The following is a 72089-nucleotide window of genomic DNA, read 5'->3' as shown; positions in this document are numbered from 1 at the left end:
CACACACACACACACACACACACACACACACACACACACACACACACACACACACACACACACACACACACACACACACACACACACACACGCACGCACACACACACACACACACAGTTTCATCCAGCTTCTTCCAAGGCCAGAACACTTATGCAATCCTCATGCGCAGGAACATTTTATTTCTTTGCAGTAAAAAGCTGTGAGTTATTTATTTTAAATCTGTCTTTTATTTTGAATAACCTGTACAGAGAAACAATCAGAACTTGAAATGTTCTAGAAGTATCAATGTTTTATGACGCTTTTGTTGCAATGAACATCTCAATTCAAAACATATGAGTTAGGACTTCGGACACAGACTTTATTTTCTCTTGTGCAGATGATTGAATGTGTGTGTTGCTCTTCTATAGAATCACATAGTTTTGTGTCTGCCATTGCGTGGACGTAACACTGTCTTTGCCACCTTTAGATCACAGCTATGAGAGCTCGGCTGGAAACAGCTTTTAAATAGATTCTAATGATGCAAAGAAATACTCAAACAACTTTAACGCAGCTCGTAGCCTAAATGAAGATCCATCCATCTGTACCCAATCATCCTTTACGGGATCCACGGAGTGTAATGTCTGTCGTCACACGACCAGACAAGACGAGACGTTACAGAAGTTTAAATCAAGCAAAGCATTGTTTCTGGATTGTTGTTGCTATTAAAATGTATTTAGATGTTTTTAAAGGCTTTCATAAAACAGCCAGATACTGTAGTTTGTAACAAATGTTATTCAAAGATGTATACATTGTGAATATGTTTAAGACCTTATAGACATGGTTTTAATGACAAAGCCTCCAGTTTGGCAAACGCCATCTTGTTTGTGACCCTGTTAAAGGGCCCATGTCACACTCTTCCGGTTATCACCCGTCCCCTTGTGTGTTATGAAGGTTGTTCTGCATGTGAACGGTCTGCAGAGTCACAGACCCTCAAAGTACACCCTGTAGCGAGTAAAGCTCTAACACAGAGAAGACCTGTCTGTGCTGCCCCTGAACGCCTCGTTGGACATTTCTCTGTTTCCATTGTTTGCCTTCTGGGTTCTGTGACGTGTGAACCCCCAGATCAACAACAATTGACCGGATTGGCCCAAATGGACCAATCCGCGGAGCCCCTCACTCACCAGGACTCCTTGGCTAACTAGCAGGATGTCCCATTGACTTGCATAGAGCTCCCTGAACGCTGGTAAAAGACGAGTTGGGATGGCGGAGAAATGCTCTCCGCAGACCCATTCTCACAGCGCTATAAACCTTTTTCTTTCTCAATATTAAGCCACACTTATTATTTTACTTCGGCTGTGAGTGTTTGTGTGCTCAGGATGAGTTTCGCTGTGTCTCGCTGTATCGCCGACCCGGAAACCTGTCCGCTCCTCGCAGCAGCAACGAGCAGCAACGAGTCTCGCAACGAGCAGCAACGAGCAGCAACGAGCAGCAACGAGTCTCGCAACGAGCAGCAACGAGCAGCAACGAGTCTCGCAACGAGCAGCAACGAGCCTCGCAACGAGCCTCGCAACGAGCCTCGCAACGTCCCGACCAATCAGAGCACACTGGGCTCACAGGGAGGGGGGGCAGGAGCTCCAACAAGCCGTGTAGGACAGAGAGTGAATGCACATACTATACAGAGATGCTGTGAGAAACCAATGTGAGTTTGGAACATTGAACAATTTAAATCTATTCTAGTCGACCTCAACAATGGAAATATGATCAGTAGAAATGGCCATGACATGGGACCTTTACGATTCATCACTCAGAATTTGGCAACAGAAACACGACTTATTGGTTCGATTAATTCATTTTTATTTTGTTTTTCTGTGGGATCTTTGACAATAAGGAATATATGGAATCCCCCCAGTCCTATTCGTTAACGCAGTTCTCAGTGAAACCCTCTCTACAGTGACAGGGATGGATAACATAGAAATATGAAGGCATTTTCAACGGTACTACGAGCCACATCCAAGCTGCTGGATTTTCCCCACAGCTGGAAGTTCTGCACTATTTTAAAACGATGTGTAAGGCAGTAGTGATGCAAGATGAATACCACATTGCAGTAATGTCCGAGAGTCAGTGAACTCACCCCCCTCTCTTCCTTTATTTCCTGTCTTCCTCTACTCAAAAGTGAATTAAAACGTATTGTACGTCAAGAGATACAAAGCATTTCATTATCGTTTGTGATGATCTGGACATCGCAGTGTGTTGATGCTCGTATGTTTGGGTGTTTAGATGATCAGTTAAGATGTGTGTTGTTGCATCTGGCCGCCTTTGAGCCTCTGAGAAAAGAGAGGACAGAGTGTCTCAGAGTTTTAATAATAAAACATCTGACATCAGGATTTAGAGGGCTCTGCACTGGGATACTCTGAGCATCCTTGCAATAACTTGCGTATACTCCTCTGAAATCAGAGAGGGATCTCTTTGTGAGCGGAGACGCAGTCCGAGTGAGTCTGCACAGCTCCTCTCAGATATTAGCATTTAATGAAATGCACATTTTTTTTCATTTAGTTTGAAACGTTTCCTAATCCGGGGAAATTCAGGGATGTCCCATGTTTTGATATTCTCTTTATTAGTTTGTTTTCTTTTCATTCTTTCTCTGTTCTCCACTTAAGGTTTCAATCTGTCCACTTTGAGCCCTGCGTGCCAAGCGGCTGTGAGGAACAGCTGTGTGCGTTCAGTGTGTGCATTCAGGTTTGCCGGCTGGAGCTTGACTTCAAGTCGGTGAAACGGCACGACGCTCTGAAGCTTTCGATGATTAACAACCTTCTAACGATCAGGACTCTCAAAACAAAGAGAGGACATTTAATGTGTTAGCTGCTGGCAGCAAAGCTAAAAGTTTCATCCAACACTTCCTATTTTAAGTTGTTGAAACCCATATATAACTACACACACTCACACAAAGTCCAGTGTGTGTGTGTGTGTGTTGTGTGTTTAGCCGCGGGCCCACATGGTGTTAATTGGATAATGAGGTACAATGACAAATCCCTGTTGCTGCGACAATAAGGTGCTGCTGTCCAGGTTTAATATCACAGACCCTGGTGTAATGCTGTTTACACACACACACACACACACACACACACACACACACACACACACACACACACACACACACACACACACACACACACACACACACACACACACACGCGCGTGCGCACACGCACGCACGCACACACGCACACACACACACACACACACACACACACACACACACACACACACACACACACACACACACACACACACAGGTGTCTGTTGCTCCACTTGGCTCTTCCTCCTAGCAGCCAATCAGACGCAGCCATTGCTGCCCCAATAGCCAATCACTTATCTCTAGTTCTAGGGTGTCTCTCCTCTCCTCTCCTCTCCTCTCCTCTCCTCTCCTCTCCTCTCCTCTCCTCTCCTCTCTCTCCACTCCTCCCTCTCCTCTCCTCTCTCTCCTCTCCTCGTTTACCTTCTTTTCATTTCATTTCCTTCAATCTTTTCCCTCAGTCATCCTGTATACTTTCCTTGTCTCCTTCATTTATTTTACCTTGACTCTATTTCCTCATGTTTCTCCTTCTCTTTTTCCCTTTTCTTGTGTGTCCTTTCTCTTCATCTTCCCTCCTATCCCCTTGGTTCCTTTCCTTTCCCTAATTTTCTCGTCTTCTACACCATATTCGTCTTTACTTGTCTCCTCTCCTTTTCTGTCTTTTCCTCGTCTTGTTTCCTCTGCTATCCTCTCCTCTCTTTCATCTCCTTTAACCCTTATTCTTCTCTCCTTCCCTCTCATCTCCTTTTCTCCTCACTCATCTCGTCTTCTTTAATCTCCTCTCCTCTCTTAAATCCTCTCCTCCCCTTTTTTCTCATGTCCTCTCATCTTATTCACCTTCTCCTTCCCTCTTGTATCTCCTTTCCTCCTCCTGCCATAACTGGGTGTATGATGGGCCATAACTCACGAGGATCCAGGCGGCCCCAGACATGCTCACATTAATTGGATGTCCATATTAAATGGAGAATGAGAGCGGCGCTGAGGGAAAAAGTGAATGACTGACTCTCTTGGCTGCTATTGACCTATGAGGAAGAGACGCTGCCCTTTTCCCCAGCGCTCTGCCTCGCCCAGTTTTCTCTGCTCCCGTCAGCGTGATGGATCTCAAAGCATTCATTTTCTGACCCCTCACCTGGAAGCAGATTAAGCGCTCTGATTCAATAGGGCCGTTAATGGGGGCGCCCAAAGTTTATGAGCATTTCTGGAAAAGGCCAGGGAAATTAGATTGTAAGCTAACAGATTTATTGCTCTGTTTCCACACATTGTAAAAAGATTATAGGACCTCCAGGCAGGTTGGAGGGGCCGCGGCGTGTCACTCGCTGGAAAGAGAGGCAGTCCTGCTCTCACATCTACCAGCTATTGTACTCTGACAGGGCCAAGACAAGCATGTCAGTCAGCAGAGGATAAGCTCAGTGACCGCCCTGACCTGAAGGACAGATGTTTAGACGGCGAGCCGAGCATTCCTCTCCCAGATCCTGCTGGAGGTGATGTGACGTGAAGTGATGCTGTTTTGACTGATCGGTTCCTCTTCCTTTTTCCACCCATTTTCTCCCTGTTTTTTTACACAATATCATTTTCCTGTTTTGTTTACATTACATGTCATTTCTTAGACGCTTTTATCCAAAGCGACTTACATACAGTCAGTACTGTGGACAGGGGCGCTGTAAGGGGGTGACAAGTTAGGGCAATTCTAAGGGCCCGTGACTGACAGGGGCCCAAACTATTTTAGAACATTAAGAAAAAAATGTTTAAGTAACCAATGTGATATCTTTTCATGGGGCCCAAAATCCCTGGGGGGGCCCCTGACTGTGGGTACTCCACACAGGAGCAATTTGGGGTGAAATGTCTTGCCCAGGGACACAACGACATGCTGACTGCAGTGGGACTCGAACTTGCTACCCCCTGATCCGAAGTCCAGCACACTAGGCTTGTGTGGCAACCAGTCAGACACAAGAGTACAACAAAGTGACATGTTTTAGATACATATGTCATGCAAAAACACACACATAAAACTCTACTTAGCATTGCGTGTTATGAAAGTCCATCAAAGAAAAAGAAGAAGAAGAATTGGGAGGGATGAAACCCTCTTTAAGGGTCACACGTGCAGAGCACACAGCACAACATATCCCGTTCTCATATCTGTTCTTACCTTTTTGATGTGAAGTTTGGAGGATCATTGAGGACCATGGGTGGAAGGAGAGAGATTGATGGCACTGCATTGCAAACAAAGTTGCTCACTTGATGCATATCTTGTCCATGGACACATAAAAAGCATGAAAATAATTGATTTAGTGATAATTTGGTCTTCCAGTAGGTGGTGCTTTACTTTTTATTGCTCGAGAATGTTAAAGAATATTACAATTTTAGATAAGTCAGTATAGTAGAGCGTGTTGTATTCATATTCTGTACACACTGTAAAGTCCACTGAGACCAATGTGACATTTGTGATATTGGGCTATATAAATAAACTTTGATGTGAACAGAGTCAGTATACTGTATGCAGGTACACAGCTGCAGGTTGGCCACCTCGGTTTATGCTTTAAACAATAAACCCAAATGATGATGAAGAGATGTGGGAAAGTACGTTGAAATACTAAATTAGAAATGAGACAAATAACTATAGTTGCCAACACATGCTACGTCATAACTTTTAAATGTTGTATTGTTATTAAAAACATTTTTCAGAAACCTTACAGACAAGGAATTGAGGCACACGTTTTACACAGGTACAACACCCTGGTCACTCCTTTAAGTGGACTAAACCACCTGTGGGGGGGAGTCACTTCATGCACACAAAGAATCAACAATATGCCAAATAAATATTCGTAATCACAACAATTTTGCCTACAAATAACCTACTAAAGACAGACAACCAAACATTGATGTAACAACCGACTTCAGGAAAACACATTTAATGGAAAACAAATCTTAAAACACCCCCAGTTGATTTTCAAACATGGTAGAACCAGGAAGTATATAAAGCACATGGGATGCACTGCCCTCAAAACAACATGAGTGACTATTGTTGGATGTACCTTAATTGTGTGATAGAGCTTCTTACTTTAGATGAGTTATATATATATATATATTGAACAAGAGATGTTAGGTGTACAACTCCAAGGAAATGTTGAGAATGTGTTCAGTTCAGAAAGAAAAGACTTAAGCTGGTCTAGCCTGATAGAAAACAGAAAGAAAGGTGAGATTTAAGGAAATTGTAGTTGGCAACAAAACACTTTGAATGAATGCTAATGTTGCTCGCTGTCTGGTGGATGTGTGGCCAAGAAAACGTTTGCTAACAGGTTGTGTTTACGGCTTATTCCACTGCCCACAAATGGCCAAACAACAAATCAATTAATAAAGTGTAATGTTGGAGTACTGGTTGCCATGCTGTAAAAATGGAAAGACATGTGCTCAGTTTGCCATTAAATACAAGCCATTATCTCAGCTGGACTTTCATGTCTCTGTGTGCAGTAAAAACTGAAAATCCTGCCAAATATTTCTGTTTTTGTTGCATAAGCATTTATTAACACGAGGCAGGAAGTACAACACCTTACAGATGAGTGAAGTCTTAGCCAAAAGCCAACAGAAAAACCCCTCCTAGCAAGGCCTACAGTAAATCCTCCTCCTACACTGAAGACTCTTGATTGAAAGGCCTCTGCTGGAAATGAGGCCTCTCGAGGACTAACTCCCCCCCCCACAATGTCAGTAATGATGAGCTGAGGCAGCAACACAACCAGATCCCCCGTAATGGAGTAATGTAAAATAGTGTCATGCGTGTTAGTCAGGCTGTTGTTGGGGGGCTACATGGCTCAGAGTTAGATCAACTCTCCATCGCCTCGGCAGAGTTTGGGTTTAACCCTCTGATGTCTGCTGATCGGCTGCACACCAACGCCTCGGGATCTCTTTCTGTAGTAAATTAATTTACATTTGGAGGATTTTCTAAAGATGCTGGCTTCCTGCGGAGCCCGAGAGATCAAAGTGTCTCATTCTGTGTGTTTGATGATGTTTGATGTTTGCTTTGAGTGTGAATGTTGCTGACTTTTTTTTTTGGCTGTCTTTTTCTCTTCACAGCGGGAGGCGATCTTTCCTGCCTCTTACTTTCTGCCCTTCCTCGCCCAAATTTCGGTAAGTTACGGTTGACTTTTTTCCCGGCTGTGATTCAGATTCCCATTGCTGACATATTCTTAATCACCTTGAGATATCTGAGGCGAGCATTAGATGTGTGATGATGAGAGGCCCAGTTCAATTCTGGCCCACAGAAGCTCAACATCTGTGAACTCAATGGATCAGTTAAATATCCAGCTTCAGAGGCCTCACTGAGACATGGAGGTTGTGATTTCATATAATCATGATGGTTATCCTCCATTGTGATGTTTGGTTGAATCAGAGGAGGCAGTCGTGTCAGTTGCTTGGTGTTTGTCAATTTGATGGAAGAAATGTTGATTTGAAGACATTTTCTGGTGGCCATTGTTGTTGCTTCTGCTCAGGAAGGCACCGCTCTTAATCATAAATCACTGCTGGCTGGCTATTGATTGGTTGTCTTTAAAACTGGAGAAACAGACGTGAGAGAGAAAAGACTTATTTGACAAGCTATACAAATCTGATAACTAATTTGTGATCAGAGGCCTTGGAGCAGGTTGAATACACAAAGCAGATTATAACCGCATGTTTTCTATTCTTTCATTTACCCCAGGGGTGGGGAACCTCCGGCCCCCGGGCCGTATACGGCCCGCGAGACCATTTGCTACGGCCCTCGAGGTAATTTATAAACATGCAAAAAAGAAAAAAATTAAAGAAATCTAGACCGCAAAAAAAATAAACGAGTGCCTGTTTTTCCTGGCCAAGGTCAGGGTCCTTGAACACATCAGGAGCCTAACGTTTCATCACGTGGTATATGTCTCGTCTGACAGGGATGCAGTTCTGACGGAGAGCACCAGAACGCCGCTCCGCCACTTCCACAAATTGCAGTACCCATAAGGAGCTGTATACATGCTGCAGTTTTTGCGTGGCTGTGTCTTTAGTTGTATGCCCAGTGGCGATCTGTTCATCTGTCATACAGTCAATAACTTTGTTGTTATTGGCATCTGGTTAGCTAGCTATGCTAACGAATATAAGAAGCTTTTTCTACAACCAGTGAGGTAAAGGCACGTCTTTATATGATCATTATAGTTATAAAAAAATAAGTTATAAAGGGGAGTGATTTGTAAAATATCCATAAAGAAAAATAAAATCTGTTTACAGTTCTGTTTTATATGGGTGTTGAGAGAGGTATCCATAGATCTCTTAATGTTGCTCTCAAAGTGCACCAGCTTGGTGCTTTTAACTTCCCGGGGGAGAACAGCCCCCTAGAGGAGGTTAGCCCCCCCCCCCCCCCCCCCCCACACACTTAAATCATGTTCACATGGATAGGAAACTAAATACATTTGAACACATCTTGTGTCCATAGCTTTCTGTTTTGGTGGTCATGCCACAACCGTGCATGTGCATGCACGAGTCATGGTAAAATATCTGGATTAAGTGGTTGCTTTTTCTTTGCACAGCATGAAAGAAAGGCGAAATGAATGAGCTGTGATTTTAGTATTTTTAAGCAGAGGTCAGTCATTTGTACGGCCCTCGGAGGATGTTGGAAAAATTGAAATTGCCCTTGAGAGGAAAAAGGTTCCCCGCCCCTGATTTACCCCATCATTCTCTTCACTGTGTACGTCAGGGGTGTCAAACTCAAGGCCCGGGGGCCAAATCCGGCCCGCGACTTCATTTTATGTGGCCCCACAAGAGCTTGCAAAGAATATAATATGTTTATTATACAGTTACATGCTAATATAATAAATTATGTTATATATATTAAATATTTATATATGTATTTTTATATTGTCTTAAAGTTACAACCGGCCCTTTGAGTGAAACCATAACGCTGATGTGGCCCTTGATGAAATTGAGTTTGACACCCCTGTACGTGCTACTGATTACTGCCATTCAACATACCAATACTGCTGCCCCTGATGTATGCCGTGGCTACCCCCTGCTTTTTGCCATGTGTGTTTCAACTTCTTTTGTGTGGAAGTCCTGAAGTGGGAAAAGCTCCTACAAAGTGTTCACCATTGCTTTGGTGATTATTTACTGGTTCTGATGCTTTTGTACGTTTTGATCTTCGAGGATGTTGGACATGGCTTGATTGCACTTGCAGAGAATTGGTTCTGTGTATATCCTGTCCTGCTTTAGTCCAGGGAAAGAACAGTAGAATGTAAACATATCTTCTCTTTTGGTGGAAGGGATTTTGCCTCCCTTTATCATTGCTTCTGGTCTGGGTGTTCGGCTGAATATCATGCGGTTGTCATGTTATGCTGTATTGCTGTTTTCAAAATGAAGATTGAATGCATTACTTGTGTGGTTTCCATAACTTCTTCACCTATACTTTCTGATTATGCGTCTGTGGCATTGTTTCAAATATACTTTTCTTTGTGCATATACTGTCTTTGACCAATTGACCAATTCTCCTTGGTCAACCACTGCTGATTGAATATTGAACTTAAATAAATGCTTTAAGTGTTGCCACCTTTAAACCTGTGTGCTATCCTTTTTTCTTGTGGTTGGAATTGGGCACTTTTCTCAGCTTTTATTTATTGTTTTGTAATAATGCTCCTTTGTGGCTATAGTTTCCGTGAGTCGCAACAAAAACCTCAATGTTGCTAAAGCACCTTATAACGGAAATCGAACCATCCTTTCTTTATTTTTAAATGGCCTGACCATTCTTAAAAGAAAACATGCTATACAGTGTTTCCAGTACAGGCTGTCTGATCAATGTTAGAATGTTCTGGTGACTGAAAGCTGCACAGAAAACATCCCTTTTCTCCCTCTGACTGACGGCTGTAATCGGTTGCTGACTTGTTGTGATCGAACGTCACAGAAACCAAACAATTCCTGAAATATGTCCAATGCCAAGATAACGGTTTTCCCCCAGCAGCTGTAGTGTGTGAACGAGCCCGTACACCCCCTCCTGTGTGTGTGTGTGTGTGTGTGTGTGTGTGTGTGTGTGTGTGTGTGTGTGTGTTTGTGTGTGTGTGTGTGTGTGGACGCGGACGCAGCTATTGTTGTTAATCTGATTTGGTTAAATGTCCCCCGGGCGAACACAAAGCAGAACCTCCTCACCTTTCACCTCCTCCCCCCCGCCTCTCCCTCTCCCTCACAGATAATAATCCCAAACCATTTCACTCATGTGAAGAGGCTAATCAGTTTAAATACTTTGATACGGACAATGTTTCAGAAAACACTGTGTGGATATGAGCGCAGAGGGCAAATAATTTATTTTGTGTTGCGATAATATAAATATGAGGTTGGAGGCTGTATTAATTAACATGAATACTGAGTACAGAAAAACTAATATTTGTTGCTCGTACTGTAACACTCAGTATCTAAATGGTCTTTTCAAAACGAGAGTTAAATTATTGGTTAAACTGGAGAAGAATTTAGTGGTTAACTATTTTGAAGAATTATTCGGTTATATTATGCATTAGGATGATTTCCTGTGCATTTTCCCCTTTATTGTTAATAGAAGAAAGCTCGATTGGAAAGGTGGAGAAAAGGGGACAATCAGGACTCAGGATATTACACATAAAAGGATGAATTCTGAACATCGATTTCTTACTCGCTTAAAGAGGACATTTTCTCTTCAGGTTCATATTTGTATTTTGTGTGACTTGTGTTCATGCTTTAATGTTTGGAGTGTGTAGGAGACATACTCGCTTTTGAGGGAACAGGGATGTTAGCCTTAGTAGACAATTGACATGCATGCACTGAAACCGATAACACACGACAGGAAAGGGGAACAAGCACAATAGGGCCTCTTTAAGAAACCCAGCAATGCATAGAGATGGAAAAACTTAACATGTATTTATAAAGAAGTGTCAATCATCACCTCTGACAAGACGGTGTGTTCAATGTTCGCGTTGGCTAGTTGCAGCGTGTGTCAGCAGCAGCTCAGATGTGTTTAACATTCACTGTGAGGCGGGTAGACTTTATTACACTAGCTCTGCAGACATCTCTCTCTCTCTCTCTCTCTCTCTCTCTCTCTCTCTCTCTCTCTCTCGTTGTATCCTCATTATCAGACGAGTGTTGGTGTGTTTACTGTTTGCCTCTCCACCCTCTGAACTGTGATATTCATCTGACCTTAAAGCTAACAATCGCCCATTCTGTCTCTCCCCTTTTTATCTCCCTTCTGCCTCCCCCTCACTCTTACCTGGGGCAAAGTCTTATGTAAAACACATTTATTTTTAATAGATTTTTTAATGAATTTTTTAGCTGCCTATTAATAATGCCATTAGTGGTGGCAGAGCGGCGTCAGACAGCAGCGCGGCCTGTTAATCCTGCCCCGCAGCCGTGGCAACGCAAACTAATCCAGGCCCCTGCTTCGGCTGCAAGAGGCCTCACACACACACACACACACACACACACACACACACACACACACACACACACACACACACACACACACACACACACACACACACACACACACACACACACACACACACACACACACACACACACACACACACACACACACACACACACACACACACACACACACACACACACACACACACACACACACACACACACACACACACACACACACACACACACACACACACACACACACACACACACACACACACACACGAGAGTTGGTTAATCCTCCCGATGTGTTCAGTCACCATTATTTCTTTCTCTCAATGTTTTCTCACACATCCCCCTCCTCTTCCTCTTCCTCTTCCCTCTTCGCTCACCAGCCCTCCTCCTTTGAATCCTTCTGTCGCTCCCTCCCTCATTCATGTCTCTCCTTTGCCTCCCACCTTATTTCTCCCTCCCCTTCCATCTTGACCTCCTTCATTTTTCCCTCTGTTTGCCTCCCTGTTCATCCGCCTTTCTTCTCCTTCTCCCCTGGGCACCCAGCAGGCCTGGCCTTGGTGCTCGACTCCTCACGGAGGCTCCTTACCTGGGGCCCTGAGAGTGCACACACATAAACACACACACACACACATCTGTAGAAGCTACAGAAAGTCAGTGCAGAGCCGCTTAAAGCCTTAATAGAATTTGAGCCGGGCTCAGAGAGCGCTGGAGAAAAGGTGTTAATTACTGCTGGTTTTAATGCTAATTAAATGTTTCAATTAATGGTGTGTTTGTTGCCAAAATGTGTGTCGGTAATTGACGAACGGCAATAAGGTGTTTGAAGGCATTAAAGAGACAAAGAGAACGAGAGAGTGCTCTACCTCGTAGATGTGCCAGAGCCCGGAGCAGTGCAGCATGGGAAATTTCATTCATGAGGTGGAAGAGAGCTGGAACAGATTCAATACAGCTGTTTTCCATAAAACCGTTCATGGCCTCCATCAATTGCAGCTGGACTGCAGCATGTAATGGACTGCTGGATGTCCGACAGGAGAACAACACAAACAGGCAGCATGTTCGTCTGTTTCTATTGTTAAAGTGCAACTTATTTGTACAGTAAGATAAAGAAACTTCACAATTAAACCAAATCTCAGCTTTTACTGGTGTCCACTCACTCAGACTGACACCAGCGTGTTTCCTGTTGCAAGACGGTGTTGTGGTTTATAGTAAAGGAGGTTTGGGTGTGATGCTGACAATCAGAAAATGCTTATTGTAAAAGAAAGTGGTGGAAACAGTGCAATAAGATGCTGATAATGCACCTATGACATTATACATGGTTATACTGTAAACATATAATTTTTCCTGTTTGATTTTTTTCTGTCATTCATTATTTTGTCACCTTTTTAAATAAAAACGTTTTAATATTTTTGATATGTCATGTTCCTATGAGTCAGTGTTTTATACTTTAGAGACTTTCCCGAGCGGCAGCATCTTGCAAAGCTATGAAACTAAACAACATTCTGTCTTTAAGTCATATAGTAATCAGGTGCTGCCGAGCCGAGCTAGACGAATATATTGTAATCTGTCAACAAAGTAATGCACGCGCGCGTGCACACACACACACACACACACACACACACACACACACACACACACACACACACACACACACACACACACACACACACACACACACACACACACACACACACACACACACACACCTTATTTCACATAATGTTCCAGAGGCTCCTCCTCCGCGATGTGAGTTCTGCCTCGAGTTTCTGAACTTTCCTCAAATACAGCTCTCCATCACCGCTGCGCTGTCTGAGAAAGACACAATGCTATTAAAACATCTACGGTGTCTTTTGTCAAAGTGGAGCAGGCTGGTGTTCATCATCGTGTGTGTGTGTGTGTGTGTGTGGTGCCCTGGGTGATTCACTGCAGACACAGACAGTCCATCATGCTGAATTATAACCTCAGTGAGGAGCCAGCGTCGCACTCACAACTGCTTTGTGTTCACTTTGCACACCTAATGTGTGTGAGGGTGGGTGTTTTTGCTTGTGCATACTATTCCGTATGTATATATATGTGTGTGTGTGTGTGTGTGTGTGTGTGTGTGTGTGTGTGTGTGTGTGTGTGTGTGTGTGTGTGTGTGTGTGTGTGTGACGGATCGTTGTGATGCAGGTTGGAGGAGCGATTGATTATGCCCGCCAGAGGATTGCCAGAAGCGCAATGCATTGTGGGTGTGTGTCACACTTGCTGCACACTGATATTAATTCCATCTGACTTGGTATGCAAATCAAAAGACTCTAGGTAGGGTAGTGCTAGTCGCCCGGTGGCTCTATGGGCAGTGTGTGTGTGTGTGTGTGTGTGTGTGTGTGTGTGTGTGTGTGTGTGTGTGTGTGTGTGTGTGTGTGTGTGTGTCTGTGTGTGTGTGTGTGTGTGTGTATCTGTGTGTGTGTGTGTGTGTGTGTGTGTGTGTGTGTGTCCTAAGGCTTTCGGGATAAGGATGTGAAATTCCAGATCAGCGTTTCGGTGCTGAAGCCTGTAGGCTCCTGTCAATCCCGCAGATACACACACACACACACACACACACACACACACACACACACACACACACACACACACACACACACACACACACACACACACACACACACACACACACACACACACACACACACACACACACACACACACACACACACACACACACACACACACACACACACACACACACACACACACACACACACACACACACACACTTCTCTGTGAGTTGTGTGAGATTATCATAATTAAGTCATTTGTTGTGGTTGGTTGCTGATAAAATCATTGAATTATTCAATACCAACAATATCACAGGATAGATAAATCTGTGTGTGTGTAAATGTTTGTTTGCATGTGCGTGCAGGTGTCACTGTGAACTCCCAACACCTCATCTTCTAGCACCCACAATGCATTGCGCTTCTGGCAATCCTCTGGCGGGCATAATCAATCGCTCCTCCAACCTGCATCACAACGATCCGTCACACACACACACACACACACACACACACACACACACACACACACACACACACACACACACACACACACACACACACACACACACACACACACACACACACACACACACACACACACACACACACACACACACACACACACACACACACACACACACACACACACACACACACACACACACCCACACACACACACACACACACACACACACACAATGTGTTTCCAGAGCGACATCATTGACACGCTGTTGATCTAAAGATTGTAATATGTAGAATGACGGTCACGTCTGAAGCGGTTCCATATTGTGGTTCGTTGTTCTGTAGCTAAAAACGTAGCATTGCGTTTTGTTGTTGTAATAAATTAGGGTCAGCATCTTCTGCATGTCTGAAAGCACCCGAAAGTTATTTTACTGACGGCAAAACAAAATGGATTGTGGGGAAGAAGATGAAGAAGGAGGAGGGGGAGGGTGAAAGTGCTTTGAAGTACAGCAGTTGTGCAGCAAGAACAATAGGAAGGGTTTGATGAGAGGGGGGGATGCTTTAAGTGTGTGTGTGGGGTGTGTGTGTGTGTGTGTGTGTGTGTGTGTGTGTGTGTGTGTGTGTGTGTGTGTGTGTGTGTGTGTGTGTGGTACAGAGAAAATGAAATGATGTTTCTCTAGAGTGAAACACAACCTGTACAGAGGAGGTGTGGCCTCTCACGTCGTTTGGGGACATAGTACTGATTCTGTTTGGACAGTTAAACTCTCCTTTCAGCATGTTTTCACCTGGTCGATAAAGATTCAGGTATTTATTCAAAATGTAATTAATCAAATAAGTAAATCGACCTTTTGACCCCTCAATGTTTCCTTGGGAGAGAAACCCCCTCTTGAGGGAACTTCTGGAATGTAGACTGTGCTGACTGTTTACACGCACACAAACACAACACACGACTACAGGAAAGGGAGAACCGCAAAAGCATAAAAGGGCCTCTTTAAAAAAAAGGGAAAGAAAGGGCTGCATTTCAGACAGGGGTCATGGAGGTTAGGAGACGTGAGTGCTTGCAGGCAGAGAGTATATCATGCTTTTAAATTGCATTTTGGGTAATGTAAGATCTTGTGTTTTTACGTTGACCCATAACAGGGTTAAGCTTCAACACGGCGGCTGAAGGCGGTGAAAGCAACGGTTAAGGCAGGATGTAAACATCTCTTTGAACAAGTGTGTCCCCTTTGTTGAAACGGAAGAAATAACCTTAAACACCAAACTCCATACCATTTTCAAAAAACGTGACTTTTTCCGGCTCTAGGATTTGATTCCAACGGCGTACAGAATAAGCGTTATCTTGTCTTGCTAACATGAATACATCTTATGGGCTCTCACAGGATATATGTTTCCCGTGGTGTGTGTGCTCCTCATCGCTTCCTGCTGCCTCAGAGCTGTGCTGAGATTGAGCACTCTGGCAGAGGTAAATAAGGAGGGTGATTAAGGGGAATGAGGCGCAAGCCCTCGTTATGTTTGTGTCGTCTTCCTTTCTAATCAACATTAGTTCAGAGTCATTATTCCTCTGAAGCAATTGAAGCCTCCTCACACTCATGACCTCGCCCATTACTCTCTGCGCCAAGCAGGAGGGAAGAGACGCCAGAGAAGTGCAATTTAATGTTAGTTATTTTTAGGGTAATTTTTTTTTTTTTACATGTTTTATAGCGATAAAAAGCACAGTTAATATCGCTCTCAGGAACACTGGGAACAGGTTGAGCCAATCATTGGCTCTCGATGGAAAAACCAACCGACTGTACATGTTTTGTTTAATTAGCAAAGGTGTTATCACTATTTATCCCTCTAAACCAGGGGTCTCAAACTCAAGGCCCGGGGGCCAAATCCGGCCCGCGACTTCATTTGATGTGGCCCTGCAAGAGTTTGCAAAGAATATAATACGTTTATTAAACGGTTACATGCTGCTTTACAGAAGCACGTTGGCCATAAACTACATGTCCCACAATGCATCTTGTTTTGTGACATGCGCACTGAAGAGACTCTGCTTTCAGACGTACTTAATTACTAAGTTATTATCCTATCCGATAATAATCCAATTCAGAGGCAATAATGTAATATAATACATTATTTTATATATATATTATATATTTATATAGTTACAACCGGCCCTTTGAGTGCAACCTTTATGCGAATGTGGCCCGCGATGAAATTGAGTTTGACACCCCTGCTCTAAACTCTCTCCATGATTCCTTATCCGCCTTTGCTGTGGATTAAAACTGCAAAGGCATAATAATACATTTGATTATAACACATTAAATCAAGTAACAGGAAAGACCTCCACAGTCCTCTAAGGCCTGTGAGGTTTTCGATTGTTTTCCGTTCATTGTTTCGGTTGCAAGTTTGATGCCATTTTCAGCAGACCCGCCTGGATCTGTTAGATAAATTAGCAACTTATTTAATACATAAAACAATATGTCAATGTGACGTTATTGGTGGTTGTGCTGCTCTCCAAAAATACATGCACCTTTATGATTGTATGAGGTTTTGGGACAAAAGTCACCTCGTTAAGGTCAGGCAACGTTTGGAGAGAAACCATTGTTGACTTGACTTAACGGTTAACAGATCAATCAGAATCAGAAGACCTTTAGTCCCACAGAGGGGACATTTGCATCGTTACAGCAGGAAAGAGACACAGACAGCTTCATGTTACATATGTTTAAAAAAAGTACTAAGTTATGATATAATACAAATTAAATAAAAAAAAACTTTAAAAAGTTCTAAGTTATGATATAATAAAAAGTTTAAAAAAAAGGTTACATACTTTTCAAAATACAAATCCTGTAACAGTTCTTAGGATTTAGCAGCCAGGTATATATTACACGGTTATTAATGGAATATAATGTATGTATTGCACACATAGCACATATTGCACATAGTTTCATGGTATTTAACAGCAGCAAGTTACACAATATACAAAATGCAAAAAACACACCTTGTAACGGTTCTAAGGATTTAGCAGCCAGGTATAAATTACACAGTTATTAACGGCATATATATATATTGCACATATAGCACATAGTTGATGCAAGGGGTATCTATAAACCATATCATAGCCAAAAAGTGGTTTAGCAATGATCTAGCACCGATTCTCATGACTGATACATAGTTGTAGTCAAAGTGTCCTTTATTGTAACATCTCAGTTGAACCTCAGTGGTCCTTCTTGTGAACACACATATTTTGATATAAAAAGAATCCAGCGATGAACATATAAAGACATTTCTCTGACAGTCTGAAGAGGCGAGGTGAGAAGCTCCTGCTCACCTGAAGCGGTGTTTGATCCTCCGAGAGGAAGAAAGAGAGAGAGAGAGGGGGACAGAAGCAGGGTGAATAATGTTACTGAGAAAGAGAGACACGTGGACACAGAGCAGGAAGGAGAAAAGAGCAGCATGATGAAAAAGTTGGGAATTAGACATCCTCCTGGGTGTGAAATCTGGACGAGAGGAACGCCAACATGTATTTTAGTTGAATTTACGAGAAGACAGATGCTTAAAAAATGGTATGCAGCATAAAGAAAAAGCATAGCCATCTAGTTTTCAATTAATACGTGATTTTAAGATTCCTATTCTCAAAATCACTGAATTTGAAATCTGAACATCAAACCACATGGAATCAGTCGTCCAATCAGAGCAGCTGTCTGACGGCTGTGGGTGGAACTGCACACACGCTGTACACATGGAAAAGAAAACAGTGTTGTGAGCTGCCACTTTAAGGAAACAGTAAAGTGAAGAAAAAAAAACGTTAGCAGCAAAAACTAATAATTGCAAAGCAGCCAATTAAATTGTGCGGGAGAGATGAAACCGCTCATATTTCCCCTGGTAATTTCATGCTCTAAACTCGCTTCCGTGCGCACATAAAAAGAGGAGAGAAAATATCATTTCAGAAGCTGACAGAACTCATTGTTCGTGGAATTTTAAATTCAAAAAAGTTAATAAAGGCGAGTGCGAGATGAAGGGAATTTGCATTTCTCAGATTAACAGCATGTAGAGCAGCGGCGGCGCGCGCAGCCTCGGGTCATCATTTAAGAAACCTTTGCATATTTTATTTAAGAGTGGCCCGGTTTGGAGCGTAATAAGACAGACAGATAATGATTAGAAGGTCGGGCCTGCAGGGCACAGCCGGGCTGGGCTCTGTAACGCTCTAATACCCAACACACACACTCACACACACACACACACACACACATATATACACACACACAAGGAGCAGCACAGCCTTTGCCTGCTCCTCTAATTGGCGGCTGATGGTTTATGAAATGTTTTCCAAAGGTTTTATTCTTGTTGTTGTTGTGGTTGCTTTTATTGCTTTCATTATTTTAATGGAGGGTTCTGCTCGTGAGCATTGGTTTAGCTCAAAGCCACCTGGTTCTGCTAACACGCTCCGGTTTAATCAACGCAGAGGAACCCAAACTGGTCCAGAAGTGTTGGATCGTGGCCACACAGTCTCGCTGAAGGTTCCAGAGAGGTTTACTGGGAAGAAACACACACAGTTTGAAGCAGAAAAGCATGTGAGACTGAGATTCTCCTTTTTTAGTTAACACATTCTTTCTCACAATACGAGTGCAGTGACACTGCCTCTTTCCTGTAATTACAAGTTTCATTTAAGTCCCATTTGTGCAAGGAAATCTGACTACATGTCGTACCAGAGAGGGAGAAATCCTTGTTATTCGAACTGAATTATTTCAGTTTAATTTATTGCTGATTTATTATTTATATTCTACTTTATCGTGTTCTTTTTTGTAAATCAAGGCAAAACTAACCTAGCCGTTACTCAGTGAAGCTTCATGTGACATAACTCTTAGTTAAGTTGTTCAAAAAAACGACTTTAGGTCAGGGTTCAAGGTAGGGCTTCTCAATTAATCGTATTTTAATCGCAATTACGATTTTGGCCTGCAACGATTATGAAAACAACATAATCGAAATAAAACGATTATTATTTTTTATTATTATTTAAAAAAATATATATATAATTTTTGTATTGGTTTTTCAATTGAATTATACTTAAAGTTCAGGGTACTCAACTGTTAAAAACATACTACAATTTTTTTTCCAATAAATGGATGTGATAATTGTGATCTTAATTATTAACGATTTATTAATTATTTAATTATTATGCTCACTTTTTTAATGGCGCGGTGGCATTAGGATTCTGCTTTGTGTGTATCAAGGTAAGGAATATGATGATGATGATGATGATGATGATGATGATGATGATGATGATGATGATGATGATGATGATGATGGGAGTGAGACTGAGAAATTGATGTGACTTATTTTAAGATCCCCAAACCTCCTAAACAACCAACAAAAACATCTTTACCTTCTAAAATGTGTGTTTTTGTAGATACATGGTCTTTTTGGTGGACAGAAATGTCCCTTTTACGAAGAGGCGGTGAACCAAAGTAAATCTAAGAAAGTGACGTACTTAGTGAAGATGACCATAAACAAACGTAAACAATGTTTAGTTCCCGGGACGTATGAATTATGAGGAAAACCAAAAACACACCCTGTCATTTTATTTTAAAAGAGCAATAGATTTTTAAAAAGTGTCGACACATCAGGCTTTTGCCGGAGCCTAGCTGTCTGTTTATCTCAGCTTCTTCAAAGAGAGTTTCTTGTTGGTCCATTGAGTTGAAATATTAGCTGTCTTTGTTAAAAACCTGAAAATAACACGTATTTCAGGACGTTCCAGTCTTAGGATCAAGACACCTTTTGTTCCGCTGTTGGCAGCTGTAACATCTGCAGGAAAGATGATCAGAAAGTCAGAGCTCGAACAGAAAAATAACCTCTAAATGTATCTTAAAAGCAAATCGTCAATTAAGAGTAATGTCCCTGTGAAGACGTGCTCTTTATACGTGCAACAGAAACACAGGAATGATCTTCTTTTTGTGCTATTGTGCTCTCTATCTGGAATCCTGAATCAATGCATCTTTTTGATCTCTCTCACAACCCTTTTGTGTACAACAGAGGTGTGTGTGTGTGTGTGTGTGTGTGTGTGTGTGTGTGTGTGTGTGTGTGTGTGTGTGTGTGTGTGTGTGTGTGTGTGTGTGTGTGTGTGTGTGTGTGTGTGTGTGTGTGTGTGTGTGTGTAGAGGTGTGTGTGTTTGTGTCCATGCCCCCGGGTGCCGCTGTAATGATAGTATCTCACAGGCCTCTATGGGTGTGAGGCCTTACTATCAGAGCAGGTAAAGTAATTTCTCAGTCAGACCAATGTTCCACACTGATTCCTCCTCCAAATGTGTGTGTGTGTGTGTGTGTGTGTGTGTGTGTGTGTGTGTGTGTGTGTGTGTGTGTGTGTGTGTGTGTGTGTGTGTGTGTGTGTGTTTGAGTGTGTGCACACATCAAAGCAGTACAGAGAGATGGGCCAGATAGTTTTTCTCTGATTAATTTAGTCATTTGGGATACTCTGTTAACTGGATTACACTCAGATGTGTTGATATGGCCACATGGCCCTGGGTTCTGTGTGTGTGTGTGTGTGTGTGTGTGTGTGTGTGTGTGTGTGTGTGTGTGTGTGTGTGTGTGTGTGTGTGTGTGTGTGTGTGTGTGTGTGTGTGTGTGTGTGTGTGTGTGTGTGTGTGTGTGTGTGTGTGTTTGTGTGTGAGAACATATTCGAGCATTTATCATTCATCACGAAGCCCGTCTTTGATTCCTCTTGTGAGGTCCGGAAATTCAACGTAGTATCAGAATCAGAAGATGTTTGCAGGCTTCCCTCACTACAGTAACAGATGGAAACAAAAACATAGAAGCACACATGAATGAAAGCACATTGACACGCGTTAAGTAAAGGAGCAGTCTTTCAAAGGCATCTGTCCTACAGTCCTACCTGAGATCAGAGATAAATGCCATCATACTTAATTCATTCAGAATGACATCATGCTTTTCTCTTTGGGAGGGCAGTTCTCTTTAGGGTGCAGTTCATCTAAATACACAGTCAAATAAAAACTTTTTTTATTATCTCCTTGCATACTTCCAATCTAGTGTAATGTGTCCCTTTTCTGTTTGCATCTCAGTCATTGTTGGGGTATTTTTCCCGTCATGTTTCCTGGTTGTAGCTAGCTAGGAAGATGACTTCATGTGCAATGTCTGAGGTGATCGAACGGTCTGGAAACAGTGCCTGATCTTTTCCTGATGCTACTCTCTAGCATACTTGTTTGGTAATTAAGATTAAGTCATGTTTGAAGCCTGATGCTTTATTATACTGTATAGTCCAGCCTGTATTTGATCATTTAGCATGCTTGGCCTGGTAAGACATAATATAAGAAGTCGGCACAGAAACAGCTTGATTGCATAGCCGGATACTTGTCAATATAAAGCTCTTAGTGTTAGAAAGTAATGTGTTGAAGAGATTCGCTGTTTGCTAACTTTGCAAAATGCAACTGCTCTAGAGTTAGCTTGTAAGTAAAGGGAAGCACCGTAAAAGAACAAAACGATAGTCTGCAACACAGCCTACAATAGGCGCATTCACACCGCAGTACTTTTCCCACAAATGTTCATGAGAACTCTTTAGTTCTTTAGTAGGATTACGGTACGTGGCCATGACCGTGAAAACAGAAAAAAGAGAATGTCGAAAAGCTGAACGCAGGTGGCGAAAAACAAATCTCCAGGTTCACTTTGAAATCTATAAAGAGAGACTTGGCCTTTATAATTTATAATTGAAAAACACACGACAATCGTTCTTCTCTGACATCATTACCAAAAACAAAAACAACGCACGTGCCTTGTTTGCTACCGTCGACAGACTAACTAACCCCCCAGTGTCAGTAGCATCTGAATTTCTATCCACCAGGGCGTGCAATGATTTTGCCTTTTTCACTGACAACATTCAGAAAATCAGACAAGCAGTCAGTGCCTCTGCATCAGGTACAGCAAATGTGTTGTCTCTGTGTCCACCTAACATCAATTCAGACACCATGACACAATTCCATCAGATTAATGATAAAAACCTAGAGGACATTATACAACTTCTGAAGTCCTCCTCCTGCTGCCTTGATATTATTCCAACAAGATTTTTCAAAGATGTTTTGCCTTGCATGGCCTCAGATCTACTTCATATAGTAAACAAATCTCTTCACTCAGGTATTTTTCCACAGGCCCTGAAAACTGCAGTCATTAAACCGCTCTTAAAAAATAATAATCTAGATGCTTCAGTAATGAACAATTACAGGCCCATATCAAACCTCCCATTTCTAGGTAAAATCATTGAAAAAGTGTTTTTTCACAGTAATTTCTTGCATTTAAATAGCTGTTTCGATGTGTTCCAGTCAGGCTTTCGTCCAAACCACAGCACTGAGACTGCTCTTGTAAAGGTCTTCAATGACATCCACTTAAACACAGACAGTGGCAGAACTTCAGTGTTAGTATTATTAGATCTCAGTGCTGCGTTTGACACTGTTGACCACAGCATATTACTAGACCGACTGGAAAACTGGGTGGGACTTTCGGAAACAGTTCTAAATTGGTTTGAATCCTACTTAAAGGATAGAAACAACTTTGTTTCTATAGGTACATACACATCTGAGTTGACAAATATGACATGTGGGGTTCCTCAAGGCTCCATCTTGGGGCCTCTTCTCTTTAACATCTACATGCTACCACTGGCTCAGATAATGAAAAACAACAAAATAAGTTACCATAGCTATGCAGATGACACACAAATCTACGTAACAATTTCACCAGGAGACTATGCTCCAATTCAAGTAAGTGCATTGAAGTCTTTACACTGGCTTCCTGTGTGTCAAAGAATATATTTCAAAATACTGCTGCTGGTTTATAAAGCACTGAATGGTTTAGGCCCAAATTACATTTCTGACCTCCTGCTAAATTATGAACCATCCAGATCTCTCAGGTCTTCAGGGACTGGTCAGCTTTCTGTCCCCAGAGTCAGAACTAAACATGGAGAAGCAGCGTTCAGTTATTATGCTCCAAATAACTGGAACAAACTCCCAGAAACCTGCAGGTCCGCTGCAACTCTGATTACTTTTAAATCCAGGCTGAAGACTTTTCTTTTTGTCACTGCTTTTAATTGAACTATTCATATCTTAAACTGCACTGTAACTTTTATCCATGTATTTTTTCTTAATGTCTTTCATTTTTTGTTTTTCTTTTAATGTTTCTTTTATTATCTTTTACTGTTTTTAAATGCCTTTATCTGAATGTCTTTCATTTTTGTAAAGCACCTTGAATTGCCTGGTGCTGAAAGGTGCTATATAAATAAACTTGTCTTGCCTTGCCTTACGTCCACACAGCAGCTTCAGAAGAATCTTCCACCGCTTCCAACGCTTCTCTGCCCATTGACTTTGAATGGGGATGACGTCACTTTGCCTTTCTTTTCGCCGAACTGCATTGTGGGGGAGCGAAGCGAAGATTTCCAGGATGTCAAGGATTTCCAGGATTCCAAAGTTGAGCAATGTTCAACTTTTGAAGCTGAGCTGGAAGCGCCAGCCAATCAATCAATCAATCAATCAATCAATCAATCAATCAATCAATCAATCAATGTTTATTTATATAGCCCAATATCACAAATGTTACATTTGTCTCAGTGGTCTTCACAGTGTGTACAGAATATCAGTATGACAATACGACACCCTCTGTCCTTAGACCCTCACATCGTACAAGGAAAAACTTCCAAAGAAAACCCAGTTTAAAGGGAAAAATGGGAGAAACCTCAGGGAGAGCAACAGAGGAGGGATCCCTCTCCCAGGACGGACAGACGTGCAATAGATGCCGTGTGTAAATTGAAAAGATAATACATTTGCAACATAGGTAGTCCAAATGTTTGGAAATGCATGTGTGTATAATAGGAAGATGAATCCACGAGGATATCCATCCAGGACCTATGATCCAGGACCACAGCCACGACTCAAGATCCAGCGCTCGCGATCCAGGACACAGGACCGCAGGATCATCCATGACTCCGGATCCCAGCGTATATAGACACCAAAAAGAAAGACATTTGGGGAAGCTGGGTTAATCGGAACATGAGTGTACACGGGTACAGACAGAGAGAAGGAAGAAGTAAGATGTCCCCCGACAAACTAAGCCTATATCAGCAAAACTAGGGGCTGAATCTAATCAGCCCTAACTATAAGCTTTATCAAAAAGGAAGGTCTTAAGCGCACTCTTAAAAACGGATAGGGTGTCTGCCGCCCGAACACAAACTGGAAGCTGATTCCACAAATGTGGAGCTTGATAAGAAAAGGCTCTGGCTCCCATTGTACTTTTAAAGATTCTAGGAACAACCAACAACCCTGCATTCTTGGAACGCAATGCCCTAGTAGGACAGTAGGGTATAATGAGTTCTTTAAGGTAAGATGGCGCCTGCCCATTAAGGGCTTTGTAGGCGAGAAGAAGAATTTTAAATTCTATCCTGTGTTCTATAGGGAGCCAGTGTAAGGCAGCCAGAACAGGAGTAATGTGGTCCCTTTTCCTAACTCTGGTTAGTACACGAGCCGCAGCATTTTGAATCAGCTGAAGCGACTTGATTGACTTCTTGGTACTCCCTGATAATAAAGAGTTACAATAATCCAGCCTAGAAGTAACAAATGCATGGACTAGTTTCTCTGCATCGTTTTGAGGCAAGATATGCCTGATTTTTGCAATGTTACGTAGATGGAAGTAGGCGGTCCTTGAAATTGATTTTATGTGGGCGTTAAAGGATAAATCCTGATCAAATATAACACCAAGATTCCTTACAGTCTCACTGGAGGCCAAATTAATGCCATCCATAGTTAGTATGTCTTTAGATAATTTGTTTCGTAGATTCTTCGGGCCAAGTACAATAACTTCAGTTTTGGTCGTGTTTAACATCAAAAAGTTTAAGGTCATCCACGTTTTTAAGTCCTTAAGGCAGTCTTGAATTTTATTTAGATGATTAATTTCATCAGGCTTGATTGATAAATATAGTTGAGTATCATCCGCATAACAATGAAAGTTTACAGAATGATTCCTTATAATATTGCCTAACGGAAGCATATATAATGTGAACAAAATAGGTCCGAGCACTGAGCCCTGTGGCACTCCATGGCTAACTTTGGTTTGCGTGGAAGATTCATCGTTAACACGTACAAACTGAGAGCGTTCAGATAGATAGGACCTAAACCAGCCTAAAGCAGTTCCCTGTATGCCAACTAAGTGCTCTAGTCTTTGCAATAGGATATCATGGTCGATAGTATCAAATGCAGCACTGAGATCGAGCAGAACAAGAATAGAGACAAGTCCTTTGTCAGAGGCTATTAGAATATCATTTGTGACTTTAACCAGAGCTGTCTCTGTGCTATGATGTGTTCTAAAGCCAGACTGAAAATCTTCAAATAAATCATTGTTTTTTAATCAAACACGTTTATGCAAATCTAACAGTAGAAGCGCTAGCCAATCAAACCGCGTGTAAGCAGGGAGAGCCAGACCCCAGTTCATTTCCTCATATTCCAAACGAGAAATTACGGTAGCAAATCACCCGGTTCTTTACGACCAGAACTATTAACGGGATACAAACCGGAGGAACCAGGCATGGAGGGAGGTGGCAGAGACAGTGGGTGAAACTGGTAGGTTTTCGCCTGTTTGGGGAGTTTATATATATATATATTGCTCGCATAAAATCCCCGGGGTTTTTTGCTTTGTATGTCGGGGGCGGGAGATTCATGTGATTGGTTGTTGGTCACATTGCTCGCAAAAAATCCCCAAGCTGTCAGACACGCCCAGCTCCAAGATTTTCAAGATTTTTGAAAAGCTGCTGTGTGGATGTACCGTTACGGTCCTGAACATCCTGGAAATCTTCGCTTCGCTCCCCCACAATGCAGTTCGGCGAAAAGCGAGGTAAAGTGACGTCATCCCCATTCAAAGTCAATGGGCAGAGAAGCGTTGGAAGATTCTTCTGAAGCTGCTGTGTGGACGTACCGTTAGGCAAATGAAGCCGCTGACGTCACTTCTTCTTCTTCTGCTTTGGGATACTGGCAGGCCGCAAACAACTTCATGGCGTATACTGCCACCCGAAGTCCCCGGCCGGAAGTCCCCGGAGTTGGGGACTGGAGCCTACTGAAGCCTTCCGAGTAAATCGCCAGAACGCCGACACCTCCTCATCTCCACCGCTCCCATGTTTTATTTTGTGTTGCCATAAGTTATTCTCTCTGCGTTTCTGCGCTGGGCTAATGCTAATGCTAATCATGCTAATGCGAGGATAATAAAATGGCGGCTTCACAAAACTTTTTGGGAGTTTTACGGGGCGTGGTTTGCAATCCGCCCAGCCAATCAGACATAGGAACCTTTTTCTCCCACGAAAGTCCCTGCTCTCTAGCAGGGACGGAAAAGGGGGTGAAAAGGTTCTCATTAACTAATTTTAGTTCCGGCTCTTTTTGGTGTGAACGCAACATTTCGGAACTATATGAACTAAAGTGGGAAAAGTACTGCGGTGTGAACGCGGCTATTGAGGTGTAGGTTGAATGCTATTGAATTGAACTAATTCCAAATGTGTTCAGAATCGATCAAATCATGAAAGCTTATTATTCTAACTAAGACGACTGCAGGCTCGTATTTATTAGCTTCACAGTGCATTTATTCAGAGAACTACAGCTGTGCGTTTTGTCTGTCATGTCCTACACTATGATCACAAAAGGAAGGGATCATTTCAGTATAGCCAAGAGGAACAATCACCGCAGCCAATAACTTTCATCGTCCGTATACACACATTATTTATCATGTAGACTGAGGCGGGATGGAGGTGACACGTGTGTATTTAAGTCAAAATGTCAGAGAATGTGTGAAAACAATTGCGGCGTGGAGCTTTGGGTTTGTGTGCGGTGTCAGGACGCATCATGACAGACAGCCAGTGCAATGTAAAGAAAAAGGAGAGACAGAGAAAGAGTGGAAAGTGTTAGGATAACAGTGAGGGGTAGAGAGACAGAGGGAAGCAGTGTGTGTGTGAGAGAGAGAGAGAGAGAGAGAGAGAGAGAGAGAGAGAGAGAGAGAGAGAGAGAGAGAGAGAGAGAGAGAGAGACACGGTACAGTGGCCAGAGGGCAGTGTGCATTAGAGTAAGAGTCTGATTGGCTCTGACCTTCCTCACAGCCAGCTGTCAGCCTCTTAGATACACACACACACACACACACACACACACACACACACACACACACACACACACACACACACACACACACACACACACACACACACACACACACACACACACACACACACACACACACACACACACACACACACACACACACACACACACACACACACACACACACACACACACACACCACGGAGCACACAGCCTGTTACGGCCCTGCAGGCTCTGATTACCATATCAGCACCGTCTCATTTGCATAAATCCCAGCACTCTTAATTAGGCTTCATCTCTCTCTTCCTCTCTTTACCTCACTCTCATTTTCAGCTCTTCCCCTCCACTCGTCTTCCTCCTCTCTCTCTCTTCCTCCATTTGCTTGCAGATAGGGGCCGGGGTTTAGGGTTAGAATTAGCAGATAGGAGGGTCCATGACTCCCAATTAGTTTAGTGCTGATTAGCCTAATGACAATTTCACTTCATCTACATGCAATAGCACTACGTATTCTTTTTTGCCACTTCTATTCACATTATCTGCAAAGAATGCTCTCTTTCAACTTCTCCCCACCTCTCTTTTCTTCTTCCTCTCTTTATTTTACAGGTGTCCACGGTCAGAGAGGACAATCGGCTAATTATGCCTGGCAGTAAACTCGTGTGCCTGCATCCAATGAATGTGCAGGACCATTAGTGTTACACCGTATGTCTTCATGCAGGCCAGTTGTGTGAAATCGGTTGTTATGGAACCCATTATTATTATTATTATATAATTATTACTTACATCAAGATCCATAATCAAAAGTGTGTCTATGTGTCAGCTGATCATCTGTCAAAGCACTTTGTAGCTTAATCAGAGCGGATTAGTGATCCATATGCTGCCTATGGGAGGTGTTCCAGGCACGTCCAGCTGGGAGGAGACCGAGGGGTAGACCTAGGACCAGGTGGAGGGATTATATCTCTTCTGGCCTGGGAGCGCCTTGGGATCCCCCAGTCAGAGCTGGTTGATGAGGGGAAAGGAAGTTCCGGGCTCTCTGCTGGAACTGCTACCCCGCGACCCGACCACGGATAAGCGGGAGAAGATGGATGGATGGATGGATGCTGCCGACATGCTGTCAGACATATAATGAATGTATTGGTCATTGCTCAAAGATCTGACACGTCTGAGTACATTATGTGATGTTTAGTGTCAAAGCCACCAACTGGTGTGAAACAGCTGCATTTTAACCATTAAATGTCATTATTTGTAAATGAAAATACATTTAAAAAAATCTATGCAGCCCTCCTTGATTAATGCATGTATCAATGAACTAACAAATGGTCCAGTCACTGATTGAAAGTATCAAGTAATCAATTTAGACGTTTCTAAATGGGAATTTTAAAACATTACTAAAGGAGCATTATTGTTGGTTCTTATATCTGTTCTGTATGCTTACATAAGCTCGCCTCTGTTAATAGCAAATACATAGAAGCTGTAGTTAATCTAGTAAACCGCTAACGTCTGACCTGCAGATGAGGTTACCATTGACAACTGAACTGCTGAAACAATTTCATAACATTCATCTGCTACTTAGCAATTATCTATCTATTATCTAATGTAGCATTCCAATAACTTGTATAGACTCGTATTAAACTATTCCACTTTTTTTTCTCACTTTTTTAAAACTATTTTTCTTTTTGTATTACTTTTAATATAATGTACTTTGATATTGTTTTAATATTGTCTGCTTATCTGTATTATTGTGTTGCATTGTTGGAGAAGCGTGTGACCTAAGATTAACATAATTACTCTGTAGCTACTGTATGTTAGTTCGACAATAAAGAACCTTGAACCTTGAACATAGTTGACTTCACTTGAATGGACACCTTTAGGGTAGCTCTGCAATGTTAGTTTTCTCTCTTGTAATGTCACAGACATACAGTAAGTGGCTAACAGCTAGTTTTCATCTGTAGTCATGGGTTACCGAGATACAATATCAGTTATATGTTATTTAAATACTTGATGTCGGCATGCAGAAGGTTGCTAACAAGACAAGAAGTGAGTTAATGAGAAACACAAGTCTGCATGTAATGTTAGTCTTTCTATTAATTGTTGAAAACAAAGCTTAAAAAAACTTTAGGAATTAAACTTTTTAGTGTGTTTGACAATTTATGACGGCATATGATTGACTTTGGAGCTTATGTAACAAATATAACATCGTAATACATGAATGTACATTACCTTTGTGATATGTATCATTGTTATGTGATGGCTGGCAAGTTGTACACACATCCCCTCACGTAGTTATAGTTTAAAGGACAATTCTGTGTGGAATCTGGTTTGTGAATGCAGGGGCACAAATCAGATGGATTGGGGGAACTAAATGATATTCAGCTTCGGGGCCTCTCTCAGCCCGGGGGGGACCTGATCCGTGGACCTCCAATATGTCTGCCCCAGGCTGCGTTACATCACCTGAACGCCCAGGGAAACTGAAGAGGATTTCAGTCATGGGCCTAACTAGAGAAGGATCTGAAGGAAGCACTGGGACTTGAACACATGGTGCAAGTTCATCTGCATTATCTTAAACTAAGATACTCAACCAGCTGGTTTCGGGGGTTCAGAGAGGAACCAGGGGAGGCTGTCGAACCCTGAACACTGAATTCTGTGTGTGTGTACACCGCATGTGTGTGTGTGTGTGTGTTGTCAGAGGGAGGTGTGTAGGGGGGTTAAACACAGCTATATTCTGTAGATAACAGGATTAGCTTGGAAGCGGATAATAAGTTAGCATTTCCTCCCCGCGGCGCTCTCTCCTCTCTCCTCTCTCTAATCCTGCAGCTTTGATGTCCCGGCTCCCATCAGGTATCTGGGCTGCTCTGGCCCCGGGGCCTCGGGCCTCCAAATGCTCAGACACTGAGTTGTGTGTGTGTGTGTGGATGTCTGCATGTGTGTGTGTGTATTCAGTGTCCTCATTAGTTCTGCCTGTTTACTAAAGTTGGCTTCTTGGGATGAAATGTGCTGTGCGGCCGCTCTGCTCCTCTCACTCTCCGACCTGCGGAAAGCTGATGAGGCATCTTATTCTGGCCATGAAGCAATTTAACAACAAGGATGTGTTAAATATGGTTTGCAGTTTAACTTTAACAGCAAATCAATTAACAAATGTAAGCCTAGTCCACTTGTACACTTGTATTTTAAAAAGCGTTTTTTGTCCATCATTCTTCAAAAAAAATGTGCAAGCAATGTTTTAAAAAATGCAGAAAGACAATTGAAGCGGTGTTGCGGCCGGTGTCCAGGTTTCTTCCACACCTACACATGCATTTGGGTCTCGTAGAACAAACAGCAAAGTGTGGGTCATTGTTGTGGGATGGTTGGAGAATGAAGCAGTGATCTCCCTAGTGCACTCTGTTCCTCAATACTGGGAGAGTTGCTACATGTATACCTTATGTACAAGTCCTGATAGCAACGTCAGTACTGTACCAGCAACGTTTTGGCTACCTTTTAAATGCCCAAAAACTCAGTTTCCCTGTCTGCACATCAGCACTGGAAATGTAGTGTTTGAAGATCTTCTCCCTAGTGGAAGTTTTATAAATGATCTGTTTTCAGTGAATAGCATTGTTTGGGTGTAGAAGAAAAGCCGAAATACATGAAAAGAAAGCTACATTTAAAGAAAGTCCTGTGTAAGTGTGGACCAGGCTTTAGAGTTTCACCGAGAATGACTTCTCTAAGATTTATTTTGTAGTGCATTATAAATCTTTTTCCATATTGCACACTCAGGAAGTATCGACAGTATGTTTAATATTTGATAGACAGCACGTTAGATTTATAAGCGAGCCCCGTTTAGTTTTTGTTCCACAGTTCTGAACATGATAAGAGTTGTCTGGCAAACTTCAAACTAGGCACAACATTAGCCGTTAGTACGCACACCTTTCCCACCGCTTTGGCCAGTCAATATTTACCTGCAACCACACATTCCTGGTAGATAACAAAACCTATATATGAACTTTTTATTCCAAAATATTTACCTTGCGATTTTTGAGGTGGGTGTTAAATAGATCGTTGTGATTTATGAAATCGTTTCCCAGAGAACCATAGTTCAGTGTTGTGCTGAATCTCAATACTTTCAAACCAAGAGCAGTTTTCTAATACTGGACTTCATGGATCATATTTCACCTTCTCACCTGTAACTTTAGGAACATGCAGTGGACCAACTTGTGTCGATTTAGTTATTTTGAAATGTTCTTTTCTGTCTGAAACTGAGCTTTAAAACAAACTGTACAGTACGACCAACACCTTTATTTAGATCAGGGGTGTCAAACTCAAGGCCCGGGGGCCAAATCCGGCCCGCGACTTCATTTTCTGTGGCCCCACAAGAGCTTGCAAAGAATATCATGTTTATTATACGGTTACATGCCGCTTTACAGAAGCACATTGCCTATAAACTACATGTCCCACAATGCATCTCAAATTAGAATTTTTTCTCGGAATTTGACTTTCTTTTCAAAATGTCACTTATTTTTTTCATTTTTTCCAGAATTTGGCTTTTCTTTTTAAATCATTTTGTGACATGCGCACTGAAAGAGACATGCAATTGTTTGCCCTAGACTTCTGCTTTCAGACGTAGGTAATTATGAAGTTATTACCCTATCCGATAATAATCCAATGCAGAGGCAACATTATTTTATACATATTAAATATTTATATATGTATATTTCTGTAGTCTTAAAGTTACAACCGACCCTTTGAGTGCAACCATGATGCTGATGCGGCCCGTGATGAAATTGAGTTTAGATTTAGATGAATTAATAGAATCCTAATCACTTAACCACTAAATAAGTCCTTCCACATTGTGTGATCGGATCACACAAAGACACATGTTAATGTCAGGGCCGAACACTCCTAAAGAAAGTGTAAAACGTATTTCCCCGAGAGTTGATATAGTAGATAGATAGTTTTCCTTTAACATCTGAAATAAACTCTGCACCACTCAGGGAGGCAGTCATGTCAGAAACTCAAACTTTCCCTGCAGTGACTTCATGAGATAATCTCCCAGCAGCACATCAGTAAAGCCCCTCCTCCTTCTCGTTAAATCCTGGTGTAAATGCAAATGTTATGAACCTATATCTTAAACATCAGCAGATACAGACGTCACAGGGTCTCCATACTGTCTGTTTACTTATGCTTCGATGTGTGCGGCTGTGTGTGTGTGGTAGGAGGGGAGAAATGGAGTCTAGGAGTGTGTGAGTCTAATTAAAACGATGAAAATAATTACTGATACAGGCTGACAGACAGCCTCGCCCTCAGACATCCTCAGTAATTAGTTAATTAACCAAACGCAAATTAGCAGCAAGAATTAGTCAGCCAGGCTTAACGGAGAAGATGGTGAGCCCTCCTCTCGCTTTCTGCTTTGCTACTCTCTGCTCCGCCTTTGCTATCTGAGTGTGTGTGTGCGTGTGTGTGTGTGTGTGTGTGTGTGTGTGTGTGTGTGTGTGTGTGTGTGTGTTTGCAGAGCTACACTAAACTGTTTAAAAAAGTTAGAAATAGGGCACGTCTGCTTTATTACACTTTATCACTTCTTTGCATGACACAGCCGCAACATGGTATATGTAATATTTTTTACGCCTAAGTGAATTCATTCAAATTAAAAAGTGATTTCAGGATAATGAGGCAGTCATTTTCTCATGTTTTCGCCTAACATAACAGCGTTACACAGTTGGAATGTTTGCATCTGTTCCCCTTCAAATCCCCTAAACTTAAAAGTGCTAATTTAAAAGAAATTCTGGCATTTTCCTTCAACTTGAAGCAGAAAGTTTAACCAAAGTCAGAGCAGATTTTCTCCCCATTAGAAAGAACACATTTACAAAATATCAAATGAATCCCTGCAGCTCACATGATCCGAACACGCCACCGAGGCTCCTCCGAAGCCCTGCAGGTCATAAGAACAACCGCTCAGATCCACCACGCTGAAGTCACAATGATTACGTGAGCAGGGATGAATATTCGCCCACTGTCGGCTCCAGAGGGCGAGTGGAGGCTCAGCGCTGAAGGCGGCCGGTATCCCTTTTGTTAACACTCACTTTGCTTCGCCTGTGGCTCATTTCAGGGAAGATGTGAGAGGAGACAAAGCTCCAACTGCACAGCAACGCTCAGTCACACGATATGGCCATGTACTGTATCATACATGTGAACACAGCATGACTCTGATGTTCTAGACTAAATTCAATTCAATCTTTATTTCAGACTCAAGGTCCATATCACATACAAAATGACAAGATACACATAAATAAATAACATTAAAAAGCTAAACAAATAAAAACATCAAATCAGTCCAATCACAGCTAGCCACACATGCTAACTGTCTGTAGAGGCTGTTGCGTCAATGTCTCCAGATCATGAACGAGAACCGAGTGGAACTCTTCACAGGGTTAATTAAGATCGAGATAACATGATTGTCCGAGTCTTCTAGGCCAGTGGTTCCCAACCTGGGGGGCGCCAAAGATCGCAGGGGGGGCGCCAAAGATCGCAGGGGGGGGCGCCAGGCCTCAGATGATTTGAGGCCAAATATCATATTTAGACTTACATTTTTTTTTTTACATTTAATTGTAAGGCAATACATGATTGTCACTAAAAGCCTTGTCTCTACATTACAATAAATATAAAAAATAATTGATTAATTAAATTTAATAAAAATTCAAGTTAGTATTAAAGGCATACAAAGACAGAAATGTATAATTCTTTCTTTAATAGAAATGTTTCTTCTGCCCGTAAAGTGTCCAAACCAGGCTTGTCTGGATAAGCGCATTTTTAAAACATAGCCATCGTCCATGCCGGTTTCAGTTGGATTATTCGTCACAGTTGCTCCAATCAGATCGGTCTCCTCCATTTTGTAGATTATTTACGACTTTTGAATCCACATAAACACATCGCCAAAATCCGGCTTACTTTGAGCATGTGTTTGAAACAGTTTAATCCCTTTGTGAATTGTTTCCACTTGCGCCGTCCTTTATTTTCTTCATTCAGCGGGAATCCAAATGAATGAATCCTGAGTCCAATAACCATCAAAGTCACTCCATAGTGCTCCTTAATTACGCTTTCATCCTCCTTTAACACAATACTTCACATTCATCCAGTTTGTGACAGTAGTTGTAGCATTTTGAGACTTTAAACTTGAATTACCGCTGTTTCCCCCCCCCCCCTCGTGTGTGTGGGGGGGCAACTTCCAACAGGAGTCATTTGGGGGGGCTCTTGGGAAAAAAGGTTGGGAACCACTGTTCTAGGCGACACATGAATTTATACATTAACTTTCTTAAAAGGGCTTGACGGGTACAGTAGGTAAGTTAACAACCAGCTGGCTGGCACTGTGCCTTCTTGGTACCCTCACCAGCAACCGTAAAGCATCATTGTATGCAACCTTTAGTTTTTGCATGCTGCTAGCCTTGTAGTTACTCCACAGGTGAGCCGTGTACAATGGTGTACAGAAAGCTTTCAAAAGTGATACCTTGACATCTACAGAGCACTTGTGAAATGTCCGCATTAATATGTTTGCCTGGCATACAGTTTGCAGCGTTGTCTATGGATGTCTTTGTCATCTGTGAGATCATCAGAAATATAATGACCAAGGTACTTGATCTCACTGCACACAAGAAGAATGTTGTTGCTACTCTTCTTGACGTTATACTTAATATTAAAATTGATGCCATACTGGGAAAGAAGTGCTCATCATACTCACAAATATTGTTAGTGAAGTAGTTTATACATTGTTTCCACAAACTGTCGAACACACATTTTCTTTTACGATGAACATGATCGATCAAACAAGTTTTATTTATATAGCCCAATATCACAAATGACACATTCGTCTCAGGAGGCTTTACAGTTTGTACAGAATACAACACGCTCTGTCCTTAGACCCTCACACCGTACAAGGAAAGACTCCAAAGAAACCCCACAATTAAGGGCAAACATGCCACAGAGGAGGGATCTAAGAACAACCCACAGATTGATATTGCAACTTGTGTCTATCCATTTTTAAGGACCCTAAAACATGATAATTCCACAAAAGAAAGCTCTTATAGAAGTGCTTTTAATATAAACCGACAGAGCCCATATAAGCACCATATAACTGGTGGGTGAGTGACTTTTCCAAATGTCAAAGCAGATATTAAGAAAAGGTGAAATCAAGTCTTTAAGCTGGGTTAAATGAGTCATTAAAAAATAGGACCACAAAGGCGTACCATGATTATAAACTACTCGTAGACTTATTGCGTGTATCTGCCCCTAAAGATTCAGTGTTTTTTCGTTTTTAGAGAATTTATTTGTAATATATCACAATGTGTGTACAATGCAGACTTTATTTAGCCTAGTGAGAGCATTCAGGTCATTATTGAGTTGTAGACCTTTGAACATATATGCTGATCAGCACTTTCATTGCATTTTGGATGATTTAGTCAACTTTGTAACACCATGATGTTCCCGGTCCATAAAGAAAAGGAATTAGTAACCATCCGGATCAGATAAAACACACACACACACACACACACACACACACACACACACACACACACACACACACACACACACACACACACACACACACACACACACACACACACACACACACACACACACACACACACACACACACACACACACACACACACACACACACACACACACACACACACACACACACACATACTCATACTCTAGATGTGTTCCCCCCCTTATGTGCCCATCCCCCCATGTGAATCACACCTGGCTCACGCAATACATGTTCAGTGTCTATTCTTTGTATATTTACTGCAGTGTTTCATGTACACCAGTACTCTGATACACTATTTACAGTTTGAAAGGGTGTTAAATGAAATGTGGTGATGATTAATGGTTTTTGTGTTAATGTAATAGCAGTAACACCAAAGTAAGGGGGGGGGGGGACACGAAGACAATAGGAGGGTTAATTAGAGCATATTCAGATTATTGTATGTTTGTTATGGCTGCCATTAAGTCCTATTATCTTTGTCCTATTTGACATGCTGGTTGTTGACTTCTGAAAGAAATACAAACAGACAGAGGAATGAATATACATCACATGCATATATACATACATGTATACATACACACATGTATACATACTACATACGTACATGGACACACAGATAAAAGAATGAATGGTTTGTCATTGGGGATGTGATTGCTCACACTCAAGAATATATGTGCATCGTTGTGTATAGCAGTGTGTGTGTTTGTGCATCTGTGCATGCATGCTTGTAGCTTGGGGGGGAAGAAGCCATGTGCACATTCAGGTCAGAGCTGTCAATCATTCCCAATCTGTTAGTTGTGTGTGTGTGTGTGTGTGTGTGTGTGTGTGTGTGTGTGTGTGTGTGTGTGTGTGTGTGTGTGTGTGTGTGTGTGTGTGTGTGTGTGCGCGTGTGTGTGTGTGTGCGCACTCTGACTTATCAAGTAACCTTAAATCTGATTTCTCTCTTAGTGCTGCAGGATCTTTCTCACACCTCCTGTGAGGAAGATCAGTTTTGAAACAGTGAGTCCAAATACGGTCTCTGAGCTAATGCTAATAGCTGTTTCTTTTTACACACTGAAGGAAGTCATGAAGCAGACATCTGAGTGTGAGAGCGGTTTTCATGCAGAACAAATGGTGTGTTACAAAATAATGTCTTTGGTTTAAAAGTAGAGCGTAATGGAAACACCCCAAACACCCTGACACTTCACAAATAATGTAATGTACAGAATGAAATAAGGCTTTCCTTAGTCTTTCCCTTCAAGTATACATAATATCATAAAATGCTGTGTGATATTTTAGTATTGACGACTTTAAAAGTTAATGGAGATCTTCTCACCAAACCAACAACCAAGTCCTGTGAGTGTTTCGAGCACAAATGGCCTCTTTAATATGTTCCAGTTGTTACCTACAGTGCGGTTTGTAACAGTCAGTTTGCTTCTATACATGGAGAAGATAATCTCTCTGAAACCCTCCCCAAGTAGTTCAAGTTGCCTTAACTTTAGTAGAAGTTGCACAGATGTGTAAAACTAGTTCTCTCAGAAGCTGGTGTAGTTTGTATGAGGACTTGTTGGACTGAATAATTGCTCTTAAGTTATCTGTATTAAGTCATGCTGCTGTTGGTTCACATCCACTTGGATCTTTTTTGTTTACGCCGTCTTCGCTCTCCGCCGCCGTTCCTGTCACACTCCGCTGTGTATCGCTTAGTAAGGCTCTCAAACGGTCTGTAAACCGTTTCTCTGGTGGGAACGTCTCTCTGTGTTTCCACTCGCTAAGCAGCCAGCAGCCAGAGAGCTGGCACGGTGGGATTCAATCTGTTTCTCCAGGGACTCGCACTGCAAGCTCCTCTCCCCAAAACACAACACCAGAACCCAGAGTTATAATTTTTGACAGCAGCTAAAAATATAAGAAACATCCCCGGGGGATTGTGTGTGTCAATATTTTCTGAACAGGATAAAAATGATTTCCTTTTCCTTCACTTTTCAAATATGCTCAACTTTTAACTAGAGGAGAGACTATTAGAAATTGTTACGGTAGTACTGTGTAGCAAACAATGGTGAACATACAGATATAAGACCTTGAGCTGAGATGTGAACTCATTTAGAAAACGTCTTCAGCAGAGGTGGCGGCGGCCATAAAATAAGTTCAATATGTTTGTCCTTCTGAAGTTCTGAAATCATTGCGGTAAATTGATAAATCCATGACGCTGTGCATGAGGCTGAGGAGACGATGGATTAGTAATAGCAGCTTTTTTCATCTTGTGACAAATTGAAAAATAAAGTACTGTTTTATATGACATGCAGCCTACTGAGACTCTGGGTTAAGGTCGTGGAAAGTTAGGAACACCTTCCTGGTTGCTAACTGTCGAATTGAAAGGTCAAAGATCCTAGTATAGGAGTATAGGGTCCTTAAAGGGGAGAGAAACTCCCTCTGGAGGGAACACGGGGATTTTAGCCTTTGCAGACGATTCAAATGAACCTATAGGACACACTACAGGAAAGATAGAAGCCCCGAATCATAGTAGGGTCCTTCTAATAAATCCATGGTGCTGAGTAGCAAATTGATTCTTAACTGCAACTTAAAACTAGATCATATTTTACAGTTAGGGTGACATAACTCATTCAGGACACGTTCAGTACATTTCGATGAGTTCTTTGTTCTGGAACCACTATAGCAAACACTGAAAGGAAAGCCAGTGGTGTGATGATCAGCCCGGCTGCTAACTCTTTGTTCCCATTGGCTCCGCTGCCGTTGACTTTGCTGTAATGTCAGAGGTAAGCCATGACCTGCAGGCATCTGTTCTCCTTCCCTAGAAGCTTCACATGCATCCACTCATCACTGGCATCACACACACTTAGTGCTACACACACTCCCCACACCCGTCTTGTGGTATTTCTCGGGTCTCCACGCCCCGTGTCCTGTGGACGAGTGTATGTTTTGTTTATGGTCAGTGACATGCACAAGCACTGTGGGGCCTAACTGAATGTGAGCACTGTCAGAAGAGATTAGAGGCGTGTGTGTGTGTGTGTGTGTGTGTGTGTGTGTGTGTGTGTGTGTGTGTGTGTGTGGGTGTGTGTGTGGGTGTGTGTGTGTGTGTGTGTGTGTGTGTGTGTGTGTGTGTGTGTGTGTGTGTGTGTGTGTGTGTGTGTGTGTGTGTGTGTGTGTGTGTGTGTGTGTGTGTGTGTGTGTGTGTGTGTGTGTGTGTTGGCTAGTTGACTGGTGGGGAGACACCCGTACAGATGGGGGCTTCAGATGTGATGAGCGTCAGGACCGGGCCTCCTCCTGTCTTTGAGGCTCAGCGTCAAGAAAAGCCCCGCTGCTGCCGTCCAAATAACCCGAGCAGCCCACCGGCCACAGCAGCGTCCCCTTTGTCTCCTCCTCACACACACTCACTCACACACAGTTTCTTCAACTTACATACAAAGGCCCCATGTTTCTGGGACTCAACCAGCAACTAGCTTGTGTGAACATTCAATATTTCTGTCACGAAGACACTTTACGTGTTTAAAAGGTTGAACGATCCAGACTTGAATGTGTCTCCTGCTGCAAGAAGACAGGGGTTGCATTTGAACAAGTACTTCCTTGGCAGTGCACACACGCGCGGTTTATAGTTAATAATGTTTGTGTGCCACCATACCTAAAAAAAAAAAGGATAATAATTGAAGACCAAAAATAAGTTGCTGTTTATGTACGAGAGTCCTACTGAGTGTCACACTCCTAGGTTTATGTCACGGTGTTAGTGTTGTCTGTCTGGTTATGGGTTTTGTAAGTCCGTTCCGGTTCCGTGCCCAGCAGCCATGGTTCCGGTTACAGAACCGGCCCACACAGCCATGGTTCCAGCCCCAGTCCTGGCCCCAGCAACCATGGTTCGGGCCCCAGTACCGGCCCCAGTAGCCATGGTCCCGACTCCAGTTTCGGCTCCAGGACTGGCTTACCGGCCGACTCCAGCACCTCGTCTCTTGTTGGCTCTCCAGCCGACGCCAGCTCCCTGTGTCCTGTCGGCGTACCGACCGACACAAGTTCCCTCTCAAGTCCCCTCTCAAGTCCCCTCTCAAGTCCCCTCTCAAGCCCTCTCTCGAGTCCTCTCTCAAGTTCCCTCTCAAGTTCCCTCTCAAGTTCCCTCTCAAGTCTCCTCTCAAGTCTCCTCTCGAGTTCCCTCTCAGGTCTCCTCTCAGGTCTCCTCTCGAGTTCCCTCTCGAGTTCCCTCTCAAGTCCCCTCTCAAGTTCCCTCTCCAGTCCCCTCTCGAGTTACCTCTCTAGTCACCTCACAAGTTCCCTCTCAAGCCCTCTCTCAAGCCCCCTCTCGAGTCCCCTCTCCAGTCACCTCTCGAGTCCCCTCTCCAGTCACCTCTCGAGTCCCCTCTCCAGTCACCTCTCGAGTTCTCTCTCAAGTCACCTCTCGAGTTCCCTCTCAAGCCCTCTCTCGAGTCTCCTCTCGAGTTCCCTCTCGGGTCCCCTCTCCAGTCTCTCTCAAGTCTCCTCTCAAGTCTCCTCTCAAGTCACCTCTCGAGTTCCCTCTCAAGTCTCCTCTCGAGTTCCCTCTCAGGTCTCCTCTCGAGTTCCCTCTCGAGTTCCCTCTCGAGTTCCCTCTCGAGTCCCCTCTCAAGCCCTCTCTCGAGTCCCCTCTCAAGCCCTCTCTCGAGTCTCCTCTCCAGTCACCTCTCGAGTTCCCTCTCGAGTTCTCTCTCAAGTCACCTCTCGAGTTCCCTCTCAAGCCCTCTCTCGAGTCTCCTCTCGAGTTCCCTATCGAGTCCCCTCTCAAGTCTCTCTCAAGTCTCCTCTCAAGTCTCCTCTCAAGTCCCCTCTCGAGTTCCCTCTCAAGTCTCCTCTCGAGTTCCCTCTCAGGTCTCCTCTCGAGTTCCCTCTCGAGTTCCCTCTCGAGTCCCCTCTCCAGTCACCTCTCGAGTTCCCTCTCGAGTTCCTCTCGAGTTACCTCTCTAGTCACCTCTCGAGTTCCCTCTCGAGTCCCCTCTCAAGCCCTCTCTCGAGTCTCCTCTCCAGTCACCTCTCGAGTTCCCTCTCGAGTCTCCTCTCCAGTCACCTCTCGAGTTCCCTCTCGAGTTCTCTCTCAAGTCACCTCTCGAGTTCCCTCTCAAGCCCTCTCTCGAGTCTCCTCTCGAGTTCCCTATCGAGTCCCCTCTCAAGTCTCTCTCAAGTCTCCTCTCAAGTCTCCTCTCAAGTCCCCTCTCGAGTTCCCTCTCAAGTCTCCTCTCGAGTTCCCTCTCAGGTCTCCTCTCGAGTTCCCTCTCGAGTTCCCTCTCGAGTCCCCTCTCCAGTCACCTCTCGAGTTCCCTCTCGAGTTCCTCTCGAGTTACCTCTCTAGTCACCTCTCGAGTTCCCTCTCGAGTCCCCTCTCAAGCCCTCTCTCTCGAGTCTCCTCTCCAGTCACCTCTCGAGTTCTCTCTCAAGTCACCTCTCGAGTTTTCTCTCAAGCACTCTCGAGAAGTCTCCTCTCGAGTTCCCTATCGAGTCCCCACTCAAGTCCCTACTCAAGTGCCGTTGGAGGTTCCGCTGGGGGTCCTGCCAACTCCATGTCCTGTCCCGTTGGGGATCCCGCCGACTACTCTTCTGCCAGGGGTCCTGCCAACCCTGTGTCCTGTGCCGTTAGAGGTCCCGCCGACTACTCTCCTGCCGGGGGTCCTGCCAACTCTATGTCCTGTCCCGTTGGAGGTCCCGCCGACTACTCTCCTGCCGGGGGTCCTGCCAATCCTATGTTCTGTTCCTCTGGGGGTCCCGGCGACAACTCTTCTGCCGGGGGTCCTGCCAACCCCTTGTTCTGTTCCGTTGGAGGCCCCACCATCACCTGTCTCGCCGGGGGTCCTGCCAACTCCTGGTCCTCTTCTGTGGGGAATCCTGCCGAAGCCTGTCCCACTGGCTCCGGTTCCTGTTCGGCCGACACCGGGTCCTGCCCGGCCTCCGGAGCTGTCTGGTCTTCGCCCTCGAGCCCGGCCCCCTGAGAGCCCGGCCCCCTGAGAGCCCGGCCCCCTGAGAGCCGCGGTCTTCGCCCTCGAGCCCGGCCCCCTGAGTGCCGCGGTCTTCGTCCTCGGTCCCGGCCCCCTGACTCTTCCTGCCGCTGCTTTCGCCCTCATGCTCTGCCTCCTGAGTTCGCCCGCTGTGGCCTTATTGTGGCCAATTAAAGTCTACAGGCATTTTTGTGGCGATTTTTAGAGTATATCCCGAAGCCTTCCTTTTTCTATGACACTATTTTAAAACATCATGCAGCTTAATAAAGACAATTTGAGACACCAGGAAGTAGTTACAATCAAGAGGCTTTGAGGGGGGAACTGTATTCGTAAAATTAGATTTTCAAATTGGAGTCCTAAAAAAAAAAACCTGTATTTGTTTTGACAACCAAAGTTATGAGTCCCTTCCATGTGTACGATAATCATAAAACCTTCAGCTTTAACAGACAGCAGTATATAGACACATTAAATATGAATAGAAACAAAATGGACCACGCTACGAACGTCAAATCACGACTACATCTCTCTGCTCAGCTCTAACACACACACATACACACACGCACACGCACACACACACACACACACACACACACAGTGTTAGAAGTGTGAGGATGGTGGTCTGGATGCTGCAGGGTGGAGGTGGGTTCATGGCCTCGCTCACTCGGTCAGACTGGGCATTTTGTTCAGACACTGAAGAGAGACCTCCATCGCCTTGAGGCCTTGTATCTCTCCCCATCTCCGACTCTCCCACAGTCTGTGAGCAGAAGCAGTGTTTCTGTAATACCTGTAACAACACACAGACTATAGAGAGGCTTGCGTTCACACATCATTATCTTCTAAAACACAACATCATTATCATTATCTAGATGCACAATACGAATAATGATTCCCAGATTAAAAATAGAATCAAACACAATGTAATCATTACTAAACTAGATGTGCAAACATATATACACGTGTCGAGTAATCAACACAATTTGAAAGGCGACCAGGAGACCGACACCGTCACTAAATGGTGCAGAAGCAGGTTGTGTTGTTGTATGTCTCCTAAAACACAAATGGACCAAATCAAGTTATTTTCACTTCACAGATCTGTTTTGTAGAAAGAAATTCAACCACAGCGTGATGTACGAGTATGTTTATTATTTACGGATCCTGCATTTATTTCATTGTTGCAACAACATGAATGTACACTTTTTCCCCTTACGTAATCTCGTTTTCCCCTTATTTTTTTATTACATTTTTTGGAGTGCTCCTATTAAAAAACTCCCCTCTGAATACTTTCAAGGAACATCTATTTGTGATACCTTGCATTTAGGGTTATTTGTCTTGCTCTTTGGCAGATACCTTCTTTGTATGTAAAGAAATAAAACTGCATGGTTTGTTAAAGCACATAAAGCTGTAAATACTGCAGCCATATTCATCATGTGTACTGACCATAAACTCCAAGAATGATTAACCCTCCTGTTGTCTTCGGGTCGAATCTGAGCGATTTACTTCTTTCATCAATCATCATAACTTTTTTTGTTTTACATTCGATTGCATTCAGGCTTCATGATATCCTTCACAGCAGACATTTGAACATATGATAATGCTGATCACCACTTTCATTGCATTTTGGATGATTTAGTCAACTTTGTAAAACCCATTTCCCGCTCTTATGTGCCCCTCCCCCCACATGGATGACACCTGGCACAGGCAATACATGTTCAGTCTATTCTTTGTATATTTACTGCAGATGTTCATGTGTACCAGTAGTCTGACACAATATGTACAGTTTGAAAGGGTGTTAACTGAAATGTGGTGATGACTAATGGTTTTTGTGTTAATGTAATAGCAGTTAAAACAGGACCGGTCAAATTTGACCGCGAACACCAAAGTAAGGGGGGGGACATACACGAAGACGATAGCAGGGTTAAGAGAATCGGTGCTAATGTAGTTTTTGAATCTAAATAAATGTATGCAACCAGGATGTAATGTTATTCAAGAGGGTCAATCAGCATTACATCTGTTTAAGTTTAGTTTCTTATTCTTCCTCCTGTGGTCACCCTCTAGCTTAGACTGTAAAGAGTTTGAAGAGTTTTCTGCTCTCTCCATTGACCTGTGTTCCGGCTAAAGTGTCTCTCCTCTGAGTTGAGAAATCTTTGCGCTCTCAATCGATGCTCGATGTTTCATGTCTGACCTCAGTGACATCCCTCCACTCATTCCCAGGTCTGTTTGTGTCTGTAAATGGTATGACCCAAGCATGCCTCCAACAATAAACACAGCTAATAACAACTGGCTCCCCGAGGACAGTGTGTGTGTGTGTGTGTGCGTGTGTGTGTGTGTGTGTGTGTGTGTGTGTGTGTGTGTGTGTGTGTGCGTGCGCGCGTGCGTGCGTGCGTGCGTGTGTGTGTGTGTGTGTGTGTGTGTGTGTGTGTGTGTGTGTTGGGGGTTGAGTAAAAGGGGTTAATAATGCACGCACGAGTGGAGTTCAATATTGTGGAGGTGCACACATAGAACTCATCAAACCCCCCCACAGTCCCACCAATAATGTATACCTCATAGCTGATATGGGATGTCTCTTTTGATTGAGATTGAACTTCCACCAGTTATCCCTCAGTTTCTTTACGGATAATAACTAGATTTGAATGACTACCATAAAGCGTGGAGTAGTGTACAACATCACAGTACAGGCACAACATTGCGATATGATATTGTAAAACGGTGCAAAATTATCTTTTGGACATAAACGATGTTATTAGGTCACAAAATGACTTGGGTGCTGGCTACACAATTATTTATAGGGTTCTCTTAGCTTTCCATTTCGAGTGTATCTCTCTATTGTTCATCAATTAATTTCACATATCATGACATTGGTGAGAATTTAGCTGATCTGACGTCCTCTTGCAGACAACACTTCTTTTGGACTATCATACTATTCGCCACCATTATAGAGAGCTTTTGGTTTTGGCAAATTAAATAAGCGTAATTACATGGAGGTTTGGTTATAGTTAGAGAAGTATTCCCATGGTGAAATAAAACAATTAGCTATAAGCCAAACTTTTGGTTGATAAAGATTGGACAACAAGATACAACATGTTATTTGACACGCTTCAGAGGAGCTGACAGATGGATTGTGTTACTTTTGGAAGAAAACCAGGTGTGGGCGAGTTATGCTCTCCTCTTTGTCTTTGACCCGACTGTGTTTTGCTCGAATCAATCCACCCTGTGTAGGCAAGGGTCAGCACTGGCTAACAGGGGAAGTGTTGAGCATCGACTAGCACCCTGATACACATCTTAAGAAACCAGACTGCAACCTGCTAACGGACACGACTATCTCCCTGATAGTACATTCTGGCCTTGGCGGCTAAGCGAGCATTGCTTTGTATTCCTGAGTGTGTGTGTCTCTCAGAGTGTAAGTGATTGTGAGGAGCTGTGTGTGCTCTCCTCTGTGTGACCTTGACCCGTCTGCAGAGGCACTCTTTGCTCTGCAGTAGCTGTGTCACTTCAGCTCAGCATCATCAGTCCAACCTTAAGGGACCCGGACTGCCCGTGTCCCTGCCCACACATCCCCACCGTAGAAACACCAGCCAGACCCCTCCCCCTCCTCCTCCTGCCCTAAGCTACCAGCATACACACACTCGCGCACGCTGCCCGTCATGCATACTGATAAACGTGCTCACTATCACCAGCAGCAGACGACAGTGGCTCGGCTGCTGACTGCTGACAGAGCCCAGACTCACTCCGAGCAGCGGAGACGCACTCTGGCCCGCAGCCACTCCCAGTCAGCTCTACATATGTCACATGTTAATGACATCAAGTCTGCGGCCACCCACAGACCGCCACACACTCGAGGGCAGCAGATCGAGAAAACAAAGCCATTCCTCCCCTTGAACGCCAGGCCGTATCCTCCCTCCGTGGCATTCAGGGCGCGGGACTTCAAGGCCTGATGTCACACCGCGGTCACCTCTCTCCACCGTCTGCAGCCCCCGTGCAGAGCATGTGAGGTGGTGAGGTTTGCGTACGGAGGGACTTGGACTCAAATGCATGCGAACAACAAATATATCATTATAATATTTATGATACATGATTTTCTTCCCGTGAAATAATGAATATGTTTAGCCTGGAGGCTTCCTCTGTTAATTAATTAAGTGAAGTAGACTGAAAAGGGAAAGTAAAAGTCATTATTCTAGTGTCTGAGTTCATCACTCTGTATATATGTGTAGTAGCAGCTACCGCTTTGTTTTTATCAGGGATTTGAGCCAAGCACATATTCACAGCTCTAATCCTGATCCCATTAGTGGACTCGGGGTGAAAACAGTAAACAGTAGACTCCTGCTTGAGCAGAGAGGAAACAGTGCGGCGTCTTTTGTCAAACACGACTGATTCACTTTCCCTTTGTGTGTGTGTGGGAGCTTTGCCTTTCATATTGATCGCGGCCGTGCCAACTGTTTGTTTTCTCTTTTCATATAATGAACCCTGGGCCCTCGGTGAGGCCCCGGCGGAGTCGGCTCCACGCTGAAGGGCTTTTTGTGAGACAGTGTCACGCTCCCTCGTTCCGGCGAGGCTTCGCGGTTCTTATTATTCATGGCTCTCTCCCCGTTTGTTGAGAAGGCCGGGATCAAACAGGACGATTTGCCACGCCTGACACCCACTGCAGCGAGTGTGTGTTTTGCGCGTGAATAAGTGAGTGTGTGTGTGTGTGTGTGTGTGTGTGTGTGTGTGTGTGTGTGTGTGTGTGTGTGTGTGTGTGTGTGTGTGTGTGTGTGTGTGTGTGTGTGTGTGTGTGTGTGTGTGTGTGTGTGTGTGTGTGTGTGTGTGTGTGTGTGTGTGTGTGTGTGTGTGTGTGTGTGTGTGTGGAAACTGGGCTCAGGCTCAATAATGACAGGATTTGTTAAACAGTAAATTAATGAATAATGAAATATCCAGCACGCGCCTGCCTTGCCTGGAGCACAGTGCCCCGAGCAGGAATTACTCCCGACCGGCACTCTGCTGTCTGCATGCTGGATAACCTGTGCGTGTGTGTGTGTGTGTGTGTGTGTGTGTGTGTGTGTGTGTGTGTGTGTGTGTGTGTGTGTGTGTGTGTGTGTGTGTGTGTGTGTGTGTGTGTGTGTGTGTGTGTGTGTGTGTGTGTGTGTGTGTGTGTGTGTGTGTGTGTGTGTGTGTGTGTGTGTGTGTGTGTGTGTGTGTGTGTGTGTGTGTGTGTGTGTGTGGGATAAGCATTTTTACAGCCCATTGCGTGACAGAACGCTCCGGGGCTTTGCTGATGGGGGCCTGCTCTCTCACTTCCCGGGCAAACACGACAGACTGACAGAGATGCGTAAAGAAAACAGTGTCAGTGTGCTCCCATGGATTGTATATCAAATATTGCCAATGTCTTCATAAGCTCAGTCCATGTTCATAACCCGGTTACCTTCCACTTGTTCTCTCGTTACAGTAACAGCCTGTGACGTTTTCATAAAAATAAGATTAGCCTCCCATTATCATGAATTCATCAAACACCAGTCGTTTATGTTATATGTAGCTCCTGCAGGAACGCTGGGCAGCCGGTGGATCTCTTTACATTGTGAACAGGAAGTGATGTGTTTCAGCACGATCTGCAGGCGCCATGTTGGGCCTGTCCAAAAACGTTGACAGGGCGTTGCAGAGAAGAGTTTTCCACAACTAATGCACACTAAAAAAAGCTCGAGGACATGACATCGCTTCGAAGGGAATGCCGATAATAATCCAAAAGTAGTTCTTCCATCATGAGTCATTATTACTTTCTGTAATAGTGGTGCTCGGATTCATGCAGAGGCTGACACACGCTGACTTCGTCCACTCCATTTTGCGTTAAAGGTAAATAATATTAGAAACAGGATGTAGATAATATCACTAGAGCTCGAATGACTCCTGAGTAAGCCTGGAAGTTGATGAACTCATATTTACTTATGAAACAACTATTTAAATTAGAGTTTGTAGGATTTGGTGAGGCAAGCCGATGAAACATTAAAGTGTTGCGTCTTGTACTTTGTAAACTCCCTGTAGCTTGCATTGATTTCTGGAATCAGTAACCATTGACAAGCTCCAACTCAGTAAGTTTCCACATGTTGTAGGCCTCTATCCTCCGCGGGCGAAAACAATGCAAACATAATAGAAGGCTGCTAAAGTTGTATGTATGGTTCTTTGTTGACTACAGGCGCAGCCAAGTGTGGACAAACTGAATCTATAGAGCTGAAGTTAACTCACAATATGATATTATACGTCGTTATGAACTAGTTCAATCTGCCTCCAGCTTGACTTGTCTTTGTACGATATTGTATTTCTGTATTTGACTGAATATCTTGTTGTAGGACACATCTGTATTAGAAAGGATTTAAAACCTCAAGCAAGCCACATAGGACGCAGTGTGAAAGCTGATCTATATGCTGCAGACTGTCAGTGTGTAAGACATTGTTTTAAATGAACTGCACTTTTAATTTCAACCAATTTACAAATCAGTGCCACAAAATTAGTCAGAATTACATATTATATAACAGATGGTCGTGTGTTTAAATATATTACTCTGCATATTCCCCACTGTAAAAAGTACTTTTGAAAAATGTCTTTGTAAACTTCTCATAAGCCTCCATACCCAACGAAGGTGTTAATAGCCTTATATAATAGGATTACTGTAATTTATGATATTTGCAGAATATTGGAAGACTCATTTATGCAGCCTCGACTTTTACAATAAAGCTTTTCAAGAGGCCTGAGGCTCACGACACGACTAACTGTGATCGCAACGGACACCCAACCTACAGACCACTGGTGTTAGTTATTGGGTTTGGAGATGAAAAATACTTGATCAAGTAAGTTAACAATCTAAAAGGCACTTTCCTGCCAATTCATTCAGTTCAGTTTCCATAAGATCAGCTTGTGTGACAGGACAACATAAACAGCAGTTGCCAAAGCTACTTTAATTATAGATATGATATTTTTTCCATTCTTTAATTGAATTTTCATTTCAAAATGTAATTTAAAGACATTTGATTTATTATCGTTTTTATTGGGCTTTAATGCCTATTTAGGATTATCTGTAATGTTCTCTTTCTGCTTTGGAACAATCTTAAATCTTCCATTTATCCCAACATCTTTATATATTTGTATCACCAGTACACATTAGCCTATTCATTACATTATTTAGATTACTGGTTATTTCTTTATTTGAAAAATGTAAGAATAGGCCTACAGCCGGAAGACTTTTCAGACCTTTTCTATCATTTTCATTTCTGGTAGCCGATAGGTTATACGCTATTTATTTTTATTTTCCAATATAAGAAGACAAAAACAATGAAACACCTTTGTATCGACACGTCAGCCAGATAAAGAATTTAAGTAGTCAAGTTTACCATTCAAATATCCTTCAGTTTTCCTCACATTGATTAAAGGGAGTTTGTAACGGTCTTATTTAAAGAAAGCTGCTCGAGTAATTAGTGGAAACGTTTCTCTACCGTGTGTTTTGTTGTCTTATCTTCGGCTTGTTTGTTTATGGTTGCAGCCAACCTGTCGGTGTTGTAGTCCTGATGCTCAGCAGCTTCCTGTCTTTGTTGAGCGTGAATCGCTCGCGGACATGCGGGTGCTGAACTCTGCACCTGCGTCACGCGGCGTTCCACTCCACGGGTCACACTGAGCCCGCAGGACACTCTCTCTATCTCTCCCACCCTCCCCTCTCTCTCCCTCTCTCTCTCTCAAATTCAAATAAGCTTTATTGGCATGACCATATCAAAACACACTCTTGTCATTATGTCAGTATCTTCTCTGCGTCTCTCAAAGATAGCTGCCAATAGTCTACACATAACCAAAAAACTGTCAGACAACATGACTTCTGACTCTCTTCCTCTTTTTCTCATTCTCAAATTCATATTTAAAGAAGCTTTATCACCATATCACAAATTGCCAACGCACATTGTCCAAGGTGGTACAATGCACAGTTTGGTTGATTTCAGATTGGTTGATTTTTGTTTTAAAAATGTTATAAGGATGCTTTTTGAGTTAAGATTACCCTTTTCTATATATTTCCTTACAGACAAAGGTGTCTAGGAGTTTCCCCTTTTTGTAAGGTGGTCTTTAATGAGAATGACAGTGTTATGGTTTTTAAGTTATTTAAAATAAAAAAATCGAATCTTTCTCTCCGCCTTTAGAGCTCCGTATTCTCTCCGTCTCTCTTTCTCATTATCTTTCTCCCTTTACTTCTTCTCTGTGTGTCTCGCGCTCTCCCGTCATTAGCACACCGGCGGTAGATCCCCACCGCACATCAGGCCCGCGAGGCACGATTCTATTCCCCCTGCGCGCGTGCGAGAGAGAGAGAAGCCTCCCTGAAACGAGAGCCTCTCTGACCGGAAAATGCAGCCAATTATCTCCCAGTATCCATCATCATTGCGTGTTTGCGTGTTTCAGAGCCTTTGCAGTATTATAATCCAGATAGAGTTGCCAAACAAAGCTATATATATATGATTGTAAAAACATATTCTTATTTTGAATATTAATCTTGAACATGGCCTTGAATGTGTAAGAATTTCAGAATATCTTTAATAGCCAACAATAACAAAATAGAGGTCATCAATTTTGAACTTTTTGTGTACAAATAATAAAACTGTTACTACTTTAACTGATTGTCATTTATGGAATATACTCAATTATCCTCACTGCAAATTAAGTCTATTAAGGTAAACCTACAAATAGCAATTGTAACAGAAAACCTTAAAGACTCATTTAGTTGTCCATTGTTTTACATTTTGGTGTTGGAGTTTCCTTTTATTTGCATTTGAATCAAAGATTGTGTTTAGTATCAGTTTTCCATGGAGTTCCTCCCTGCAGGAAAATGTAAGGATGTTTGCTTATTGTTTCATTCAGACTGAGGGATTTTACGAGTTGTTTTTTTTATGAATATCTGAAATTCTTACTTCTCAATGACCGCACATTGACTGTCTGCTGCTGCAGTTGGAATGAAATTTAAAAATGTTATGCTTTATGTTGGTCCATTAATTAGATAATAATGTTTGTTTTTTTACACTGGTCCATTTAGACATGTATGTTGTGATGAACACGTTGTTAAAATACACACTAAATCAGATTCAATGCAAATTTGAAACCGTCACATTTAAAACCACGATGAATAAGAGGATATTTGTGGGGTCCAGTTCCACTTTCAGTCATTCAGAAAGTGGAATTTGATTTGGGAAATGTCAACTATTTCTTGAGGCGTTCTTTAATATTTCATTAAAAACAAATGAGGTTAAATTGTCTGACATCAGCCAAAGAATACCAGGTTGTATATTGTGGATATGGTGACTCTGATTCCCAAACTTGAGTGGGACTTGAGTGGATGATTCACTGGAGAAAAGGCGCAGGCTGCACACCTCGCATAATAAAACACATGGTTTATTATCAATGTGATAGAAATGAAATCACTGGACAATTAGAAGGATGTCTACCCATCATCAGCACCATGACAACAGCTCTATAAGAACAGAAAAACACTGCCCCCCCCACCCCCACCCCCCTCCGGCTCACAAAAGTCGAATCACAGATAAATAGGCCTACTCCAAAATAGCTGGTGCACCTATTTACACAACCATCCATTTAAATTAATATAAATAAATATTTACACACATAAATAAACCCCTCCCCCCCTCTCGTTACGTGACCACACAAACCTGTTTCACAGATAAAATGCTTCATACCCACAATGCTTTTTTCCTGTGTGAGGACAAACACAAGCACACTGAAAGAACTGAAACGTTGACTTTAATTAAATATAGGATGTCAACAGATGTCACAGAGCTGTATTGGGTTAGTGGAAAGCAATAATATTGAGTTTAAATAAAGTATTATTAGGTTCAACTTAATATTATTGCTTTCAACTAACCTGATGTGAAATTGTTGACATAATACATTTGATTAAAGTCAATGTATCAGTTTGTAACACACACACACACACACACACACACACACACACACACACACACACACACACACACACACACACACACACACACACACACACACACACACACACACACACACACACACACACACACACACACACACACACTCACACACACACACACACACACACACACACACACACACACACACTGTAGTTTGTTGCAGCATCACAGTCTCACAGGATGCAGGCAGGGGGAGCGAAATGGATGTAACACAGTAACCATCATGTCCTCAGGGGAATGAAAAGAACGTAACACAGATGAAACATCCCTCTGTGCTCTCTGACACTGGCCCACAGGTCTCCTCTTCCTCTTCCTCTTCGGCCCTGTCAGTGACAGTGGTGTAAAGCTAGAAGTGTATCGCCTCTGTCTGTGTGTCTGCCTCCCATCGTCTCCCCCGCCTCGCTTCATTTCCGCTGCTTCTCCTCTTTGTCGGCCTTGTTGTCCCCGTGCCGGTTGTTGTTGGGGGGGCTGTTGATGAACATCTTGTCCAGTCCTTTGAGGGCCTCGGTGAGGTAGTTCTGCAGGGTGGTGAGCGCGGCGCAGAGGGCGGGCGAGCCGAAGCCGTGCGTGATGAAGGAGAAGTGGGAGAGGCAGCTCTGGATGCCCGGCTCCAGGATGGGGCTCGGCCGAGAGTTTCCCAGGGGGGTCCTGTCCTGGGCCAGCAGGTCTGAGAACTCCTTACACAGCTGTCTGCAGGGGGGGGGGGGGGGAGACAAGGAGATGTCAGGAGGGAGATATGGGTTTCCCTAAAATAGTTACACCACTGCTGATAGTGGTTATTAATGGCAGTACATTACATTTGACTTGTTAGACGCTTTTATCCAAAGCGACTTACATACTCAATACTGTGGGCAATCCCCACAGGAGCAATGTGGGGTGAAGAGTCTCAGGGACACAACGACATGCTGACTGCAGTGGACTCGAACTTGTTATCCTCTGATTCAAAGATCAGCGCACTAACCCACTGCACCACATGCCCCTAGTATGTATTAACCTTGCTTCAGTGTGCACATGTTTGACTGTAATGTCTCTCTATATTTGTATCAATGCGTCCCTTCTGGATGTGATGGCTTTTCGTGTCCCCTGGAAGTTTGTGCACATGCAACCCAAAGATAACGTTGAGTCAATAAGTAAGACCATTTGGTATCCTTTGTTTATTTCTATTATTCATTTGATTGTTAGCCAAACATGTATCCATTGTTTTTGTATGTTATTAGTGGAAAGGCTGACACCACATGTTCTCTGGTCTTGCAACTCTCCTGCACCTGCGTCTGTCCAACCAACACATCCTCACTCCCAGGTCGGCCTATGTTGACGTTATGTCAAGTCCCCTGCCGGCTTTTTCCAACGCAAGGGGGGGGGCCTTAGCGTCCATTTTCAACGCAAGGGGGGGGCCCTTAGCGTCCATTTTCAGCTTTCCGGGATGTCCATGTGCTTCTATGGACGCTCATGGAAGCACGGCATTCGTTTGTGTCAACTGCCCTTAAAGGCAATGAAGACACTACACTACCCAGAATCCCCAGCTATCGTTTGGACTACACCATGTGCTCTGTTTGACAAACCCCGTGATAGTCCTCAAGCTCTGTGATTGGAGAGTGTGCTCCGAGGGTTACCGAGCCTCGAACAGCACTTGAAATGGGATGGAACCACGGCAGACTGTTCAAAACTGGATTTGAACGGGTCCACCGCGTCCCCCCCCCTCCCCCACCCCGTCCCCAGAACTACACATGCTGGCTATTCTGTTTCGCAACATGTTCTCTATGGCACGTCTCTACTGGGAGTTGTAGTTTTAAAAGACGTTTTCGTATTTCCCATAATAAGAAGTTGCCAGTATTAAACTGTGTACATCCCTGGAGGTTTAGGGGACAGGAAACACTCACATTTAAAACATATAATTAATAAATGGTGGGCAGTATTAATATATATACCCACACGCCAGCTAAGGTCAGAAGAGCTTTATTTAACAGCTGGACTTATGTTTGTGACCCCTCCTGTTGTTAATTGATAACATTACATTACATTACATTAATTGATAAGCCTGAAACATGCACTTGTCAAGGTTCAGAGGCACATTTTGCAAATATGGCCGTAGCCATCGATCAGCTTAAGATAAGATATACTTTATTGATCCCAAGTTGGAACATTTGCGTTACATCAGCATGTGTAACAGTTAAATATGCAGTGGTGTTTATTTGAAAATCATTTAGTATAATCACACAAATTCTGTGTTTTATATTTAACAATTCTGTGTTCTTTATTTATTGATTGTTCAATACCTGACAAGGCCGGAGATGAAATATCTGCATACATCATAAGAGTATAATACATTATGTATAATATCAGTTAAAATAAGTGCTTCAACATAGTTAACATTGCTGGAGGTATGCACACATATTGATAGATGTCTTGTAATGCACTGTTGAGGAACCTGCGACCCAAGTTTTTCATTCAGTGCAGAACTACACCATAGTTGTGTAGGCCTATAAGATATGTCAATAAACCTTAGAACATCTTGAAATCTTGAACGGGATGTGCAAAATAGTCATTATATACAGTCTTTAATTAACTATTAGTAGAGAATAACGAGTAATGAATATACTTTATAGGGATCCTATTAATATCTAATAATAAAAATAATGAAATTCAATAACATGCTTTAACCACCAGGTGTCTCTTTATATCATCTGTGCACCTTTATGGTGTAAATACAGCCTATCTACCAATTGGATCAAATATAAAAGTGAGCCGAATTAGTGTTGATACGGCAAGGAGAATGTAAGATGTTGTTTAATGGCTGATATATTTATGATCCACGTCACGTTTTCAGTTCCTCATGTTTGTCTTCTCATCAGGGCTATAAATACAGAACTACGGCAGATATGTAATATTTAATGCAGCCGAACCGTGTATTACAATGCCTTTATGTGATGACTTTCAAAGAGAAAAGCAAGCACACTCGGAATAAGGTATTATTTTATTTTTTAAAAATGTTTTCGGTCTGTTTCCGGTATTTGTTAATGACGATGTGCTGTGAGATGTGAGACTGGAATTGCAGAGGGGGAAATAACGTATCTTTAGATGCGGATTTTGTTAAACTAATATGTTTGCGCTGTGGACCAACACTATACATTGACGGGGAAGGGGGTAGCAATAAAGATAACACCATTAAACAGTTACACAACATAACAGAAATAATATCGATAGCAGCGTCCCTAGCAACCACCTTGGTAACAATGAAAACGTTGGACGCAATTTCCTGAAGTAATCTTCGTAATAACTAGCAAACTAAAGATCATGTACATCCACTGCACACATAATCTGAAATAACAACTCATATTTCTCGCATCAAATGACATCAAAACGCATTTTAATGGCCAAACTAACTTTAAAATAGGCATTTTACACCCAGAATAAAACGAAGTTCGGCCATGTTTTCTTTTTCTGCAGGGAGAAATGATAGCTGGGGATTCTGGGTAGTGTAGTGTCTTCTGCCATCCTTTACTCCGAAAAAAGATTTGTTTCTCCGAATCGAAGGGTAAAAATACAAAAGCATTGCACACAATTTAAACCAATCAATGTTGTGTAATTAACAAGGATAATCTGGTGTTTTTTAGTCGATGAGTAGTGCAGATATCACTGTAAAATCAATCGTCAGTAAGGGGAATATTTACTTCCGGGTGTACAATTCTCCGTTATCCAATGAGAATGGACGCTCACATTGCCTTTAAGGGCAGTCGACACAAACGAATGCCGTGCTTCCATGAGCGTCCATAGAAGCACATGGACATCCCGGAAAGCTGAAAATGGACGCTAAGGCCCCCCCCCTTGCGTTGGAAAAAGCCGGCAGGGGACTTGACATAACGTCAACATAGGCCGACCTGGGAGTGAGGATGTGTTGGTTGGACATGTCAAAAGATCACCTTTAGTTTCCTGCGGTTATAATCACAATGCATCATTGCATCACAATGAGTTGCTACTATCCAATTAATACTCAGATGCCTATCAAAACCAACCCGTCACCAACACAGTAGACAGTATGTGTGTGTTAAAAACCTCAGCACATGCATCCAAATCATCCACAGTCAACACCTTACTGCGATGCCCCTGTGGTGAGAGTATTTGGCAGCATTTCTTGTAGATGTTCCTGCAATACCTGACACTAAATATAACCAACTCATAACACAGACACAACGAAACAGAGCCGGAAAACAAATTAGAATTGTACAGCTCTTTGGTGAAAAGCAACCTCAAAAACAATAATGTTGCAGTTTGAAAGGATTCAATCCATCAATGTTTATTTATACAGCCCAATATCACAAGTGTTACATTTGGATTAGAAAGGATGTTGTGTTAGCTATCAGTTGCACTAACCTAAAAGTGCTACGAAGTGCAAATAGATCATGGCTGCGGAGGTTTAATGGATAACACATGGAGAGGCAGCGATTCAGAACTGTATCTTGTTCGAGTGGGAAAGTGGTCCGAACAGAGTCGTCAACCAACACTGATCAAATGATTGCTGATAGTTGAGCATAAACACCCAATAATAACTATAGCGACATGTAGGTGCTTAAGAGCTGAGCTAAGTATAACCAGATGTAAGATTGGCCAGGGATAGTCAGTGACGTCCTCAATAAAAAAGCCCCCTCAGCACTTATTAGTGCCCACCCTCTGCAAGGACCTGCAACTAGACTCTCCAGCCTCTCTTAATGCTGTGTGCCAAACTAACTGTATCTTATCTTAAATGATCAGCTTGTACCAAATCCATCCCAAAGGAGAATAGCCTGGTGCTTTTCCCTTTCAACTCCTTTAAGTCATATTAACTGTATCCTTAAGGCTTATTTTGCAATGAAGAATAGCAAACTTTCTTTAAACTTTTCTCTATTTACTTCTGTCTCCACATTTTGAAATAGTGTTGGACGAGGCATGAGCTTGATGCAGCTGCGATACAGGATGCCTCCAGAAGAGCCTTCGAATCCCTGAAAACAAAATGTTCTGGCGAAGGCTTGAGAAGTGTATCGTTTGTTTCTGTTCACAATCCATATCAAAGATATACTTGATTTCAAAGACCTGACATTAAACAATTATCTTCAATTTGCTATGTTTTAAAAACTGTTTCTGCTCCTGCGTCCATCGGACACCCTCTCAAACCTTATTCTGAAGCCATACCATTAACGTTTAACTAATGGTCTTCGGGAAATTAGAGAACGCTATAAATGTGTAGAGAAATGTAAGGCTAGTGCCAATATGACATTGTACAAAAATGCCATATGTATGTCGAGAAAATTAATTCAAACCAATACAAGAGCAAGGAAGTCCCGTGGTTTGAGGCCCCAGCATTTAAAGGCAATATTTAAATGGGAATATATGTAATTTAAGCCAAAAGGTAATTAAATGCATCTTTAGTCTTCTCTTCAAATTCCATACAAAAAAATGCAACGGTGAGAGAATCCCGTCTCCTTAAAATGTCAGCAAATCATCCTCTTGGTTTTAGGCCCACATTTGATATTCAAGAGACCTCTCCCTCCCTCTCTTTCTCTCAAAATGTGTACCACACACACACACACACACACACACACACACACACACACACACACACACACACACACACACACACACACACACACACACACACACACACACACACACACACACACACACACACACACACACACACACACACACACACACACACACACACACACACCCCCAATGAGCGGCCTTAGGGCAGAGCTCCACTAAATGAGTGACAGGCGGTGCAGGCCGAGCCCAGCTGGGGTTAGGGAGCAGAGAGGAGAAACAGAGAGGAGGAGCTCCACCCGGGGCGACTCTCAGGGCCTCGCTGTTGTTTTTCTGACGACTTGAAACACTTCACTGCTAAATAATGAATTTCTAACAGGCAGCACCGACACCGAGTATTGGAACAGGTTTGAATCTGAGCATCAAACATCCACCACCGAAAACACCCCGTACATACCGATCACATTGGGATACACACACACGCACACGCACACACACACGGCACTATTTATGCAAGCTAAAAATACAAGTTTCCTGAAGGGCTCTTTGTTACAGCTCTGCATGCAGAGAGCTCATTCAGGGGAATACATGGACACAGAATGGGACTGTTCATTATTAATTGGCGAAAGGCTTTTTTGATCATTTTAAAAATAGGAAAAAATCCAAAGTGATTCTGGGATTTAAACCACATTCCCTCTCCTAGCCTAGTTTCCCTTTAAAGAAATTCTGTGTTGCTCGGTTTTTAAAAGTAATCACTAGATCCTGGATTCAATTCCACAGTTTAACAGCCATAAAAAATGGATTAATATAAGTACCTCTACGAGGAGAGCCACTGAAATCCATCGCCTTTAAGACCAGAAGCAGAGGTCAAACGCACACGAGCAACGCCAAAGCTGCGATTTAATAATGTCTGAGACTTATGTAGGCTACATTAAAGTGTCCATCAAATACGGTTTGTGTATACTTGAATAAAACGTTATTTATGTGGCAAAAATAATCCCCTTGCTTTTAAGATTCTTGACTCAAATGCAGGTTGATCCTAATTTTGTAAACGGTTGAATTTACTTTAACTTTAACTGCCCTCAATTTCCACTGTGGTTTTTCAATCAGTCATTACAGGTTACATCCATATAGAGTTTGATGCTTTTCATTAAGAACATCTCCCTTTCCTCTTTAAATGTCAACGCCATGGCTCACTGTGTCAAAATGGACTGTGTGATAGAGAGTGAAGCGCAGAGGAGAGGTTTGCACCCTCGGGGGTATTAAAGAGGGGGCCATAGAGAAGCCCCCAGGAAAATGGGGGAGAGTTTAATTTCACAATAATTTCATTCATCAGAAATCTAACTACTTGCGGAAGAAGCATGCCCTGGTGTTCACCCTGTATGTGTGACGGTTATGTAATTCAAATTAACAGCAACCGCAGCCTTTCTAAATGGCACCCTGGAACTGTAAACCTAAAACCATATTTTTGGGGACATTTAATTAGGATAACATCTCATACAAGAACAGCATGAACTAGATATATTATGAGACATACAGGACTTCTTTGTAAATTCAATTTGTTGAGAATTTACTGGAAAACCCCCTCTCTCTGTGTCCTTTCAAAAACAAGTCCCCCCCCTCTGTGTTGACAGACTGACTATAAGTGGCATGAGCATGCCGCCATGTTATTGTGTCTAAGTCTAAATGGCTCATTTGAAAGCAATAATCTTATTTACCACATGGTAATCAGACATGTATACTATTCTATGACAGACAGAAAACACCGTATAAAGGCTATGAGGGAGCTGCATCTAATCAAACAGTGCATCAGACTCACTTTGTCGCCAGCAGCATGTTTTTCCGCGTGTGCAGCTCGTTGGGGTCAGCGTGCTGCCGGTTGAGGTACTCGCTCACGGCTTTGGTGGGAAACTCCGTCTCGCAGAGGTAACCGAAATCCCGGGCAAGGTGCACCGCCTCACCTGGGGAGGGGGGGGGGGGGGTATAGTCGGGGTGAATTTTATATAGACGTACAATATCGCTACATGACAATCATGCATTTCCTTATGTTTTAGTAGCCTATAGCGATTCCTGAATAGAAAGACTGTACGTGTTAAAATTGGGATGCTTTCCTTTTACGCACGGAATTCCCTAAACTGTCATCCTCTCAGAAAAAGCAAAAGCAATAGCGATGGTCATTTTTTCCACATTTATGTTGTAAAAGTCAACTATAGGTGCAAATTAACTGTTTTTTAATATCGTCAATTTAAAAAAAGAGAGAGAGCTCTTGCATAACACTTTGTGCAGACGAGTGAACACATTGAAAATTGAGACGTTTTCATAATCCTAAAAAAGTCTTTAAAAAAAGTAGGTCATAAATATATTTGTATTATATTTTGAAAGTGTAGAAATAAATATTGATATACTTGTATATTACGCTAGATCAGGAAAATCTGACTCAATGAAACTGTTGGTTTAAACCGGTTAGGCCCATGCTGCAGCAGTTAATTCACTAACCCCAGTCCTCTTCTCTTCACTCGTTCAAAATCAAAAATGTATTTAGTTTCTATATGTATGTCGCCATTTGAGAAAGACTGTCTCATTCTTCAAACCTGTAAGGTCATGAACTTTTGCAATCTTGTATTTTGGCCGTGCGTAATTTTTGGTGATGTTGAAATCTTTGTCATGTGGGGCAAATAAAATGTTGGACTTCTAGAGCCAAACTTCCCCATTAATCAATCTCAGAGTAAGGATTATGTTTCTGTATGTATGGATGAACACAGTAAAGCAATCACCTTCTACAAGAGATGTTAGTAATGTGACATTGGCAGCTTTGCGTCTTCCAGCAGGTAAATTCAGTCCAATCTTCTCCAGTTTTTCCCTCAGACATCTCCCACCGTTTTTGGACTTTGCTCTGTAGACAAATGGGGAAATAATTCACGTTAATTTGCTTTATAAAAGAACCAGGACATATATGCCATATATCTCAAGGCATTCAATTAAATTACAAATATTCCCATAAGGAAGTTCAAAAACCAAATTGAAACACATTGGACAGGTTAGATCTCACAAAGATAAATAAGAATGACAAAATACAATAATTAAGTTACAGTATGAGATAACAACAATATAATAAGGTTACACTGTTTATATCAATTAATTTTATTTATGTGTGCATGCGGTTTTTAAGTTGTTGTCTTTTTAGTTTCTACTCCGCATCATGTTCTCCAGAGATTGTGTTAATGTTATGTACAATCTGGGAAGTTCAGATGCCTTTGAATTCAACTCATGGTTTAATAAACATCTCCTCTGCATATTTAAGAAGCCACACGCTTTTTCTCCATCCAGACGTTATCCCTGCGTCAACATGCTCTGAGGCTGCAGTCGTACCTTCTCAACACGCCCCCCAACAGGGATGCGTTCAGGCACTCAGGCGGGGACAGTCTCCTCTGCACCTCCCCTACGGTCACTTTGTACTTGGAGGTGGAGCTGAGCAGCGACAGGCGGCCCGGTACCGAGCAGAACACCTCGTTGATGCTCACGGTGATGCCTCCCATCAGCCCGTCCTTCCCGAGCATCAGGGAGCCCATGTGCTTGTGAGGCATGGGAACTGAAAGAGGACATTACATAACGTTTAAAAAACAAATTACATTTTCTTTTTTTGAGAGCTATTTGGGGAATTGAGTCACAGCAGCATGCAAACAAGGCATTGCAGTGCACACGTATTCAAAATTAATTAAAAATACAGAATGCACATAAGATAGAGTATGAAAGATAGGCATCTTAAAAATGTGTCCAAACATATAAAGGGGGCTGTGAGTTTTAATCTATTGTGTCAAACGCTGTGAGACCCAGTGGTGTAAAGCAACTATACATGAACTCAAGTACTGTGTACAATTTTGAGGTACTTACATTTTACTTGAGTATACTGCTTTATAATTCTACTCCTCTACACTTAAAAAGGAAATAGTTCACTTTTACTCCACTTTATTTAACAGCTAGCTTATTTTACCAAAATGCATCTCTAAAAATTAAACTAACTCTTTAGGTCACAAAAGAGTCCAATTATTTCCTTATTCTTTTACAAAAAGTCCAATTTTACAATCAGAACTTTGTCTACAACAGTAAAATGACAACAATATTATCTAGTAATGTCACATTATGTAAATATAATGATATACACAAAGGCTATTCTTCTGCACAATGATTACTTTTTCTTTTTACACTTTAGGTACATTTTGCTGATTGTAAAAAATGTTTAACTTGTAATGGAGTATTTTGACATTAATGTATTGGTACTTTCTATACTCGAGTAAAGCATCCACAGATACTGGTGAGGCCACGCGCACTGCAGGAGGGAGCCCTGGCCTAATGAAGTGCCCACGCGCCGGGCATTTACTGTTATGTAATGTCTCATTACAATAGTATCGATTGTTGATTGGCTCTCGCTCTCAAATTGAATTCCCTCGTTTTTTTGTGTGACAGAATTTGCGTCAATGACTAAATTGCCATTTTCGTTAAATGAATGGCGAAACAATCCCTGTTAACTTTGGCCCAGGTTACAGCATAGTCTTTGCTGCGACATACATTTGCATTATCATGTATACGTTTGGAGGGGGGCCACAGGGGGGGTCCAGGCTCAGTGTTACAGGGGCACTGTGTGTGTGTGTGTGTGTGTGTGTGTGTGTGTGTGTGTGTGTGTGTGTGTGTGTGTGTGTGTGTGTGTGTGTGTGTGTGTGTGTGTGTGTGTGTGTGTGTGTGTGTGCGTGCGCGTGTGTGTGTGTGTGTGTGGGGGGGGGGGGGGGGTTGATGGCTCCACGGGGGATAATACCGCAGATTAGCTGTAAACGAGCTCACGAGATCTCCGTGAGCGGTGTCATTTATTACATCAGCGGCTTAAATGCCCCGCGGGGAGCTCAGTCACTCAACATCCCGTAACTAAATCACCGCACATCATCAGCGACCCTCCGCCTGCGAGTCAATATCCCGGGATCGTTAACCCATGCACGAAATCCTCATCCTGGGCACCGGAAAAACAGGATGAACCCACAGAGATTCAGCTTTTACTTCCCAAAGCATCGAGGTATGTCACATCTGGTCCACTTTAGATCCAAGTTGTGCCTTTTTTTTATTGGCTCTACAGAACATAAATCATTGTAATTTACGTCATATGACAACATAAATTAGCCTATAATTTGGTACAGGCACGAAAGGAAGGCGAGCAGCCCTATTATGTCTATTTTAAAAACATATAACAACAATCTATTTAAAGAAATCCAGATGTATTCATTTAGGTTTTTGGTGAACATTTTGTATATTTGTAAATCTAGTCATTGTTGTCATATTGTAGAACTATTGCAACATATAAGAGCTGAGACGTTGTGTGTGTGTGTGCGTGCGTGCGTGCGTGTGTGTGCGTGTGTGTGTGTGTCTTACCTTTCTTAATTACTGATTGATCAAGGATGTTCGTTCCGTTGGTGTCGTCAAGAGTCTGGTAGATCCAAAATAAATGCAAACCATTATAGCAATATAATAGTGTGCTTCGTACAAAGGAATCCAGAGTGTAATAAAAAAGTATATATTTATATTTTTTTGCTACATATTGCAGGATTCATTTAAATGTAAGGTCTCGAAAAGCAGAGGAAACATTGTCTGTTTTCCACAGAACAAACACATCTTGTTTATAATCCATTTCCTCTTTTTATTCATCATGACGTGACTCATAGCGAATAATGTTCTCCCAAATGTAGAGCCTCATTCATCACTCTCATTCATCAGCCTGCGAGATAGATTCCTCTTTGAATAGACCTGCTGTTGTCACGCTCGTATAAAATAAAATAGGACTTGTTAAAACAAATTTAAACGGGGTTAATAAATGCATGACACAACTACGTAAAGGCAGAAATGAGAATGTAATGTGGAGGTTAAATGGCAAACAATTCGTGATGGTTGTGCCCTGAGGGGAAAACAGAGGAAGATGAAATCCTTCACAGATGACAATAATGTGTCTGGTAGCTGCTTTGTATATTTGGTACCTTATATATATATATATATATATATATATATATATAAAACGTGCATAATATCCTATAAACCAAAAATGCCATCCTTCAAATTTAAATAATTAACCAACCACATTAATATGAGCATGGATTTAATAATATAAATACTAATAATAATAAATTCATATAATCATAATAATTACAAATAATAATAATAATAATAAAATATTGTAAATGATACAAATAAAACATGTGTGCACAAAATTGAATTGTTCCCTTTCATGTTTAAATAACAAATTAACAGCATATCCTCAAGGCTTAACTATGGATTAATCATTAGGCAACACAAGGCAGTAAAGAAGGGTGCTTTTAAATTCTAATTCACATAAGCAACATTTGAGCTCCATGCAGCACTTTTAGAAATATTCTCCATATCAGCATCTTCTCACCAGAGATGTCTCAGCTCTCTGAAGACAGTTGGTTTAGCTTTGGGCCATTTGTGTTCAGGCTTCAGCTGCAGAGAGCTCAGCCCTGAGGGAGCTGATCTGAGATCACTGACCTCAACACTAAAGCACCGAGACAATGAAGGAGACCACCGCCAACAATTACCCATCCCTCTCCTGTATAGTTTATTTTTTTAGTAGCTATTTCGTGCCATCCAAAACTAGAACAATTTGCCATCCAAATGTTCATATACCTGGAGTGAATCCATTATACTTTATACATCCCAAATTGGGAAATTATTTTGTAACAGAGCAGTGATTTCAAGTATTACCCATTGAGATAGATATAGAGTAGATATGTTAGGTATAGAAATATGTTACTGTAAATAGGAATGGGTTGAATTAATGATTAAAATGCATACACGTCTATTGAGATAATATATTGCATTATAACTGTATTACCCATTTTGTCAAACAGACCTAGTTGCTCCCTGACTTTCAGGTTTAACCATTCGGGATAGAATAATCCAAATATATTTAAAACAACTTTGTATACAATAAAAACAAAATCATCATAATGTTCACTTTTCGATTCCATGTAATCCTCAGATTCCTCTGCCTCACCTGAACATCCTCCATGCCGTGCAGCCCGTGCAGCAGACCGTCTCCCATCCCGTCCAGGCCCGGGTGCATTAGCACATCGGGCCGCCTCACACCGTAGTCCCTCCGCGGGTCCAGCCCGGACAGCTGAGACAGCGAGGCCCGAGGTTGTGCCAGCAGCGCGGAGCTATCCATCCGCTCCACCGCCGCGTCCTGCCGCTGCCGTGCGCCCCACGCGCTCTGCTGGCTCTGGTGCAGCGAGTTGAGGGTGTACGGGTCGGTGACGTGGGAGTACGGGTCCTGGCTCTGGTAGTGAGCGAGCGGCTGGTACGGCGGCGGAAAGTAGGGCGGCTGGAAGTCCGAGGTCGGTGCGTGAGACAGCGGGGGCGCACTGGAGTAGGGTCCCGCGTGCGAGCCCAGCTGGGACAGGCGCGAGCTGTGGCTCGAGACACCGTCATGCCGGTCCTTGAATAGGAAAACACAGAATAAATAAACTCCATACGGACATGGAACCACCTTTTTATAACGAAATAAAGCCAAAAAGAGGCCTATGGTCCATGATGCATTTTAAGAGCTGTAGCTGTAGCCAAAGTAACTGCATGCATCTCCTTTACAAAAAACACAATAGATGCCAAAAGCAAAATGTGTCTAATTTAAATCTCAGAACGAAAAACTTCCGAGCAGTCTCTACCGATTTGTGCAAATGATTCAAACGCTTTATTGTCATATGCACATTACCTACAGTGTAGTTATGGCAATGACAACCTTAAATCCCAGGCTCCTCCAACAATGCAACATAAATAAACATAGGCATAAAACAATAAAAAGAGTGCAAGACGAAACAGAGTATAAATAAACACACTGTGAGGGAAGGAAACTCACCGCGGTGGAGTAGGAGTGAACTAACATTTGAACATTTAACATAAAACAGCTGGATGGTAAAGAGTTGGCTCCAGAAAGCGAGTGTCTGCAGGCAGGGCCGGTGAGCAGAATCCTTCTCCGCCCCGAGCAGCCGTCGCTCTGACTGTGAGCCACCGAGCACCGCCTCTACCCCCGGTATACGGTGTAATTGTTATTCATGACTGAGACTTACAGGAATATTAATGTGCGCGAGGCAGGGGACTGGCGACACATGGAGCGTGAAGCCTCTCGCGCAACCGTGAGTGACGTTTAGATTCCGTGGAGAGGCGAAACGACGCGAACAGCACGAGACGGAGAGAGCCCTCTGTCAGGAGAAAGCGAACAGGGCGAGCACACCCAGGAGGAATTCCTCATTATAAAAAAAACCGCACTTTGGGAGCTTTTTCATATAAGTACAAATCTGACGCCGGGAATACTCGCTTTCTCGCCGTTGGAGACACTTTGGCACACACCATCACTGCAGACAGACTTTGACGTTTTAAACCAACATGAATCCAGTTGTCAGATGTAACAATTTAAACAGAAGATGGTGTTTAACCGACATTAAGATTGCATCTGCGATTCATACATTATCCACCAAAGTCAAAGCCATTCTACTTTTACGCAGAGCCACAACATACTGAAACAGTCCTCTTTCTTTCTGTGACTGTGAGTGCTCTACAGTATTTCAAAGCATGGTACAAGAGTTGGTCCAAAGCATTAAACTCAAAGCTGCTTCACCAATCTGTGCAACCCTCTGAGAAACTCCGAACCAGCTTACCATAATAAAATATTGAGATTTACCAACAACATTGTCTCCAACCCCAGCCATGTCATGAACAGTGAATATGAATTGTTGCCATTAAATCCGAGATACAGGGTGACAGAAGCACTCTTTATGCACCAGCCAATCCTCCAATAAATACAGAGCTTGATCCCAGATCCATTGTACGGTAAAGAGTCTTGAACACATCGCCCTCAGTGATTGTAATGTTATTTAATAAGTCTGGTTTCTTGTATTCTTGTCTTAATATTTGTCGTACTTGATGTTGCAAATGGAGCTGCTATGATGCAAGAACAATGTCAGATTTGATGTTACACTAAATTACTATAGTATATTATCTTATACCTGCACAAAGGTGGTTACTTATGAAGATTTTTCTCCAATCCTCCCAATGTATTTTAAGCTAAACTTCATCCTGCCAGAACACACACTTCAGAACACACACTGAATAAACGGTGTCTCATTGCAGCTGCCTCTTGACACACACACCCGAGACACTACAGGGCGCACGAGGGGCTCGCGTGAATGGTGTCACGAGTCAAAAGAAGCGATTAAACTTTATATTGTACACTGCCCCCCACCCCTCCACCCCTCTCTCTTGGATGACTTGTTTAACAACATTAGAGCCTCCCCTCCCTCGCGCCGTGGGAGAAAAGCCATGTGCGGCACGAGACAAGGGTTTCCCACCGGGCTGAGACGAGGGGCCTCACGAGCTTTTGTGCTCGAGCCCATTGAGCGCGAGCCGGAGCACTATTTCACCCCCGCGTGCGGCGGTATTTCTTCCCTCGCTTGTTTGAAATAAAAAAATAATTGTTCTTGGATCAAAGCCAAATGATTTACATACTTCTGACACATCATCAAACACTCTGACCCAGTGCTTCTATTTATATTTATTAGGAGGTATTTTCAAATCTAAAATGGACTTTTTTTGGATGCAGCGTCACAGTTTTTTATTTCTAAATAGCTTTAAAATAATAATTTAAGAGGTAAATCATTATTTTAATCAAAGTAGTTTAACGTTGCTCTTAAACTTTATTGTTTGCCCAAAAACGCAGTCCCATATTTAAAATATATACGTCAAAATTAAACAAATTTAAAAACACAATAAGTCTATATCCACTGTCAAAAAATATTATTTTCCGTTTTACCATGATCCAGAAAGTGAGTGGATGTACACCATACACCTAGCAACACAATACCAACACATTTGACCAAAGATGGACCACAAATCAAATCAAATATCGGTCATAACGAATTTGTCCTGTTGTTACATTTCCCCCAATTCATATTCACATCCAGCACACCACAGAATATCAGGCCTAAAAGCCTTATGCAATACCTCAGTTATATCAACACTGCATTATCCCCCAGAAAAAAAGCGTGTAATAAATCCTGCAGAGCACAAACAGACGGACGGAAACGTTACCTCGTAAATATCTTCATACTTGACATTCTCAACTAGTTTCCACAGCATGGTCGCTTCTCCAGTGTCGGTAAACCGAATGCAGCCAAGTGAGGAAGAGGAGTCTCATCTCTCTCTCTCTCAGTCTCTCCTCCCTCCCCCCCCCCCCCCCTCTCTCTCTCTCTCTTTGTGAATGGGAAACCCCTGTAATGTAAAGATAGCAGCAGCAGGCTCTCCATCTATGAGCAGCAGCAAATACAAAGAACAGATGTTTCATTTATTTATCGTGCAGCCTTTGTCATTTTCAAAATAAAAGCATGAGCAGTTAGCAAACGCCTTTCATGTATGTTGCAGGTTGGACAACTTGGTGACCTAACAGACACATTGTGATGTTTGAATGTTTGGGAAGAATATGCAGCAAAGACTAAAAGGGGACATTATTTAGTGTACTTTAACTTTTGCTGTTGCTACTAAATCAAGGAACATACAAATATATATATAGTCCAATTTATAGTTGTGTCTCCCTTTTCTCGAATATTCCTAAATGTCAGACATTGAACACCTCGGTTTGGTTGTTGGACATGAAGACAACAATAGCAATCATTCCAGGACATAATCATTATATTCCTGACTAACCTCATCAATACCACCAGCCTCTAAACGGCTTCATAGCTCCTTCACATTGGTTACATTCGTTGTCTTTATGAGAGGGTTGTGCATGTGTTCCCTCTCTCGGTGTTGTGATGGTGGCAGAGGAGAGCGCCATCTTAACTTGTTGATGCAAAATATCTTGTGGTTTTAGATTTGGGTTCAAACCTGTTCCCTGTGAGGGCAGATAGAATTCACATTTATATTATATTCCTTCAAGTTTTCAGTGACCTCTTTGTGCATAATTGATATGTGCCTGTATGACACCATACTGCATATCTACACAGGACTCACTTTGATCAGTGATGGAAGGTGCATCCATTTCTGGTTAGTTGGAGTAATGGATAATAACTTGATCTCGTGTCCTCATTTCCAGTCAAATATGATGGTGTTAAAGTACATGTATCAGCTGTCTTGGTAATGGTCACAGTGTATCCAACAAACACTGTTCTGTTGGAGCCAAAACAGTAGTATTTGTATCAGTGTACATTTCCCACTTAGTATTACAGAATGTATGTTATGATATCTCACACTCATGTCACATAGGCCTGTGTGAGATGCATGTACAAAACACAATGTAACACCTACTCCTATAGGATACTGCACTTGAAAGGGTTTAACAGCATTTCATTGGCAGGTATGACATTGCACTGAATTATAGGTGTTATAGACAATCAGTAATATATATGAAGACATTTATTACCATATTGGATATCCAAATAATTAATATCCAGTTCATCTCAGTAAATGGATTTTAAATAAGTTTTTTACTGATATGAAAATCATTTTATTTAAAATATATGTTCTCAAGCATTCGGGGAAGACATTGTCAAAGATGCATAATGTCGTTTTTTTATGCCTATAAAATATTTTCTTTTCAAGTCATATCAAAGAACACCATTGCGTTACGTTTCTTAGTAATCTTAAATATAAAAAAATATATTAGATTTGTTATTTTTGTTTAATATTTGAATCTTTTTAACCATTGTAAACCCCTTCAACATCCCCATATGTATTTCAAGTGGGACTTTATCCAAGTGTGTGCCAACTACGCCCCCTAGTGTCCTAAGACTAAACATGCACCCATCAAAACTTGCTTCTTTGGAGAATAATTATTTTTCAATGAAAGAAAGGGCATTATAACTAAACACTAATGTATGTGTATGTTATTTACAGTCCAAACATTTGATTTCTTTCCAAGGAAATACACGTTTTGACCAGAAAATGTCTAAAACTCTTTGGTAGCAGGGTTGGTGTTTCTTCACATACTTCCAAAAAGCATGGATCAAGTGAAAAGGTCTGAAAAAGCAAAAACACGTGTAATATATAGAATGTCCTTAGTGACCCCGATGAAGGCCGCCATTGTTGAGCTCTATTGATGTTTGATGGAAAAAAAAGAAAAGCTGCCGCTGAGGAACCCAGACATGAATGTTTAAGATGCACGGCTGTTCCCATGTTCTCTGGAATGACCCGCTGCCAAAGATCACACGCACACACACACACACACACACACACACACACACACACACACACACACACACACACACACACACACACACACACACACACACACACACACACACACACACACACACACACACACACACACACACACACACACACACACACACACACACACACCACACACACACACACGGCAGAGCATATGACTGTCAGCAGTGACAGATGTCCTGACAGTCTGGAGGTCTGGAGGCATGTTTCTGGTCGCTGTCCTGCGGGCTTTGACACACAATGTATCAGCATACATTACACACACATGTCACCCTAGTGCTGCTCTATCTGCTCCCTGCCTTTTGTTCGCAACCATCAATAAAATAGATATTTATCTTCCGCTCTTCTCTAAATGGGATTTATGTCAGGAGGAGCAGTGTGGCCATATGTTTTAACTCACCTGTTTGAGGGACACTGATATGTAATGTTCCGTCTCTGCTGTTGCTCAGGGTCATGTTTGATTAGACAACATGTGTCAGATATTTAACTTTACTCCTGATAACTGCAGTGCACTAGTGCAGTACATTCAAAAATATTGTGTGGTATTATGTACTCTACTATTTATTGTAGCACCAACTTTGTGTCACTAAGGACAAACTCTGCATCACATCTTGTTGTGCAAACATTTGATGGTTTGTCAAATTAAATGTGATAACCATCTGCCTAAAAAACCTGAAGAGAAGGACATGAAGCCAAGTATTCATCCGGATTTCTTTTGTATTTTACAGTACATTTTTTAATGCAATTTATTGTAGAAATTAAGGATTAAGAATCTAGGTTTAATGATTGTATTGTTTTTCTTAATTTTTCGACCTTTTATACTGTTTTAATAATATATACAATATTCGTAACTTCCTTATATAACTTTGTGGTGACTTTCCAGCACGGTGACCGTATGCATCACTCAGTAATACAGCCCTCATTCACTCCTTCTTTCACCATTATCATAACATCTTAAGATATCTTAATGTTTTTGTCTATATTGATCAGGAAATCATTTTCTAATCCTATCCCGTTAACATGAAGTTAAACAGACACCAGCTGCAGTTCTGCTTTTGGCCGCTAGGTCGCACTAGAACACCACACAAAGAGTTACAGGCTCAGCAATAATGCAACATGGAGAACAGCATGCATTTGATAATCTATCAGCATGGAAATCTGTAAACGTCAGTAATTGGTTCAAGGATGAATTGGATTGAGCAAAACAATTCTGTTACATTTCAACAAAATCATAGGCCCTCTTTTACAGCAGACATTTGGACATGGCAGTGTAGGAAAATAGCAGGTGTAAAACATCGAATGAAGGATGCCAGTCAAGGCTTAAATAAAACAGAATTAAAAATATATATTTAGCGCCTGTGTTACTACAGTACTATATCAACTACAGTAAACTAACTAATGTAAACATTTACGTGCTCAAGACTTCCTCTGATACATCCGAAACACCGAACGCAACTTTTACAAAACTCGTTTTTATCAGTGTTTACAGACCACCAGTGAGTCAGGACCATCTGCATGACTCTGTCTTACAGAAGAGGGAAAGGTGAAATTACTAAATTGTATCTTAGCATTGTAATATATGAAGTCTTCAATAAAACCTTAAATAAGGCAAGGCAAGGCAATTTTATTTATATAGCACTTTTCAGCACGTGGCGATTCAAAGTGCTTTACAGATTAAAAGCAAAAGACATTTAAGAAGAAATACAGTTTAAAACAGGCATAATAAGCAAAGGTAATGAAATAAATAAAATAATAAACACAGCAGGTACAGAATACATGACTGAAAGGCATACTGTCTGTGAGTATGGGCAGCTCAATTAAAAGCAGCGGCAAATAGGTGCGTTTTTAGTCTGGATTTAAAAATAGGAAGTGTTTCGGCGGACGTGCGCGATTTGGGCAGTTTGTTCCAAACTGTTGGGCATAAATAACTAAAATCTGCTTTTCCATGTTTAGAGGTTATTCTCGGAACAGAGAGCAGACCCGACCCAGGAGACCTGAGACTCCTGGATGCTTCATAGTGATGGAGTAAGATAACACCTCAACCAAACTCCAATATACTACAGCAGTAAAAGAAAAACAAGGCTGTGTGTGTGTGTGTGTGTGTGTGTGTGTGTGTGTGTGCGTGCGTGCGCGTGCGTGCGTGTGTGTGTGTGTGTGTGTGTGTGTGTGTGCGTGCGTGCGTGCGTGCGTGCGTGCGTGTGTGTGTGTGTGTGTGTGTGTGTGTGTGTGTGTGTGTGTGTGGTCTAGCATTACTACAGTATACTTGTGGGGACCTACATCTGTTTACATAGTGTGTGGGGACTGGCTTCCCTTATGGGGACAAATTGGAAGTGCCCATGAGGGGAATCATTAATTTT

At 42.4% G+C, this 72089-nt stretch overlaps 1 protein-coding gene across 1 annotated transcript; it reads right to left on the bottom strand.

Annotated features, from left to right (window-relative positions):
- Positions 1-51560: 51560 nt before the first annotated feature.
- Positions 51561-67654, bottom strand: tfap2b (transcription factor AP-2 beta). The gene is made up of 7 exons (XM_034076355.2): positions 67597-67654; positions 64511-64951; positions 62878-62932; positions 60832-61051; positions 60237-60355; positions 59282-59423; positions 51561-52635 (listed from the first exon to the last, which is right to left on the bottom strand). Exons 1-7 carry the CDS (start codon positions 67642-67644, stop codon positions 52350-52352), a joined length of 1311 nt encoding a protein of 436 aa, XP_033932246.1. The 5' UTR covers positions 67645-67654; the 3' UTR covers positions 51561-52349.
- Between the last annotated feature and the right edge of the window lie 4435 nt (positions 67655-72089).

Source organism: Pseudochaenichthys georgianus, chromosome 24, assembly GCF_902827115.2.
Source record: "Pseudochaenichthys georgianus chromosome 24, fPseGeo1.2, whole genome shotgun sequence".
NCBI classification, from domain to species: domain Eukaryota; kingdom Metazoa; phylum Chordata; class Actinopteri; order Perciformes; family Channichthyidae; genus Pseudochaenichthys; species Pseudochaenichthys georgianus.
This window is presented reverse-complemented; position numbering and strand designations above follow the sequence as displayed.

Excerpts from the sequence above, each read along its gene's own strand:
- tfap2b (XM_034076355.2), bottom strand. The coding sequence starts at position 67,644 with ATGCTGTGGAAACTAGTTGAGAATGTCAAGTATGAAGATATTTACGAG. Across the intron at positions 62,933-64,510 it reads ACGGCATGGAGGATGTTCAG|ACTCTTGACGACACCAACGG; the intron begins GTGAGGCAGAGG and ends TGGATCTACCAG. Across the intron at positions 52,636-59,281 it reads AACATGCTGCTGGCGACAAA|ACAGCTGTGTAAGGAGTTCT; the intron begins GTGAGTCTGATG and ends CCCCCCCTGCAG.